We start from the raw sequence: 72,089 nt of genomic DNA on the forward strand, positions 1-72,089 counted from the left end.
GCTAATTCGCTCTTCCTCCTTTTGTTCTTCGCTCTGCTCCTCATCTTTTTCATCCAATGAGCTCATAGTTTCATCAATTTCTTCTTCCATAGATTCCTGCAAAATATTAGTCTCTTCTTGGACAGCGGAGACTTTCTCAATAAGCGCATCAATATAGGAATTATATTCATAATTATCATAGCAATATTTCAATATAGCAAAAAATTCAGGCCTATAAACATCATCATCAAAAGCTTCATACTTTTCAAACAAAGATTCAATTTCATAAGCACCCTTAAAAGAAACAAATTCTTCTATTTGTTTCACATCATAGTAATCATATATACCATTAGCATAAGAAGCTAAGGTTTCATTATCATTAAATTTGCATGAAAAAAGGTGTGGAGCCTTCATCCTAGAGCAACAAGTATAATCATATCTCAAGCATACTCGCCGAGCATACCACTTCAACATATAAATTTGATCCCATAATAGTTTCCCTTTTTGAGTCAAGCGATAATCCTTAAAGTATTCACGTTGATCCAACGTGTCTCCCATTACCAAATTGAATGGGGTTTTCTCAGGATTATCAAAGTAGTAAATAATTTCTTTCACATAATGAGCATCGAGGGTTTTAGGAGGTTCTTCATCTCCATGAGCAGCAAGTACACCTAATTTTTTGCTATTTCGTGTTCCATATCCATAACTAAAGATATAGAACAACTAAGAACAACAAATAAAAATTACTTAGTGATAAAGCAAACAAGCACACACGAGAATATTCACCCCACGCTATTGCTCCCCGGCAACGGCGCCAGAAAAAGGTCTTGATAACCCACAAGTATAGGGGATCAATTGTAGCCTCTTTCGATAAGTAAGAGTGCCGAACCCAACGAGGAGCTAAAGGTAGAACAAATATTCCCTCAAGTTCTATCGACCACCGATACAACTCTACGCACGCTTGACATTCGCTTTACCTAAAACAAGTATGAAACTAGAAGTACTTTGTAGGTGTTGTTGGATAGGTTTGCAAGAAAATAAAGAGAGCGTAAATAAAAAGTAGGGGCTGTTTAGATAAAGACACGACTAAATTAGTTTTAGTAGAGAGCTTTTTGTCACGAGAAAGTTATTTGTCCCTAGGCAATCGGTAACTAGACCGGTAATCATTATTGCAATTTTATTTGAGGGAGAGGCATAAGCTAACATACTTTCTCTACTTGGATCATATGCACTTATGATTGGAACTCTAGCAAGCATCCGCAACTACTAAAGATCATTAAGGTAAAACCCAACCATAGCATTAAAGTATCAAGTCCTCTTTATCCCATACGCAAACAACCTACTTACTCGGGTTTGTGCTTCTGTCACTCACGCCACCCACCATAAGCAAATCATGAACATATTGCAAACCCTACAGCGGGGATCCCTCACACTTGCGCGACACGGAGAGCACCATAGGACAGCACCAATAATAAAACATGCAACTCAAACCAATCTTGATCATCAAATAACCCATAGGACAAAACGGATCTACTCAAACATCATAGGATAGCCATACATCATTGGGAAATAATATATAGCGTTGAGCACCATGTTTAAGTAGAGATTACAACGGGTAAGAGAGAGGTTACACCGCTGCATAGAGGGGGGAAGAGTTGGTGATGATGGCGGTGAAGTTGTTGGTGAAGATTGCGGTGATGATGATGGCTCCGGCGATGTTCCGGCGCCACCGGAAGGAAGGGGAGAGGGGGCCCCTTCGTCTTCCTCTTCCTTGACCTCCTCCCTATATGGGAGAAGGGTTTCCCCTCTGGTCCTTGGTCTCCATGGCGCGGGAGGGGCGAGAGCCCCTCCGAGATTGGATATGTTTCTCTATCTCTCTTAGTTTCTGCGTTCTGTTCTGCTGCCCTTTCACCGTTTCGTATATATATATGAAGATCCGTAAATCCGATTGGACTGAAACCTTTGCCGTGATTTTTTTCCAAAAATTAGCTTTCTTGCGGCCGAAGAAGGGCATCAACCGCCTTACGGGGGCCCACGAGGGTCAGGGGCGTGCCGAGGGGGTGGGGCGCGCCCCCCTACCTCGTGCCTCCCTCGGGCACCGTCTCGCGTGGATTTTTCTTCCGGAATTCTCCAATTATTCCAAAAATATTCTCCATCCGTTTTTATCCCGTTTGGATTCCGTTTGATATGGGGTTTCTGCGAAACATAAAACATGCAACAAACAGGAACTGGCACTGGGCACTGGATCAATATGTTAGTCCCAAAAATAGTATAAAAAGTTGCCAAAAAGTATATGAAAGTTGCATAATATTGGCATGGAACAATCAAAAATTATAGATACGACGGAGACGTATCAGCGATGAATCCTTCTCTCTGTTTTTTCTCCCTGAACGTGAATATATATAGTTGGAGTTCAGGTCGGTGGAGCCTCAGGGGCCCACGAGGCAGGGGGCGCGCCCTCCGCCCTTGTGGATAGGGTGTGGGCCCCCTGGTGTGGATTCTTTCACCAGTATTTTTTATGTATTCCAAAAATATTCTCCTTGAAGTTTTAGGTCATTCCGAGAACTTTTATTTCTGCACAAAAATAACACCATGGCAATTCTGCTGAAAACAGCGTCAGCCCGGGTTGGTTCCATTCAAATCATGCAAGTTAGAGTCCAAAACAAGGGCAAAAGTGTTTGGAAAAGTAGATACGATGGAGACGTATCACCCGCCACTAAAATTTCGGTTAAGTTTTGTGTGGATGAAGTGTTCGAAGATCGAGGAGGTCTCGATGTGAGGAGAAGGAGGAGAGGCAAGAGCTCAAGCTTGGGGATGCCCAAGGCGCCCCAAGTAAATATTCAAGGAGACTCAAGCGTCTAAGCTTGGGGATGCCCTGGAAGGCATCCCATCTTTCTTCAACAAGTATCAGTATGCTTTCGGATTCGTTTCATTCATGTGATATGTGCAAATCTTGGAGCATCTTTTGTGTTTAGTTTTTCACTTTTCTTTTATGCACCATGCTGGTATGAGATAGTCCATGGTTGATTTATAGAATGCTCATTGCACTTCACTTATATCTTTTGAGTGTGGATTTATAGAATGCTTCATGTGCTTCACTTATATCAGTTGAAGTTTGGATTGCCTGTTTCTCTTCACATAGAAAACCGTTGTTTGTAGAATGCTCTTTTGCTTCACTTATATTTATTAGAGCATGGTCTTTTGTAGAAAGAATTAAACTCTCATGCCTCACTTATATCTATTTAGAGAGTCAACAGGAATTGGTCAATTGCATGGTTAGTCGTAAAATCCTACATAAAACTTATGGATCACTGAATATGATATATTTGATTCCTTGCAATAGTTTTGTGATATAGAGATGGAATATGTGGGAGGTACTAGTAAATGGTTGTGTTTAGTAAGAATATTGGTGTTAAGGTTTGTGATTCCTGAAGCATGCATGTATAGTCTCTCGTTATGCTATGATGTTGGAGCATGATTTATTATTGATTGTCTTCCTTATGAGTGGCGGTCGGGGACGAGCGATGGTCTTTTCCTACCAATCTATCCCCCTAGGGGCATGCGTAGTAGTACTTTGCTTCGAGGGCTAATAAATTATTGCAATAAGTATATGAGTTCTTTATGACTAATGTGAGTCCATGGATTATACGCACTCTTACCTTTCCGCAATTTGCTAGCCTCTACGGTACCGTGCATTGCCCTTTCTCACATCGAGACGTCGTGCAAAGTTCGCAGGTGCATCCATACCCCGTGATATGATACACTCTATCACACATAAGCCTTATTATATCTTCCTCAAAACAGCCACCATACCTACCTATTATGGCTTTTCCATGGCCATTTCGAGATATATTGCCATGCAACTTCCACCGCTTCCGTTTCGATGACTTGAGCATTCATTGTCATATTGATTTGCATGATCATATAGCTGACATAGTAGTTGTGGCTCAGCCACCGTTCATCATTTTTCATACATGTTATGCTAGATCATTGCACATCCTGGTACATGCCAGAGGCATTCATATAGAGTCATACTTTGTTCTAGGTATCGAGTTGTAATTTTTGTTTCTTTTGAGTTATAAGTAAATAGAAGTGTGATGATCATCATTATTCATTTTTAGAGCAGTGCCCCAGTGAGGAAAGGATGATGGAGACTATGATTCTCCCACAAGTCGGGATGAGACTCCGAACAATGAGAGAAATAAAAAGAAAAAAGGAAAAAGGAAAAAAGAAGAAAAAAAGAAAAAAAGGAAAAATAAATAAACAAAGAGAGAAGGGGCATTGTTAGTATCCTGTACCACACTTGTGCTTCAAAGTAGCACCATGTTTTTCATATGGAGAGTCTCCTATGTTGTCACTTTCATATACTAGTGGGAATTTTTCATTATAGGATTAGATGCACACCCACTTAGTTTTCATATTGAGCTTTCATACACTTATAGCTCTTAGTGCATTCGTTGCATGTCAATCCCTACTCCTCGCGTTGATATCGATTGATGGGCATCTCCATAGCCCGTTGGTTAGCCGCGTTGATGTGAGACTTTCTTACTTTTTTGTCTTCTTTATATTTACCCCTATCATCATACTCTATTCCACCCGTAGTGCTATATCCATGGCTTGCGCTCATGTATTGCGTGAAGGTTGAAAAAGCTGAAGCGCGTTAAAAAGTATGAATCAATTGCTCGGCTTGTCATCGGGGTTGTGCATGATAAATACTTTGTGTTAAGAAGACAGAGCATGACAAGACTATATGATTTTGTAGGGATAGCTTTCTTTAGCCTTGATATTTTGAAAGACATGATTGTTTGTTGGGATGCCTGAGTATTGATATCTTTATGTCAAATTATAGACTATTGTGTTGGATTCCGGGTTCCGGCAAAACCCTTGAGGTTCGAACACTGGGGTGCGCACGAAGATCTCTCCCTACCTAATCATGCCCTCACCCTCACCGCGATCTCAAAGCTTAGCGCGTCGAACCCGCAGAGAGAGAGACACAAGAGTTTATACTGGTTCGGGCCACCGATGTGGTGTAATACCCTACTCCAGTGTGGTGTGGTGGATTGCCTCTTGGGCTGAGGATGAACAGTTACAAGGGGAGAACAACCTCCTGAGGAGAGGTGCTCTTGTGCTTGGTGAGCTTGTGTGTGGTGGAGGATGATCTGGATCAGTTGCCCCCCCTACTATGGTGGCTAGTCCTATTTATAGAGGCCCTGGTCCTCTCCCCAAATATTGAGCGGGAAGGGATCCAACAACGGCCAAATTCAAAATGAGACAACTAGTACAAGCTATCCTGACTAAAGGTGGTCTTCGCCTGCCAAAGGCTCTGGTGGTGACGCCGCCTTGGGCTCCACGGTGACCTCCGTCCTATCATCCTGCTGGTCTTGGTCTCATTGCACTGATATGGAAACCTTTGCCTAACGCCTCGGGACTCCTCGCCTGCGCTTGCCCCTTTAGCACCAAAGAGGAAACGAGGACACTGCGCGCGCTGGCGCCCGCCTGGCTCCAGTCGTCATGGCTTGCGTCACAGGAACCTCGCGAGGTGTCCCTTGCCTTGATCTCTCCGCCCCTCGCGAGCTAGCCTGGTGAGGCAGCCCCCGAGGAGGTCTTGTGTCATCCGCCTCACGAGGCTTGGCCCGTCACGAGGGTCTTGAGTGTTTGCTGGGAAGATGGGCCGTACAGGGCCGCTGGTGGAGCCACACCGTGGGCCGCAGGCAGGCAAGTCTGGGGACCCCCGTTCCCAGGACGCCGACATATTGCTTTGAATCACTTATGTCTTAATATTCATGACATGATTAGATATATGATCAAGTTTATGCTAGGTAGCATTCCACATAAAAAATATCATTTTTATCATTTACCAACTCGAGGACGAGCAGGAATTAAGCTTAGGGATGCTGATACGTCTCCATCGTATCTATAATTTTTTATTGTTTCATGCCAATATTATACAACTTTCACATATTATTAGCAACTTTTTATATGATTTATTGGACTAATCTATTGATCCACTGCCTAGTGCCAGTTCCTGTTTCCTACATGTTTTTTGTATCGCAGAGTATCCATATCAAACGAAGTCCAAATGCAATAAAATTTCATGGAGAATTATTTTGGAATATATGTGATTTTTTGGAGTTGGAATCACCGCAAACGGAGGCCCGAAGTGGGCATAACCCACCAGGGCGCGGTTCCGGAGCCAGACGTGGCGTGGTGGGTTGTGTCCACCTCGTACGTCGGTTGGAGCTCTACTTCGGGCACAAGGAAGCTTATATACGGGGAAAACGTGTTAAAATCTCAGCGCAATCAGAGTTACGGATCTCCGGGAATATAAGAAACGGTTTTCGGCCACATCTGGGGAACGCGAAACAGAAGAGAACAGAGAGGGAGATCTAATCTCGGAGGGGCTCCCTCCCCTCCGGCGCCATGGAGGCCATGGACCAGAGGGGGAGCTCTCCTCCCATCTAGGGGGGAGGACAAGGAAGAAGAATAAGGAGGGGGGCTCTCTCCCCCTCTCTCCTGGTGGCGCCGTAGTGCCGCCGGGGCAAGGATCGGGACGGCGATCTACATCAACAATCTTGCTACCGTCAACACCAACTTTCTCCCCCTCTATGCAGCGGTGTAACACCTCTTTCCCCTGCTGTAATCTCTACTTAAACATGGTGCTCAACTCCATATATTATTTCCCAATGATCTATGGTTATCCTATGATGTTTGAGTAGATCCGTTTTGTCCTGTGGGTTAATCGTGATCTTGGTTGGTATGATTGTATATTTTATTTATGGTGCTGTCCTACGGTGTCCTCCATCTCGCACAAACATGAGGGGTCCCTGCTGTAGGGTGTTGCAATATGTTCATGATTCACTTATGGTGGGTTGCGAGAGTGATAGAAACTTAAACCCGAGTAGGTGGGTTATGGCGTATGGGAGTAAAGAGGACTTGATACTTAATGCTATGGTTGGGTTTCACAACCTTAATGATCTTTAGTAGTTGCAGATGCTTTCTAGGGGTCCAATCATAAGTGCATATAATCCAAGTAGAGAAAGTATGTTAGCTCATGCCTCTCCCTCATATAAAATTGCACGAATGATTGCCGGTACTTGTTATCGATTGCCTAGGGACAAATAACTTTCTTGTTGACACAAACCCTTTTACTAAACACCTAACTTTTATTATCTTGCAAAGTAATTCTAGTTTTATTCTTGCAAAGTAGTTCTAGCATCACACCTACAAAATAGTTTCATACTTGTTTTCGGTAAAGCAAACATCAAGTGTGCGTAGAGTTGTATCGGTGGTCGATAGAACTTGAGGGAATATTTGTTCTGCCTTTAGCTCCTCGTTGGGTTCGACACTCTTATTTATCGAAAAAGGCTACAAACGATCCCCTATACTTGTGGGTTATCATTTGGCGGCTCACTTTAATGTTGAGATATGCGCTCATGATTACCCTCTGACCAAGGTTTACCTAGACCGCGCAGCCATGGAACACCATCATTTTCTTGCACGAGATTATCCTAACATCCCTATTCCTTATAATCTGGTTTTTAGCATTGAAACTCGTGATATTATTCCATTGCCCGCTCCTGCTTTGTTTGATTCTGTTGCCAGGGGCGGATATAGGATTATGCCTGCGGACATCATCGCCTACCAGAACGCTCAAGCTGCTGCAGAGGCACAGGAGGAACCTCAGCAGTGGGATGAGTGGATGCCCGTTCCTCAATACGCCTACTACCATCCAGGCTAGTGATCGACTACCAAGTTAGGCCAATTAGCCTAAGCTTGGGGGAGTACGTGTTTCCACCGACTTTACATTTATGTTTACTTATTTCACTTGTCAGTGTTCACACTTTTTCATTGTATCATCCATGTTTAGATTTATTTCTCTTGCTTTCTTCTTGTGTTTGAAAAACTTTAGAAAAACCAAAAAAATTGGTTGTAGCTAGTTTACTTTCTAAGCATGCTTAGTAGTAGCACTAAAAAGAAAACCCAAAAAGATTTCCTTATTCTTCTTTTGCTTGTTGGGATCTTTCCCGTGTAAATTGTTTTTCTCATTTTTGCTTTTCCCTTTTATTTGCTTGTTCAAGAAAACCAAAAAACCCAAAAATATTTCAGTGTGTTTCTCTGAATTTCTTTTCTTTTTATTCCAGTCTTACCAAGTGTTGGGGAACGTAGCAGAAATTCAAAATTTTCCTACGTGTCACCAAGATCAATCTAGGAGATGCTAGCAACGAGAGGGGAGGAGTGCATCTACATACCCTTGTAGATCACGAGCGGAAGCATTCAAGAGAACGGGGTTGATGGAGTCGTACTCGTCGTGATCCAAATCACCGATGATCCTAGCGCCGAACGGACGGCACCTCCACGTTCAACACATGTACGGAGCGGGGACGTCTCCTCCTTCTTGATCCAGCAAGGGGGGAGGAGAAGTTGATGGAGATCCAGCAGCACGACGGCATGGTGGTGGAAGTAGCGGGATCCCGGCAGGGCTTCGCCAAGCGCAAGCGGGGAGGAAGAGGCGTCACGGGAGGGAGGGAGGCGCCAGGGCTTGGGGTGCTGCTCCCATGCGCCTCCCCACTATATATAGGGGTGGAGGGGGCTGGTTTCTTGCCCTCCAAGTCCATTGGGGCGTTGGCAAAGGTGGGGGAAAGAAATCCCATCATTTCCCTTCCCCACCGATTGTTATCCCCCTTTTTTAGGGATCTTGATCTTATCCCTTCGGGATATGATCTTATTCCTTCTAAGGTGGGATCTTGGTGCGCCTTGACCAGGGGTGTGGGGCCTTGCCCCCACTACCCATGTTCATGTGGGTCCCCCCATGCAGGTAGGCCCCACTTCGGAACCTTCTAGAACCTTCCCGGTACAATACCGAAAAATCCCGAACATTTTTCGGTGGCCAAAATAGGACTTCCCATATATAAATCTTTACCTCCGGACCATTCCGGAACTCCTCGTGGCGTCCGGGATCTCATCCGGGACTCCGAAAAACTTTCGGTTAACCGCATACTAATATCTCTACAACTCTAGCGTCACCGAACCTTAAGTGTGTAGACCCTACGGGTTCGGGAGACATGCAGACATGACCGAGACGACTCTCCGGTCAATAACCAAGAGCGGGATCTGGATACCCATGTTGGCTCCCACATGTTCCACGATGATCTCATCGGATGAACCACGATGTCGAGGATTCAATCAATCCCGTATACAATTCCCTTTGTCAATCGGTACGTTACTTGCCCGAGATTCAATCGTCGGTATCCCAATACCTTGTTCAATCTCGTTACCGGCAAATCACTTTACTCGTACCGTAACGCATGATCCCGTGGCTAACTCCTTAGTCACATTGAGCTCATTATGATGATGCATTACCGAGTGGGCCCAGAGATACCTCTCCGTCATACGGAGTGACAAATCCTAGTCTCGATTCGTGCCAACCCAACAGACACTTTCGGAGATACCTGTAGTGCACCTTTATAGCCACCCAGTTACGTTGTGACGTTTGGTACACCCAAAGCATTCCTACGGTATCCGGGAGTTGCACAATCTCGTGGTCTAAGGAAATGATACTTGACATTAGAAAAGCTCTAACAAACGAACTACACGATCTTGTGCTATGCTTAGGATTGGGTCTTGTCCATCACATCATTCTCCTAATGATGTGATCCCGTTATCAATGACATCCAATGTCCATGGTCAGGAAACTATAACCATCTATTGATCAACGAGCTAGTCAACTAGAGGCTTACTAGGGACATGTTGTGGTCTATGTATTCACACATGTATTACGGTTTCCAGTTAATACAATTATAGCATGAACAACAGACAATTATCATGAACAAGGAAATACAATAATAACCATTTTATTATTGCCTCTAGGGCATATTTCCAACACCAAGGAGAAGACCACGATGAAAATGTTGAGTGGCTCTCATATGAATAATTGTTGAACTAATAAAGAGCACATTTTACCTTGTCTTCTCCTGTTGAATAAAATGTTTGCAGATTCTAGCTTAGTCCACGGCACTCTTGCACTATTATTATTTTCACATCGTTCGGTCGTGCAAGTGAAAGGCAATAATGACGATATTCGATGAACTGGCCGTGGTAGAGAGAAACGGGTATGAACTCGACTTGTTCTGTTTGTGTAAATATGTTTAACCTAGTATCCATGATTCAGCCCATTATGATTAAACATGCTTGCAATGACAATTAGAGATTATAGTTTCTCATGCCATGCATAAGTAGCTGGGAGTGGATAATGATTTATCTTGGATATCAACATTGCGTTAAAATGATTGTGATGTAGTATGATGATATGGTATCCTCCTCTGAATGTTCGAGTGGCTTGACTTGGCACATGTTCATGCATGTAGTTGAATCAAAAACAACATAGCATCTATGATATTTATGTTCATGGTGTTCATATCCTACTCATGCTAGTGTCCAATGTTACTTATGCATAATGCATGTTTATGACCGTTGTTACTCTCTAGCTGGCCGCTTCTCAATCTAATTGCTAGCCTTCGCCTGTACTAAGTGGGAATTCTGCTTGTACATCAAAACCCTTGAACCCAAAGTTATTCCAGATGAGTCCATCATACCTACCTATATGCGGTATTACCCTGCCGTCCTAAGTAAGTTTGCATGTGCCACCTCTAAAAACTTCTAAATAAATATCCTTTTGTGTGCCTGGATCATTCATGGAACGACAGGAGGTGGTTGGCATCTTCCATGCTAAGCGGGTTATTCTCGGGTCGAGTGTTTATTCACTCGCCATCGCATGAGAAAAGGGCGGTAATATAGGGATGCCCAGTCCCAAACTGCAAACACAAAAAGAGTTAATCTCTCAAATAATCAAACAAAAACTCCCAATGGAGTCCAAACCTTTACTTTTATCGCTTGGGAACCGCCACTAGTGTGCTTAGCATGGAAGATATTGATAACTGATATTCATGAAGTAAATGAGAAGGTTGCATGTCTCAAAATATCATTTACCTCTATTTTAAAAATTGAGCTCTGGCACCTCTGCAAATCACTGCTTCCCTCTGCGAAGGGACTATCTATTTACTTTTATGTTGTGTCATCACCTTCTAAAACAAGCGCTAGAACCTAAGAGCACGTCTGTCATGACTTATGCATTGTGTGTAGCTAATGTTGGGTGCATCATGACTGGACCTTTTCTACCATGAATTACAATGTTTAGTCGCTGCTTGAACTTTGGAGGTGCTCTGCATTTATGTTTTGCAGTCTCAGAAAGGGCTAGCGAGATACCACTATTGTCATATTATACCATGGTTGTTTTGACAACGTGTTGCCGTTTGAGATACCTTATTATTGCTCGCTAGCTGATTATGTCATTGATATGAGTCATTATAATCTTTAAGAGTTATTGTCGACATGGTTAGTTATAATGTGGCTGAAAACCTGGGTGCTGTTTAAGCTTATTTATGCAAGCAAGAGCAAAAGAGTTCATAAAAGTTTTTCTTTTTCACTTTCAGTTTATCAACTGAATTTCTTGAGGACAAGCAAAGCTTTAAGCTTGGGGGAGTTCATACGTCTCCAACGTATCTACTTTTCCTAACGCTTTTCCTCTTGTTTTGGACTCTAATTTGCATGATTTGAATGAAACTAACCCCGGACTGACGATGTTTTCAGCAGAACTACCATGGTGTTGTTTTTGTGCAGAAATAAAAGTTCTCGGAATGGAACGAAACTTTGCGAGGAATTTTTATATAATAAATAAGAATTTCTGGAGTCAAGACCTGTCGGAGAGGGGCACCTGGGTGGGCACAACCCACCAGGGTGCGCCAGGAGAGGGGGGCGCGCCCAGGTGGATTGTCCCCACCTGGTGGCCCCGCAGACCCTGAAACCACGCTATAAAATCCTATTTTTCCAGAAAAAAATCAGGGAGAAAGAATTGTCATGATCCACGAGACGGAGCCGCCGTCACCTCCTGTTCTTCATCAGGAGGCCAGATCTGGAGTCCGTTTGGGGCTCCGGAGAGGGGGATCTTCATTCTTCGTCATCACCAACCCTTCTCCATCACCAATTCCATGATGCTCCCCACCGGGAGTGAGTAATTCCTTCGTAGGCTGGCTGGTCGGTGAGGAGTTGGATGAGATTCATCATGTAATCGAGTTAGTTTTGTTAGAGCTTGATCCCTAGTACCCACTATGTTCTTAGATTGATGTTGCTATGACTTTGCCATGCTTAATGCTTGACAGTTTGGGACCGGGTGCGATGAACTCAGATCTGAACCGTTTATGTTATCATAGTTATATCCATGTTTTATAACCGATCTTGCAAGTTATAGTCACCTACTACGTGTTATGATCCAGCAACCCCGGAGTGATAATAGTTGGGACCACTCCCGGTAATGACCGTAGTTTGAGGAGTTCATGTATTCACTATGTGTTAATGCTTTGTTCCAGTTCTCTATTAAAAGGAGGCCTTAATATCCCTTAGCTTCCAATAGGACCCCGCTGCCACGGGAGGGTAGGACAAAAGATGTCATGAAAGTTCTTTCCATAAGCACGTATGACTATTTACGGAATACATGCCTACATTATATTGACGAACTGGAGCTAGTGCCGTATCGCCCTAGGTTATAACTGTCTCATGATGAATATCATCCAACAAGTCACTGATCCAATGCCTACGAATTTATCTTATATTGTTCTTGCTAAGTTACTACTGCAATCGTTACTGTTGCACTTGTTACAAAACTACTGCTATCACTGTTACCCTTACCGTTGCTACTGTCACTACTACCAAAACTATCATATTACTTTGCTACTGATCACTTTGCTGTAGATAATTAATCTCCAGGTGTGGTTGAATTGACAACTCAGCTGCTAATACCTTCAAATATTCTTTGGCTCTCCTTGTGTCAAATCTATAAATTTGGGTTGAATACTCTACCCTCGAAAACTGTTGCGATCCCCTGTACTTGTGGGTAACCACATAGCCATAGCCAGAAACCCTAGTCAGTTCGGACTCACCGATAAGGATCTCGGTCTCATCGAGTTGGGATTGCAAACTCTCTGTTTCCCTTCGTAACGTTTTGGTCTAACCGAGATGAGCGATCGGTCCCATCGAGTTCACAATGCAAATTCTCTGTTTCCTTTTTGTAATGTTTCAGTCTCACCAAAATGAGCGATCGGTCCCACCGAGTTTTCCTGGCCAACTCTGTGTTTGCCTATTACAGAAATCGGTCTCACCGAGTTCATGTGATCAGTCTCATCAAGATTACGTTATGCCCTAACCCTAATGAAATCGGTCCCACTGAGTTGATATGTCAGTCCCACCGAACTAACGTTCACATTTTGAACTAAATCGGTCTGACCGAGTTTAAGTATTCGGTCCCGCCGAGTTTCGTAAATTGTGTGTAACGGTTAGATTTTGTGTGGAGGCTATATATACCCCTCCACCCTTCCTCCATTCGTGGAGAGAGCCATCAGAACGTGCCTACACTTCCAGCATTCATTTTCTGAGAGAGAACCACCTACTCATGTGTTGAGACCAAGACATTCCAATCCAACCACAAGAATCTTGATCTCTAGCCTCCCCCAAGTTGCTTTCCACTCAAGTCATCTTTCCACCATATCCAAATCTGTGAGAGAGAGTTGAGTGTTGGGGAGACTATCATTTGAAGCACAAGAGCAAGGAGTTCATCATCAACACACCATCTATTACCTTTTGGAGAGTGGTGTCTCCTAGATTGGTTAGGTGTCACTTGGGAGCCTCTGTCAAGATTGTGGAGTTGAACCAAGGAGTTTATAAGGGCAAGGAGATCGCCTACTTCGTGAAGATCTACCCAAGAGGCAAGTCCTTCGTGGGCGATGGCCATGGTGGGATAGACAAGGTTGCTTCTTCGTGGACCCTTCATGGGTGGAGCCCTCCGTGGACTCGCGCAACCGTTACCCTTCATGGGTTGAAGTCTCCATCAACGTGGATGTACGATAGCACCACCTATCGGAACCACGCCAAAAATCTCTGTGTCTACATTGCGTTTGCTCCCTCCAAACTCCTCCCCTTTACCTTCATATGCAATGATTTACATTCCGATGTATACTCTTAGATTTGCATGTGTAGGTTGATTGCTTGACTTGTGATAAGTTGCTAAAATCCGCCAAGACTTAAAATTGGGAAAAGGCTAGATTTTTATTTCGTCAAGTAGTCTAATCACCCCCCCCCCTCTAGACATACCTTCGATCCTACAAGTTGTATCAGAGCTTTGGTCTCCATTTTCCTTTATTTCAATAGCTTTGGTGATCATAGCCTTGGTTTCACAACCTAGGAGAGTATGGTGTCTAGCGAGGGAAATTACCACCGTAGAGGTCCTTACTTTGATGGTACTAATTTTGCTAGTTGGAGGCATAAGATGAAAATGCATATTCTTGGACATAACCCCGCTGTTTGGGCTATTGTGTGTATTTGCTTGCAAGGTGAATTCTTTGATGGGAGAGAACTAAATCGTGAAGCTACCGCGAAAGAATTGAAGATGCTGCAATACAATGCTCAAGCTTGCGATATCCTCTTCAATGGATTGTGCCCCGAAGAATTCAACAAAATCAGCCGTCTTGAGAATGCAAAGGGAATTTGGGATACTTTGATTGATATGCACGAAGGTACCGGCTCCGTCAAGGAATCCAAATTGGATGTGCTTCAAAGTAAGCTTAACAAGTTCAAAATGAAGGATGGTGAAGGTGTCACTGAAATGTACTCTAGGCTTGCTCTCATCACAAATGAGATTTCTGGCTTAGGAAGTGAGAGATGACCGATAGATTCATCATCAAGAAGATCCTAAGAGCCTTGGATGGAAAATATGATACCGTGTACACATTGATCCAAATGATGCCCAACTACAAAGATCTCAAGCCAACCGAAGTCATTGGTAGAATTGTTGCTCATAGATGTCACTCAAGGATAAAGAAGAGCTTCACAACAAGTCAAGTGGTGCTTACAAAGCCTCATGTGATGCTCCTACATCATCAAGTGAGAAACAAGCCTTCAATGAGGAATTGAGCCTAATGGTGAAGAACTTCAACAAATTCTACAAGAGTAGAAGCAAAGAAAGAAGTTCCAAGTCAAGGTCCTACAATGACAAAGGGTCTTCTAGTCGTGAGCGTAATTGCTACAATTGTGGAAGACCCGGACACTACTCCAATAAGTGTACGGCTCCCTACAAAAGAAGAGAAGACTCACCTAAAAGGAGAAGTAGAAGAGAAGAATCACCTCCAAGAGAGAGAAGGAGTAGAGATGATCGTTACGAACGAAGAACCTCTCGCAGAAGCAAGGATTCGGAAAGGAAGGACAAGTCATCAAGGAGCTACACAAAACGAAGACATCAAGCTCACGTTGGTGAATGGGTATCCGGCTCAGACTCCGACCATCACTCCGAGATAAGTTATCACTCCGACTCAGAATATACTCAAGATGAAGGTGTTGCCGGTCTAGCACTTGTGTCAACCAACTCCTATGACATATTTGACTCACCAAATGAAGGAATTGGAAGATGCTTCATGGCTAAAGTCCCAAAGGTATCACACCCTGAGTATGTTGATTTCAATAGTGATGAAGATGATTTGCTAGGTGATGATGATTTACTTGTTGACAACTCTAGTGATGAAAACTATGATGAACTTGTTATTAATCACGCTAATCAAGATAAAACGAATGACTATGATAAGAAGGAGATTGAGCGTCTAACTAAAGAACTAAACACTTTTAAGTTAGCTCATGAAACTACCTTGGAAGATCATCAAGAGCTTTTATAGACTCATGAGAAGCTACGCTTTGAAAAGCTCAATCTAGAGCAAGCGCATGGGTTCTTAAACGCAATCAATGATGATCTTTGTAAGAAAAGTTCTTCTTACATTGCCAAGCCTTTACTCTTGTCTACTTACATGCCACAAGTAAAATCTAGTAACAAGAGCAAGAAAGATTCTTCTTCTAGTAGTAACAATAATCTTGTTAAATCCAATGTTGTTGCTTCTAGTAGTTCTCTTGATTCCACTAATGATTCTCTTAGCCAAGTTACACTTGAGCAATAAAATAGCTTATTGAAGGGAATTATAGAGAAAGGTGTTTACAAGAGCCTTGCCAGAAGTAAGCAATTTGAGGAAATTGTACGCAAGCAAGGAAGGCACCGGAAGAATCAAGGTGTTGGTTTTGAACGAAAGTTCAACGCCAATGGAGTTGAGTGGGAAGAAGATCAATACCCCAAGACAAAGTTTGTTCCTCAACAAGAGAAGTATGATCCTACTTCTTTCAAGGGGACACAAGCTCAAGATGATCTTCCACCACAAGACCACAAGCAAAAAGGCAAGGAAAAGCTTCAAGAGGAGATTGATGGATTTGAAGAAGCTCCCAAGGCCTTGGTCAAGTGGGTTCCCAAGACTACCTCAAGTTCTACTTCATCAAGTACGACTACAACTCCAAGGATTCCATTCAAGTTGATGTGGATCCCGAAGAAGAAGAACTAGAGAGTTCTTGAGGGTGACTCCGCCAACATACTTCACTCATATCATTTTGGCGAGAACAAGTGCAAACAACTTCCACATCTTGCACTAGATTAAGGAGTCACAAACCCTCTTGTTAGTAAGACAAGGGACAAGGTAATCTAATGCTTTCATGGACATCATCTTGTGTGAACTTCACTCCATGTCTATGGATATCCTTGTTTGTTCCTTGTGGGACTAACCCGTGTAGGTATTGAAAGAGCAACTCACTCCAATGGATTGCTTCAAATGATCTACTGAAGGAAATATGCCCTAGAGGCAATAATAAATTTGTTATTTATATTTCCTTATATCATGATAAATGTTTATTATTCATGCTAGAATTGTATTAACCGGAAACTTAGTACATGTGTGAATACATAGACAAACAGAGTGTCACTAGTATGCCTCTACTTGACTAGCTCGTTGAATCAAAGATGGTTAAGTTTCCTAGCCATTGACATGAGTTGTCATTTGATTAACGGGATCACATCACTAGAGAATGATGTGATTGACTTGACCCATTCCGTTAGCTTAGCATTTGATTGTTTAGTATATTGCTATTGCTTTCTTCATGACTTATACATGTTCCTATGACTATGAGATTATGCAACCCGAATACCGGAGGAACACTTTGTGTGCTACCAAACGTCACAACGTAACTGGGTGATTATAAAGGTGCTCTACAGGTGTCTCCGATGGTACTTTTTGAGTTGGCATAGATCGAGATTAGGATTTGTCACTCCGATTGTCGGAGAGGTATCTCTGGGCCCTCTCGGTAATGCACATCACTATAAGCCTTGCAAGCAATGTGACTAATGAGTTAGTTGCGCGATGATGCATTACGGAATGAGTAAAGAGACTTGTCGGTAACGAGATTGAACTAGGTATTGAGATATCGACGATCGAATCTCGGGCAAGTAACATACCGATGACAAAGGGAACAACGTATATTGTTATGCGGTTTGACCGATGAAGATCTTCGTAGAATATGTGGGAGCCAATATGAGCATCCAGGTTCCGCTATTGGTTATTGACCGGAGACGTGTCTCGGTCATGTCTACATAGTTCTCGAACCCGTAGGGTCCGCACGCTTAACGTTCGGTGACGATCGGCAATATGAGTTTATGTGTTTTGATGTACCGAAGGTATTTCGGAGTCCTGGATATGATCACGGACATAACGAGGAGTCTCTAAATGGTCGAGACATAAAGATCGATATATTGGATGACTATGTTTGGACTTCGGAAGGGTTCCGAGAGAGTTTGGACGAATACCGAAGTACCGGGGGGTTACCGGAACCCCCGGGGAGTGTAATGGGCCTCATCGGCCTTGGTGGAGAGAGGAAGGTGCGTCCAGGGCAGGCCGCGCCCCCCTCCCCCTCTAGTCCGAATTGGACTAGGAAGGGGGGGCGCCCCCCTTTTTCCTTCCCGCTCTCTCCTCCTTCCTTCCCTCCTTCTCCTACTCATGGAAGGGGTGGAATCCTACTCCTGGTGGGAGTAGGACTCCCCTTGGGGCGCGCCTAGGAGGCCGGCCCCTCCCCTCCTCCACTCCTTTATATATGGGGGAGGGGGCACCCCATAGACACACAAGTTGATCCTTGATCTCTTAGCCGTGTGCGGTGCCCCCCTCCACCATAATCCACCTCGTCATATCGTAGCGGTGCTTAGGCGAAGCCCTGCGTCGGTAGCTTCATCATCACCGTCATCACGCCGTCGTGCTGACGGAATTCTCCCTCGAAGCTCTACTGGATCGTGAGTTCGTGGGACGTCACCGAGCTGAACGTGTGCAGATCGCGGAGGTGTCGTACGTTCGGTACTAGGATCGGTCGATCGTGAAGACGTACGACTACATCAACCGTGTTGTCATAACGCTTCCGCTTATGGTCTATGAGGGTACGTGGACGACACTCTCCCCTCTCGTTGCTATGCATCACCATGATCTTGCGGTAGGATTTTTTTTTTGAAATTACTACGTTCCCCAACATCTACATCAACATTGAGCATCCACATCTTCAACATCTACATGAAGTCATCATCGACAAAACCCAAGGTTAGTTCATCCCTCTTAGGGGGGATATCACATCTAGGGGGAGCTTTACTCAAAGAATTGAGCTAAAGCAACTCTAATGGTGTGAACACAACAATGCTTTATGTAAAAGTGGTAACCCCACTTGTGCTTAAACGATGAGTATGACCTATGATCAAATGTTCTCATTTGACTCCTAAGTCAATATACTCATATATAGATGACCTAGTCATCGCCAATTGCTTGATAGATGCTAGAGTGTTTGTGCATGGTTTGCCACATATTTCATTTGCCATTTTATTGTGTGAGCATGTTGATTGCATATTTTTCCCATTCGAGGACATCCATTTGTTGCTTTGATTGTTTGGCTCTTCTTCTTTTTCCAAATGGATGGACAAGAATGCCTAAGAACTTCCTCTAGCTATCTATGCTTTTCTCGTCTCAAACTCTATTCATGCTACATCACAAAGTTTGATCAAGTTAGATTCGAACCCTCTGGGTGAGGAGCACTCGGAGTCACCAATTCGTCATAGACTTACACTTCCAAAACCTCTCTGTGCATTTCGGTTTGACCGATTCATCCTTTTCGGTCATACCGAGTTCACTGAGTTGATCTAGGTTTCCAATCCCGGTGCAACCGATTAGAATCATTCGGTCACACCGAGTTGCAGAAACTGCTTGCGATTCTGCATCTCGGTGCCACCGAGTTGTTCCACTCGGTCACACCGACAGGGTCGGGATATATATACCGACGGGTCAAAATTTGGAAATTTCTCCAAAACCTTTTCGCCGGCGTGTGTCCTGCTCTGCCGACTCGAGTGTCCGGATCGTCCTCTCGTCGCCAGCGACCTCCCGCCGCTGGTCTCCGTCGCCATCAACGGAAATCTTCACCGTCGTTGCCGCTGTAGCAATCTCATCACCGAGTTAGGGTATGAGTTTGAGTCTTTGTGCAATCTTTACCTCCGATTCTTAGCACAAAGTCAATGCCATGATTCTGACCACGTATGAGATCAATCTATCCAATAAAAACTTCCTTTAGATTAGTTTTGATTCGAAAATTTAGGGTTAGGTTTCCGCCGAATTCATCTCGGACCGACCGAGTTGTGGAAATCGGTCTCACCGATTTGGCTTAGGCCATTGCACTTGTAACTTTTGGTCTGACCAAAACTTGCAAATCGGTGTGACCGAGTTAAACTCTTAGTGAAACCCTAGCAATCTCGGAGTCAACGAACTGTGTCTCGGTATCCACTAGTTTAGACTCCAAAGTTGCTTCGGTGTCACCGAGTTTAACAAATCGGTAGCTCCGAAATGCTTTCTGTGGAAAACTAAAACTAAGTTTTTGACTCATTTGTTTTGCAAAATCTCTGCACTTTGTGATGCTCATCCACTCTATCTCATCTATAACTATTCACAGGGTCAGTCTTCAGTTTGCAGTGCCATACATGTCAGATCAAAGTGATAGCCAGAATAAATTTGAGGAGCAAGTTAATCTGAGTGAGGGCACTAGTCCCTCAGGCAGTTATGATGAAGGCATCAGAAGTACTCCTAGCAACCTGCCTAAGGCTGCTACTAGGCAGAGGAGAAAGAGAAATTCTGATTCAGAGGATGAAGATTATGTTGCTGCTGAGGAGGAGGTCAGCTCCAAGAAGAAGGTTGTCAAGAAGGAATTTGACACAGCTGCTTCAACAAAACCTGGTTTAAACAAGAAGGCTCCTGCAAAGAGAGTGCCCATGTCAAAGGCCAGAGCCTCAACACAGGAAACAATTGAGTTCACTCTTGAACCAAAAGAGGCTGGTGAGGGCAAGAAGAGAAAGGAAAGGGTCAAGAAGACCATGGCCAGAGTGATTGGCAGATCCTCTACGATGAGAGACCCAGCTGAGGATGAGGAAGAAGAGGATGCTGCACCAGCACCTAAAGCTCAAAAGCTGATGGGGGATGCCATCAAGTCTAGGGCTGCCCCTTCGAAGCCCAAGGCTGCCCCCAAAGCTACTGCTCCAGCCCCCAAGACTGCACCAAAGAGGAGCACAAGAAACATACCAGCTGCTGAGAAGAACAAGGCCCTAGTGCCTGAAATTGAAGAAGAAGATGAAGAAGCCCAAGTGCTCAGGAAGCTAAAGCCAAAGATCCCAGACCATGATGACAATCATCCAGTGGCTGAGAATATGAAAATCAGAAAAGATGCAGGTCTCAGATTGTGGAGACAATCAGATCCATATGCTGTGAGGAGAAGGACTGCTGTGGATTATAGGTTTCACACCAAGGAGCAGCAGGACTTCTATGAGACCATTCTTTTGGATAAGAAGCCCATAGTGTGTGACATGAAGTGGGTAGACTAGAAATACATCGACAACAATGAAGACCACTTCCTAGGAGTGCATGAGAGCTTTAGACTAAATGGAGTAGACACTTTTGTGGGTCAGAAACTGACCAAGTGGAATGATGAGCTCATTATGCAATTCTATTCTACAACTCATTTATATCCTGATGGAAGAATTATATGGATGTCTGAAGGTACAAGGTACCAATCTACAGTTGCTGAATGGGCCAAGCTGATCAATGCCCCTGCAGAGTTTGAGGATGACATAGATGTCTATGCCAAGATAAAGAAAGATCACAACTCCATGGCCAACATGTACAAGGAATTCCTGACAAAGCCTTGGAGACTCACAAGCTAGGCTCTGTATATTATCTGTTGTCTAGACTGGCCACTATTAACACCATCTTGAGGCACACCTTGTTTCCCAAATCAGGAGATCACGGGATGATCAGAGGCCACTCCATCAATTTGTTGCAGTTGTTTGATGTGCCCCAGAAGTTTAAGGTGATGAGTTTGATTGTTGAGACAATCAAGAGGACAGCTACAGACCAAAAGAGATCATGTGGGTATGCTCCACACATCCAGATGCTCATCAACTCCGAGATGGGCACATGCACATACTTGTTGGATAAATAACACCTTCCCTTGAGGTCTGACTTTGAGGACAACACAGTTGTCATGAATGATGAAGATCCCACATCAGTAGAGGCTCAAGAGAAGAGGGAGAAAGCAAAAGCTGAGAAGGCAGCCAAGATGCCAAGTGTTGAAGAGGATTCACAAGTTTTTCTCAAGTCAAAGCAAGATCAACTTGGATATCTTATTCGAGCCACTTTGAGGATTGAGAAAGGATTGGCCACCCTGACTCAGAATCAAGAGAGTCTTGAGAGGATCATTGAGACAAAGTTCTATGATCTTGACTTGAAGGTGACAGAAATGCAAACAGCTATTGAGCAGCTCCAGGAAGAAGCTGAAGAGAGGGGAGGAAAAGCTACCACTGATGCTTTTCAGAGAGTGCCTAGGGCACAGAGATCTGCAGCAGTGCCTGTGACAGACACAAGAGCTACTACGTCAGCACCTGCAGCCACAGCTTCAGTTGCCCCTCCGGTTGCAACTCCACCAGCTCCAACTACCTCAACAGATTCATTCGTCCTAGGAGTCCTCTCCACGCCACCTCCCGAAGATCAAGCTTAGAGAGCCGCATAGCACTATGCATTTTCAAGCTTTTTGGTAACTTGTTGCCAAAGGGGAAAAAAGTGTATAAATCATAGGCTTCGAGAGACAAAGAGAGAGAGATTTGCTTCTTTTTGCTATCTCTTTTGCTACTTGTTTGATACTTATTTGTTTGATCATATCATACTTTAATTCTTGTGCTTGGATGATGATATTATTTATCTCTCATGTATGACCATTCACTTTGCCTTGGTGATGAGTGCATATTTCATATTCTATCATTTTGAGCGCTCCACCAAGATGTATGTGACATGGAAGAGTAACCCATGATCCTAATCGATTGTGCATTTGCATTCAAAGCAAATTTTAAATAATGCACAAATTTAGGGGGAGCTCTTGCTTATCACATACTTCTCAAAGCGACGATATATTTCAATCTTATTATCATTTGTCGAAGCTTTGATCTATATGTTGTCATCAATTACCAAAAAGGGGGAGATTGAAAGTGCAACTAATCCCTAGATGGTTTTGGTAATTCTTAACAACATATAGCTCATTGAACTAATACTCTTTCAAGATGATCATTTCAGAAAGTTCAATAATTGGCATGGCATGGACTAGAGATATGGACCCCTCAAAATTCTGAGGACACATATTGGCTCAAGCTCAAGACTCTACATTTTCATTTTAGTGATCCAAGATCACATTGAGTCCATAAGAAAAGCCAATACTATTAAAAGGGGATGAGGTGTTGCTTAATGGATTGCTTGCTCAAAATGCTTAGCGATATGCTCCAAAAGCCCTCAACCACTTTCTCATATCCACATATGTCCCAAACCAAAAGTCAAACTCGGCCCACCGATTTGATCTATCCGGCGCCACCGAGTTCAATTGACATAGCCATAGCCAGAAACCCTAGTCAGTTCGGTCTCACCAATAGGGATCTCGGTCTCACCGAGATGGGATTGCAAACTCTCTGTTTCCCTTCGTAACGTTTCGGTCTAGCCGGGATGAGTGATCGGTCCCACCGAGTTCGCAATGCAAACTCTCTGTTTCCTTTTCGTAACGTTTCGGTCTCACCGAAATGAGCGATCGGTCCCACCGAGTTTTCATGACCAACTCTTTGTTTGCCTATTACAGAAATCGGTCTCACCGAGTTCATGTGATCGGTCTCGCCGAGATTATGTTATGCCCTAACCCTAATGAAATCGGTCCCACCGAGTTGACATGTCGGTCCCACCGAAAATCCTAACGTTCACATTTTGAACTAAATCGGTTTGACCGAGTTTAAGTATTCGGTCCCACCGAGTTTGGTAAATTGTGTGTAATGGTTAGATTTTGTGTGGAGGCTATATATACCCTCCACCCTTCCTCCATTCGTGGAGAGAGCCATCAGAACGTGCCTACACTTCCAGCATTCATTTTCTGAGAGAGAACCACCTACTCATGTGTTGAGACCAAGATGTTCCAATCCAACCACAAGAATCTTGATCTCTAGCCTCCCCCAAGTTGCTTTCCACTCAAGTCATCTTTCCACCATATCCAAATCTGTGAGAGAGAGTTGAGTGTTGGGGAGACTATCATTTGAAGCACAAGAGCAAGGAGTTCATCATCAACACACCATCTATTACCTTTTGGAGAGTGGTGTCTCCTAGATTGGTTAGGTGTCACTTGGGAGCCTCTGTCAAGATTGTGGAGTTGAACCAAGGAGTTTATAAGGGCAAGGAGATCGCCTACTTCGTGAAGATCTACCCAAGAGGCAAGTCCTTCGTGGGCGATGGCCATGGTGGGATAGACAAGGTTGCTTCTTCGTGGACCCTTCATGGGTGGAGCCCTCCGTGGACTCGCGCAACCGTTACCCTTCATGGGTTGAAGTCTCCATCAACGTGGATGTACGATAGCACCACCTATCGGAACCACGCCAAAAATCTCTGTGTCTACATTGCGTTTGCTCCCTCCAAACTCCTCCCCTTTACCTTCATATGCAATGATTTACATTCCGCTGCTATACTCTTATATTTGCATGTGTAGGTTGATTGCTTGACTTGTGATAAGTTGCTAAAATCTGCCAAGACTTAAAATTGGGAAAAGGATAGATTTTTATTTGGTCAAGTAGTCTAATCACCCCCCCCCCTCTAGACATACTTTCGATCCTACGGCTATCTTGTTGCACTTTAGTTACTATTGTTACTTGTTGCTCGTTACAAATTACCTTGCGATCAAACTATCTGTTACCGATAATTTCAGTGCTTGTAGACATTACCTTACTGAAAATTGCTTGTCATTTCCTTCTGCTCCTCGTTGGGTTCGACACTCTTACTTATCGCAAGGACTACGATTGATCCCCTATACTTGTGGGTCATCAAAGAGCAATGATATGTCTCAAGCGTATCGATAATTTTTGTATGATTCATGCTATATTGCTATCAATTATAAATACTTCGAGAATACTTTTAATTGAATTTTATTGGATTAACGTATTAATCCAGTGTCAATTTCTGTTTTATGGTGTTTTTGTATTTTCAGGAAAATAGTATGAGGACAAATAAAACAAAAATAGTTTTGGAAGTTTCGAGGAACGAGAAGATCCTGGGAGCTTGGACCCACACCTGGAGGGCCCCACGTCTTGTAGGCACCCTAGGGTTGTTGGCCCCCTGGTTAGCCTCGGTGCCCGATGGCTTATAGATACCCCCATTTTCACATCCAACTTACCAAGCATTTTTCCGCCACCACTAGTATATGTGCTTTTGTGGCATGTGGTATCAGGCACACCACTAGTATGTGGGGTGGAAACTTTTACCATTGGCGTGCCCCCACCCACCCCGCACACTACTATAAGATTTTAGGCAAGCCACTGATAACGGGGTTCTACACTAGTGAACAAATCAATTCAGTAGGGGAACGTAGCACTTTCATGAAAAATATGCATTGTTTCTAGTTTTCTAAAGTGCCTAGCACACAATTTTCCCCACAATAATATGCAAATCAACAACAAGTGGGATTCATTAGAGTGTCCTTTGAAATTGCTAGGAAAACATTCATACCTAAAATTAGCTTTAGTCACAATATTAATCACACTCCACATATATGCAACATTAGCACATCCAAAAAACAATTCGTTGATGGCTTCATCAATAGGACTCGTGTTATCCTTGGTTGTGATGACGTCATGCTAATCAACCAGAGCCAAATCTTAGTTGTAAGTTGGATTTTGACTTCCCACAATTGCTTCAAGGATCTATCATGCCCATAAACTAAAAATTGATCGTACATGCTCTTCATAGAGGAGCTAGGAGGATTTGCTCCAGCTCCACTTAAGGATGCCTCTCTCACCACTGGAAAAGCAAATAACGTATTTCTAACCTGAATGCAATTTTATTGTTGCTCCTCATCTAGCCACCTTATAAAATTTAATGCCATATTTCTATGATACATGGCAAACGTCGTAGTATCATGGACATTACAAAGATCACACAAAGAAGGGAATTGATCCCTCAGATGTTGATACCCACTGATAACCCACAAGTATAGGAGATCGTTTGTAGCCTTTTTCGGTAAATAAGAGTGCCGAACCCAACGAGGAGCTAAAGGTAGAACAAATATTCCTTCAAGTTCTATCGACCACCGATACAACTCTACGCACACTTAACGTTTGCTTTAAGAGTAACACTAGAAGTACTTTGCGAGAATAAAACTATGAATAAATTGCAAGATAATAAAATTTAGTTGTTTAGTAGAAAGCTTTTGTCACACAAGAAAGTTATTTGTCCCTATTCGATCGATAACTAGACCGATAATCATTATTGCAATTTTATATGAGGGAGAGGCATGAGCTAACATACTTTCCGTACTTGGATCATATGCACTTGTGATTGGAACTCTAGCAACCATCCCCAACTAATAAAGATCATTAAGGTAAAACCCAACCATAGCATTAAGTATCAAGTCCTCTTTATCCCATACGCAACAACCCCCTTACTCGGGCATAAGCTTCTGTCACTCTAGCCCCCCACCATAACTGAATCATGTACGTATTGTAACACCCTACAGCGGGGATCCCTCATGTTTGCGCGACACGAGGGCACCATAGGACAACATCAAACTAAAATATACAACTCAAACCAATCATGATCATCAATCAACCCATAGGACAAAACAGATCTACTCAAACATCATAGAATAACCACATATCATTGGATAATAATATATAGTGTTGAGCACCATGTTTAAGTAGAGAATTGCAGCAGGAATAGAGAGGTTACACCGCTGCATAGAGGGGGAGAAAATTGGTGTTGACGGTACCAAGGTGGTCATCAAGTGGATAGGAGTAGCGACAGTTGTTGTTAAGATGGTGGTTTCAGTGTACTACTTTGTAAGGTCTTTGTGAATAATTAATAAGATGGCTGCATGCATCGCCCAGATGCAGAGGCCGGGGGTAATCCTTCTTTTCTAAGAAAATACACTTTTAATGGACAGTTAGAACAGATTGGTACTCCAAACTCTTTTTATGGTTCCCTTCAGAAGAAAAAAACTATTTTTATGGAGTACCAGGGTACCAATGGCGGAGCTACGTTGAAGCAAAATGGGCCATGGCCCGCCTAGTTTTGCTGCAACAGACTGGGCCTAAGGGTAAATCTAGGTCATAATTATCAGAAAATTGGGCCTCTCTTCAGACTAGCCCGCCCATGCTTTTGAATGTAGCTCCTCCACTACGGGGTACCATAAAAAATCTCATCTTTTGGTTTGGGTGATTGTTTATTGTTCGGCCCAAAAAGATAGGCACTGAAGGGGTATTGAAATGAGTTAGGGCATGTACAATGGTTGATAAGATAGTCTTATCTTAAGTTTTGCATGTAATTTAGAGATGACAAGAAAACATGTCTACAATGGGTCATCTCTTAGCCTTATTTCAATAACTAGCTATTCCTCAAAATGTAGTGAAACATATTGTGCTAGGAGATCATCTCTTGTCTTCTCTTAAATAAGAGAAGACAAACCTTTTCTTATGAGTTATTTCTCCTCCACATCATCATTTATCCTACATGGCACTTCTAAAGATAGCACCATTGTACATGTCCTTATTAGATCCCTTTAAAACTCAATGGTGGCAGTTTTTTAAGCACTAGTTGTGTTTTTAGTGTGGATTTTTTTTTTGAAACAAGTTTTTAGTGTGGATTAGAGTTGTTTTAAGAGGATTCTTGTGAGGAAAAGAGAGTACGATAAGATCACACCCGTACCTAGGCATACCCGTTGCAAGAAATTACCAGAATACTCCTACATTGAAATTCACTCTAAGATACGAGGGGAGATGCATCGCCGGAGCTTCTCGGGGATCATTCGTACATGCCAAATCTACTGAACACAAACAGCTAGAAACAACACAGGCAAATCCTCACAAGCAAGTTAATTAAGTAAGAAACTAGAAACAAATAGGCACATCGAATCCATCTCGGGGAATCTTAATTAGTTTAACGCTAGCTACGGCGGAGGATCCTACATATTGAGACTTGCTTGCATGCGAGTGTCCCATCGATGGTGCTTGAAGATTCTTAGCTTGATGTTGCCGTCAAGCTGGCCCAGAATCGGCTTTGTCCTATCAACTGGGTTCACTGGACTGTTTCTATCTATGGCTTTCTAGTTATTTCATGTGAATTTCAGCACTTAAGTATCCTCAACATCATCGAAACACTCGGCTCCAGCTCAAAAACCTTTTTCTAGTGCTGATTGGGATGCTCTGATTCGCTATACGCGGCGTCTTGTTTCAAGAACTATGCCCTTCTAGCTTGCGAAAATGACGAGTGTTATTATGTAGTAATTCGAAACTGTGTAAAGTGTTATTGTATTCGCTACATATGTGTTCCCCATTGGGGGAATCGACATGTAGTAACTCGTAATAAGTTGCATCATTCACGACGTGTATAGTAATGTTGGATTTCTATTTCTATAAACATGAATACCACAACATTTGATGTTTGCCACGCCCATGTCTCCTATTATTGGAGTTGTCGGAAACATGTGCATAGTGGACTGTGAATGGCGGATATTGCTATAAGTGATAGGCCCTACATCGAACATATTGAATCGCATGAGTAGTTTACCGCCTTGATTTTTCCCATGGTAAATTTGCTTTTATCTGGGGAGGGGGCACGTCATATTCTACAATTTTTGACAGAATAAAATTATAAACCAAACCATTTTTTTCAGAAGAAACTTACGATTTTTTATCAAACATCATGGCAGTACAAAGAACACCAGAAATAACAAAAAATACACTTATTTCTGCAGACCACCTAGCAAACCAACATTAAACACTTGGATTTATTCAAGGCCAGAAAGAAAGTCATATAATTTGGTTCCTCAACTATTGCAAAGTATAGGTTCCGACCCTCAACTTAAACACTGCGAGTGATTGGTCCCTTAAGTGTGAAAATCATCTAGGGTCCATGCTTTGCCTATTGAAATAAGTTTTAACAAACAAGAAAACGGAAGTTTCAACAATGGTGTGGTGGCGGTTTTACACACGTAGTGACATAGTTACCATAAAGATTGGAAAATTAGGTAATACAGAAAAAGTAATTTCAATTTCTTTGCAAACTCAATTACTTCAAAGGGGAAATTGGAGAAACACAAATTGATTTTTTCTTAATTAGTAAAACTTTATTAAAATGAAGTTCTGCAAGAAGTTTAGGAATATGTAAAATTGTAGGAATACTTTAAAAATAACAGGTTAAAATATGGATCTTCCAAAAGAATAGTGAAAATATTGGGAATATAAAATTGTAAATGAAAAAAAAGAACTTTAAATTTTACATGGTATTTCAAATTTTCAGTTCTCAAGTTTTTTTAGAATTCATAGAGGAATGAATTCAAACGTACCAAAAAAAAGAAATATATACATTCCAAACAAAAGCTACTACAAAATATTGGAATAAAAAATAAAATAAAGAGAAAGAATAACTTTTGAAGTTTACACATTCAATGGCATTTCAAAATTTTCTTATGTTAAGAGTTGTGCATGGATCAGGTTGTAATTTTTATTACTTTTGGGGATCTTTGCACTGTTGTTGCATATTATTAGTTGATCAAAGGACTTTTTTGGGGAGAAAACACTATTTTGGAATTCATAAAATATTTTGTTTTCCTACAGTCTTTAATTTTTACCATTTTACCCTTTTCCCTCAGACAAAAATGTAGGTGGGACTGCCACGGGTGTGAAACCGTCACAACATCATCATCATCCAGGTTGTTCTCATACTTCATTTTATTATTGAAGTTGAAAAAACCAAACTTATACAGATGTGGTAATAATTGAAGATAAAAACTATTTATGTCCTCCCTCATAACATGGACTAAAATTGTAATGTACTCCCTGCATATCAAAATATAAAGACGTTTTTTGGTCTACATCTAGACCAAAAAATGTCTTATATTGTGATACGGAGGGAGTATTGGATAGAGTACAAGCTGCTCTTGTTGGTTACGCACATATTTTGTAGTGAGAAGCTAATGGCCCTTTGTCTCCTCCGTCGCTTTTTTTGACAGAGATCACTCCTGATGCAGTATTAATTTGGATTTGGAAGAAGAGATGGTTCCAGTCTCTCTCTAGCAGTGTTATAGAATTGGTAAAATGTTCTAGAATGTCAAAATTTCACAATAGACATACAAGTCAGTAAGAAGGTATACAATCCATTTCACATTCTTTGTACTCCAATACCTATGACTTTTCCGCAATAAATAAATACCACTGCCTATGACTTTTTTCTTTTCACAATGAAAAGTTTGAAATCAAAATAGTCCTCTCGATAGATGCCACTTTCAGCTAGACGATGCATAAGACAACCAACAAAAATGGGACCGTATTTAACAGCGTGCCTGAAAAAATATTTCATCAGTTACTTTCTTTTCTAGCCATCAGATCAATATCCAACGGTCAGGATCATGCCGCGGCATGTTCATCCTCCTCCCCCCGCGGCCTATGCAGGCCTAACCGCCTACCTCCCGCAGTCGGCTCGCCGCACCGTCCTCCCCTTTACCTCCCCATCATCGTGCTGGCCGCCGCCCCGGCCATCCCTCCAAGCCCCGCACCACCAAGGAACAACTCCGGCGATTCGCTGCACCCCCTTACCCCTAAGATAGATAAGGGCTTGTGGGTTTCCCCTAAGATAGATAATGAGGCTATGACTTCTTCCTAAGATAGACAGTGGGGATGCCTCTTCTCCGGCGAGATCCCTTCTTCTCCGGCAAGCTCGAGATGAACTAGAAAAGAAAAGGTGACTGGCGAAATGAAATTTTTCAGGTACTTGAAAAATAAAAATAGCAAAACCGAACAAAAAATGTCTAAGAAGCACATTTTTTTAAAAGAAAATAGTCTAAGAACCAGATTTTTTTTATTAAACAGCGACAAAAGTTCCCCTCGCCGGAATTTGTCTAACTGCCGGCCGGTCGGGCGATGCCTGGTGTCCGGCGACCTCGGGAAGCTCGTCATCTCTGACAATGGAAATGGGACGATAAGCCGTCCGATGAGCCGGCAAGGCCACGGGTCACCTTCTTGTTCCCGCGCTCGTAGCAAATCAACCTCTGCCGCCGCCGGAAAACAAATCATAAAAAATGAGCAGGTTTTTATCTGCTTCCCCTTCTTCTTCTCCATTCTTCTTCCCAGTCCAATCCAATTCAATCGGAGGATTTGCTTCGCATCGCCGGTCTATAAATACCCCTAACCGGCCGCGGCCGGCTCAAAGAAAGAGTTCCTGGTTCCGATGGCCCCTCCGCCGGCGGCGCCCATCGGGCAGTTGTTGGAGGAGGGCACGGGCGAGAGCTCGTCGCCGCCCAGGTCCTCCGCCGCCCACGACGAGCTGCGGCGTAAGATATACGAGCGCCTGGTGCAGGCCGGCAAGCAGGGGGACTCTGATGATGCATCGTTCCGGAACATGCTCGACGCCCATTTCGACAAGCTGCCACCCAGGTACCTGACGGACCTGAGTGAAAGCAAGGCCGAGGATGTGCTGCTCCACCGGGAGGTCCTCGACGAGTGCGCCCACAACGGCAACCAGCCCGTCTTCCGGGCTCGATTCCTAAAGGTACCCACCCCGCCCCGCTTTTCGCTCTGCAATTCATCCCCAAAACTAGCAAATTCCTCTCGAATCATAGGCTACCTATTATCGAAAACCCTGGATGGATAGCTTTATACAACAACCAAGTCCTTAAACCTAGTGTTGCGCCAAAATATTTCTTGCAAACACCTGGTGTGGTGTATTATTTACTCTTAGAACTGAGGTTTGGCTGGATTAGACACAATTTTTTTTGTAAAATGGACAATTTGTTACTCCCTCCGGTCCATATTAATTTTCACTGATTTAGTAACTCCTTCCCATCCATATTAATTGTCGCTGATTTAGTACAAGATTTAGTACAACTTTTGTACTACAGCAGTGCTATACACACGATAGAATGCACACGATACATAGATGATACTTAAATCCAGCCGGACATGCACATGATTGACAAGGGCACCAGCGGCTGGATTAGCACGTCGTGCATAGATCGTGCAGCACGGTCGTGTGGGTAGCAGTTTCGTTTGTACTAAATCAGCGACAATTAGTATGGATTGGAGGGAGTAGTATTTTCACAATTCTGTTGATCTACCTTGATGGGCAGTGCATGGTAGTTCAACCGGAATGGGTGGATACCAGTCCCGACTCTGAAACATATCAGAGGTTATTGGAAGACCTCACATTGGAGAGGATACATGGCACCGACACCACAGGATCTATGTCTTCACCGTCAAGGTCATTCACTTCAAATCGTACCATGACTTATCGTTGATATCGTTGCTAGCTTCTTCTTGTATTTCACACCAGTTGTTTTCACTTCTAAGTGCTATTTTTACCTTTGTCAAATTCGAGACCAGTGGCTGCGATTTTTCCTTCCTCCAATAAGTCATTCTCTCCAAGTGCTTCCAGCTTACAGTGTGTACTTGTTTGGTTTATGACTTTTAGTTAAAATGTCCTCTCAATTCTCCACAGGGATTCAGAACCTGCCCTTCTTCATGAGATCATCTTCTCCTCCCTCGACAAGCCCAAGCTCCTTAGCCGGGTAATGCCAATGTTTTCTAAAAAGAAAAACATGACCAGGGGGACAATTTTTTCTAGAATTGTCTTGATACCCAATTTCATATAGCTTGCTTTTCACATTTGACATGTCAAGTTTCTTATGAGAAACAATTGTTCAACAGCTAACTGCATTGCTATCTGAAGTTGGACTGAATATTCAAGAAGCTCATGTTTACTCCACAACTGATGGCTTTTGTTTGGATGTTTTTGTTGTTGATGGGTGGAAGACAGAGGTAAACTTTTAGCATATGTATATGAAGGTTGGACTGTTTATGACTTTCTGCAGATATTATATTTATGTTGTGCATAGCATTTCACTATAATGTCTCCAGAATTAATTAAAGAATCTTGCCAGTTTGCAGTGCTGCTGACTACAACTACTACCTGCTTACGTTTCTAAGACGCTATGAACTACTCCCTCCGTTCCAAAATAAGTGTTGTGGTTTTAGTTCAAAATTGAACTAAAACCACAACACTTATTTTGAAACGGTGGGAGTATTAATCTCTATAATTACATTTTCTTACATATGTCATCTTGATATTGTACATGCAGGAGACAGAGGCATTGATTGCCACAATTGAGGATACATTAATGAGAAAAAATGTATGATGCCCTTTTCCATGTAACTTAAGTAAATGCAGTATTATGTGATATCTGCACCTTCAGTTAAGATGCCATCTCTAACATCTCCTTCCAGATCGAGTTAAATTGTCCCCATGTAATTATGTAGGGAGCACCACCTAACTCAGCAAATGCTTCATCCTCGGAGAAAATACTTGAGCTACGGGAACAGCTTGTGGATTGTGAAATCGACTGGAACATACTAGCAGTGGCGGAAAAGATCACATCTGGGTCTTCTGCAGACTTGTAAGAACTGCTCGACACTTGATAGTATATGTCCACCTTAGGGTTCATTTACTCGAAGTGCCCATTATGCCAATTTCACTTCTAGCCTGACCAGTGTACTCCTCTAGCCTCTGTAGACCTATCTAGGCATGCTGCCTTCTTCTGACAGGAAACGTTGGCATTTCACTCACATTTATATGAATGGCAGACGCCTTCCTTTTCCTCTGAAAACAATACAAGAATATCGTGAACCTACATTTGCTTTTGGTAAGCAAGGCCACACTAGGGTCTAACAGATCTCATTCCTTTCAATTTCACAGATATAGAGGAACACATAGTGGTTTGGATGTTTGTATAAAGATACTCAGGAGCGCACATCACAACAGCCCTTCAGAAGTTGAGTTCTTGCAGCAGGCGCTCATGCTAAGGCAAGCTTTATGCGACCATTGCTGAATGATCAGTTATGTTTTATTTTGACTGATTCATGATATTTTGCATCCAGGAGAGTTAAGCACGAAAACATCCTTACATTTTATGGGGCATGCACAAAGCATCGAAAGTATTGTGCCATTGTAACAGGTACCATCAATACTGCCAAAAGAATATTATGGATTGTAATTAACTCTGCCATGATTGCTACTCTTTAGTCAGTTGCTGGACATTACTTTGGAATGCTCATACTACCATTGCATGATGCAGTACAAAACCATTGTCATGCACGGATGCACCTGAGATATCAGCTACTGCATTGCTGTGATTGTTTTATGAATCTATGTTTGTTATTTGGATTGTGACTTATGGTTGAATCTGAAGTCAGGTAATGTACATCTTGGTCATGTTTGCGAAGCAACTTCTGATTGAAAAATTGTGAAATTTCATCGCTCGAGTTTTTAAGCCGCACAAAACTATAATCATGTGTACACTTCTTTTTATGCCCACTGTATGCTTAACAGTTTCTAACTTGCTGTTGCTCCTGTTAAGTCTGCTCATAGCTCACAACTTGCTAGCTTGATGGGCAGGAAAAATAAACGCTTTCCTATTGTGTTTGATTGTGTGATTGGATGTGTCTCTCGAATCCATTTCTGGTAGTTTCTCTCTCCTGTATTCTTTCTTTATACAATTATGTGATACGCGATTATAGGGCTCTCTTTTCATTCAAGCAACCAGATTCCCGTTAGATACCATCACCAGGGATTTAAATTTCGGTCAAATTTTGTTCGAAATTCGCAAAATCAACGATTCTCGTTCAGGGGCGATAAAAGTTCAGTTTTGGCCAAAAATGTCGATTATTTTGAATTTTTTCGCTTGGTTAAGACGGCTTCGAGCAGTTACGAGTCATGTTATGACTCTGCGATCCTGAGTTCGAACCCCCATAAAGCATAAATTGCCCTGAATTTTTCTTTTCTTTTTCATAACTCGGTAGAAAAGGTAGACCAAAATTGTGTAGGTCTTAGAGCACAAACTGGAGATAAGAGGCTGAGTTATATGGAAGCAAACCACCACAATGGAGTAAACTTTTTGGTGCCGTTATAATGCTTACTTTTAAATATATTATCAGGTGCTGGATTTGAACTTAGCCAAAAAATGATTTTGCTTCCAGAATTTTCGTTAATTTCGTGGAATTTGCGACTATCGGTCAGGAGTGCAAAAACTCCAGAAATGAACTGAAATCTTTGACCCCATCCTGCCTAACAAACCCTTCAGGGCTAAATCGCGGTGACTGGAAGCCTAAGCAGTCCCCTAGCCTGCTTTTTAGAATACTGTGCATGATTCTGTCTTAGACTCTTGTTTATTTATTGTGATTGTTGAATGAGTATGTTGCGTAATTTTAACATAGCCCACTCTTTCTAGTAAACTCACCTTTTTTTTCTCTAGAACACACAATGTGATGTCTTTTCACCTAGTATGCTGACCTTTTTCTGTTGTGTTAATTTTGTTCCTTTCAGAATACATGCCTGGAGGCGATTTATATGAATTTGTACACAAGCAAAATGATGTTTTAGACCTCCTTCTGATTCTAAGGATTGCTATGAGCATCTCAAAAGGAATGGAATGTCTGCACCAGCATAACATAATCCATAGAGATCTGAAGACTGCAAACATTCTCATGGGCGACAATCATGTAGGCATACTTATTCAAACTGTCGAAGCTATTGGTCCTGAGAATCCGAGGGTCCATTTTATTCTGCTTTTCTAACGTGGTATAAAACCTGGAAAATATATAAAAGCATTGAAGTGGTTGATTTTTTAGTCCGATGGGGCTGCTTTGTTACAAGCACATTCTTTAAACACGTAAGGGTTTATAGTTCACATCTGGCAAACTAGCAATGGCAGATAAGGTTTTAAAGCTCAAATAAATTATAATAAGTTGCAAAAAATGGAAATATAATTCCATTCAGGAAACTTTTGTTACTTAAGAACTCGATATCAATTTATATTTATATTGTTTTAAGACAAATTACTTGCTCTTAAAAATATTTTGTTTTTTTAATTGTAATTTCAATTATCTTGTGTCACAAACTGAACTTTTGTGTCCCTAAGCATATAAGTACTGGATTTACTTCTGGAAAATGGTGAGAAAATGATGATAAATATTTCCTCAACTGGTGTGAGCTCACCTGCCTAGTCATTACATATTAACTTGTGGATCTACTTCTGGAAATAGGTTGTGAAGATTGCAGACTTTGGTGTGGCTCGAGTTGGTAGTCAGGAGGGACAAATGACGGCTGAAACTGGAACTTACAGATGGATGGCACCTGAGGTAGGGTTATTAATTTTCCTGTTACTGTTTGAAAGTGTTTTTCTTTAATTTTAAGAAACTTTGAATGTTTATTTTTGTTCGGTCTACCTGGTCCTTGTTATCTTCTGTACCAAAACTCCCAAGCAATCTTTTGCTTGCTCTTTATCTCTCATGTTTCTCATGGCAAGTTCAGGGGACAACGATCATCACCGGAATGTAACATGCCTCACTTTGCCTTGATTTCTAATTTCTCATGGTGATGGGAAACATCATGTTCGGAATCATTGTGTAACCAATTAGTAATTTTTTGCCATAAACATGATTCACAAAGGCACGGTTCAGTGCTGGGGAAACCTATCAGATCCTAGTAGCAAATATGGGTGGGTTACAAATTAATAAGTGGTTATTTCTTCTGCAACTTGTCCATAAAGGAGTGATGAATCGGCCACGGCTAAATGTAAGACGTACATGGTCCATAAAGATGTCAAACTTCATAAGTTCCTGGCGGGGTCCAGGAAAATGGTTTTATGGGACCACCTTGAGAGGCTTTGGTCAAACAGTGCCATTTAGACATCTTAAATTCCTTCTCCTTGAACTGAGATACATGTTTTGTACCTAATTCGTGGCAACAACTGGCAAACATGACATCTCATTTTGTCAAGGAAAAAAGTTTCAACTTTGGAACTGTCTGCATGAGCTGAGATAAAAAATTCACAGGTTACTCCTGAGATTTTATTTTTTCGCGAGAAGCTCATGAGTGTTGTTTATCTTAATAGATTATTAACCATAAGCCTTATGATCACAAAGCGGATGTATTCAGCTTTGCTATTGTTCTATGGGAATTGATTACACTAAAGGTATGCGCTGGTGTCAAATACATCTTGAGCTTACATCCGAGTTGTTTAAACTTCTGTAGTATGTTGGCTATAGGTAACAATGAGCTCTTAATCATGCTGTAGGTCCCTTATGATAACATGACACCCTTGCAAGCTGCATTGGGAGTGAGGCAGGTACATCAGTGATGTTGGCTATCCCTCGATTAACTCAATGCTCATCTTGTTCAGATCCCATTATTACAGACTCTTATCGTTTCTTCTTACCCTGTGCTGGCCTTGCGATAGGGATTGCGTTTGGAGATCCCGGCAGGTGTGCACCCGGGATTGTCGAAACTGATCGAGCAGTGCTGGGATGAAGATCCTGATATAAGACCTGTTTTTGCGGAGATCATTGTACAACTTGAGGACATCTTACAGGAAATTCAGGTAGAGGTAGAAACTCAAGTTGCTTTCAAACCAAGTTCTCTGCAAACAACCAGTCTTCACTTAGAGTATTTTCTTTCTACAGGTGCCCAAGGGGGGCCATCGACGTTCTAGAGCGAAAATGCAAAAGAAATCGCCACGATAGAAGAAAGAAAAGAAAAGAAAAGAATAGAAAAACGATGTGTGCATCAAAAGTGATGCAAAGGCCGGGGTCAACCACCTCTTCGGAAAAAAAAGGGAAAAAATACAAAAATAATTTTTTCGACTCAAGGAGCATCGCTCCGAATTTAAATTGCTGAAAATGTGATAAAACACCCACAACCATGCCAAAGGGTTTCACCTCCCCTTTACGGCATGTTCAGTTTAGCAGGGATCTGCAAGGATCAAAGGGCATTGACAGGGAACTGGGATAAATCCCTGCTGATAACCTGCCAAACCGAACAGGCCCTTGAGAGGTTTCCATCCTTGCACCATAGCTGTATCAGAAAGCTGAAGCTAGAAAGATTACCTGGTAGCTTGTGCAGTCTCCCCAATTCCAACAGGACGCCGACATGCCGTTGCGTGTGATAGGGTTAGAATGTCCTCTCGTTTCTCTTTGTATGTGTTTGTAGCAGCGTTTGTAACAGTTTCTTGCAGCTCCTTTTTCCATTTGAAGAGATGTATATGTATAGACTGTATATGCTGAGGTGAAGAAAGCATCAATTGCAACATTTTTGGGATGGAATTATTTGTGTGCTCTCTCTCGCAGATATAAGAGAACGGTACGAACAACAGCCTTCTGGCCACTCATTGACAAAATCTGGCAGAGTATAAATAGTCCAATGGCTGGGACTTCCATCTGGTTCCGCAGTTCCACGTATTTGTTATATCTTGGCGAACAAATACCACAAGCCGACCTTAGCTCAGTTGGTAGAGCGGAGGACTGTAGTCGATGCAGATAAATCCTTAGGTCACTGGTTCGAATCCGGTAGGTCGGATGTATTTTTTGTTTTCGAGAACGTTTTTTTCTCTTTTTTTGAGAAAAGAGGACGTTTTTTCTTTAGATTAGAGGGGGTGAACGAATTGTTTGGGTTTGTAAAATGTTAACAAAATTGCGCGACACAAATCAGACCCGATTTCCAGTGCTCGGACGCATCGTCCCAAATGAGCTAACAGGCTTGCGGCAGCTCCGGACGGCAACGCGGAGAAAACCTTTGGCAGCGTATCGGGCAGCCAACGGGGACGCGTTGCTCTGATGGGGTCTGGTGCCCGCGCAGCGGAGGCTGGATGCCGGGACGGACGGGTCGCGGCAGCGCTCTCGTCACTGCGGTTGTAGGTCCTCAGGCATCTCCATCGGTACCGACCGTGGCGGTGGGGCCAGTCACAACTAGCCCGCGGCGACGACTATAGAGAGTGTGCGTGCCACGCGGGGGACAGGTCGTGTGATATCGGTGGATCCTGCGAGTACAATGACGGCAAGACATGTGGCGTGCGAGAGCGGTTTAATGATGCGAGCATCACACATGGCGGTGGAAGGCAAGTTATCGGGCACCGACAAGGCCTTTCTGCCAGTTCCGCTTACCTGGATGATCTATGTTGTGTCCTGAGCCGCCAACGGCTGATAGCGCGCGGCAAGCGCGGCGCGGGAGAAGGCAAATGCGGAGCTCGCCGCCGAGGAGCATGTCCTGGGGCCCGAGGAGCACGTGCGGCGGCGCGCGGAGCACGCGCTGTAGGGGTACGAGCGCTGGCGAGGTAGTAGGAGAGCGGCGCCGAGGACATGAGGCGCCGTCCAGTCGCCTGGTTATCTCGTTGATTGATTTCATCATCGGCGCCGTCGTCTGCCGCTTGCCCGTCGCCGAAGGAACGAAGCCATGTGTCCAGGTGTGTGTGCCTCCACCTTCGCTGCCGCTCTGCTTCGCCGACGAACGACACCAGAAGCAAAATCAACATCATGTCCTCATCTGCTGGGTGGGTGTAGTCGAGGTAGTCGGAGCAGCAGCGGCCGTGACATGTGCCGATGAGTCATCTGGCCATCATCAGGTGAACGTGAGCACGAAATGGGTCAACACTCAACAACGTAGAAAATAAATCAATCAACGAGATAACCAGGCGACTGGACGGCGCCTCATGTCCTCGGCGCCGCTCTCCTACTACCTCGCCAGCGCTCGTACCCCTACAGCGCGTGCTCCGCGCGCCGCCGCACGTGCTCCTCGGGCCCCAGGACATGCTCCTCGGCGGCGAGCTCCGCATTTGCCTTCTCCCGCGCCGCGCTTGCCGCGCGCTGCACGACGGCGAGCTCCGCCTTCGCCGCCTCCAGCTGCTCCCGCAACGCCGCGACCTCCGCGTCCCGCGCCGCCAGCTTCTTCTCCAGCTCCAGCGCGTAGCCCGGGGAGAACGACGCGTAGTTCGCCGCTGCAAACAAACAGTGCGGTCGATTGGACTCCGGACAAAAACCACTCCAGATTAGACAAAAACCACTCAAGGGGGTTATTAACCCGGTTTTCGTAATTTCAGGGTGTTATTTGTCCTGATTTTGAGTTTAGGGGGTTATGTATCCCAAAGAGTGGATTTGGGGGTGATTTATATACTTCTTTCTAAGACATACCATGTATACTAGGAGCATACCAGAAGCATGCCCATCATCATTGACAAAGTCACCGACGCCACCAAGAGCCCGTAAGCATAAAAGCCGCTAGTGCCACCAAGAGTCCATATGGGGCCATCGGGCAGCCCCATATGGCCGACGGGCAAGCGGCAGACGACGGCGCCGATGATGGACGGCCGACGGCGCCTGCGATTGCCAAGCCTAGCGAACGAAAGAGGAGAGGCGTTTCCTACGGCGCTCTGACGAAGAAAGAAAGGAAGAGGACAAGGTGATAAAGGAAAGAAAAGAGAGAGACAACTGACTAATAGGACCCACTCAGCGTTTTTTGCCCAGTCAACGCGTAATCAGCATCATGGTAGGACGAAAACCACTTCAGATTAGACAAAAACCACTTAAGGGGGTTATTAACCCGGTTTCAGTAATTTTAGGGTGTTATTTGTCCTGGTTTTGAGTTCAAGGGGTTATGTATCCCAAAGAGTGGATTTGGGGTGATTTGTATACTTCTTTCTATGTCTTATAGCGTGGTGATGTCCATCATAGGGATGTGAGTGTGACCATTGTTTAGGTGCGATTACCCAGGATGTGACCATTGTTTAGGTGCGATGACCCAGGGTGTGACCATTGTTTAGCTGTGATGATCCAGGTCGTGGTAGTACATGGTGACTTAAGTTTAGTGGTCCTCTTGAGAATGGGATAGAGCGGAGCGAAAACTCTAGATCTAGTATTTACAACAATGTTGGTTCCACATCATCCCCTTACAATCTTTAATCTTTAGTTTGCTCGAACTTCCTCTTTAACGTAAGAGCATCTCCAACAGCCGCGCTTCGCGCCGCGCGCTAAAAACTAGTTTGCCGCGCGCCGTTCGCCTGGTTTTGCGCGGCCGCCAGCGCTGGCTCCAACAGCCGCGCTAAAATGCAGCGCGCGCGACTCGCACAAACAACATATACATCTCAAATAGAAGCAAAAATGATCAAACTAAACAAAAATAAACCAACAATAAATAGTCAATTTCGTTATTACAACCCAAACAAATAGTTTATCGTTCAGTATAACAAATAATGCAATAAACACAACAAATAGTTCATGAACAATACAATGTCGAACGCAGAAATCATGCTCTTTGTCGTCCATGCCATGTCCACCACTCCTCAATGAGATCCTTCTGGAGATCATTGTGCGCTGCGGGACGCCGAATGACATGATAGGAGGCAACAAAACGGGCCACCCTTTCAGCCCTCCGTCGCATCGCACGGGATGTCCCAAGAGCTCATACTGTGAGTAGTCTAAATCTTGGCCACGCTCATTCTCGATGATCATGTTGTGCATGATCACACAAGCGTGCATGATGTACCAAAGCATTTTTTAATCCCAAAATCTAACCGGTCCTCTCACAATAGCAAATTGGGCTTGCAAAATCCCAAAAGCTCTCCACATCTTTTCTAGCCGCCGCCTGAGCATTGTGGAAATCAAGATTTTCTTACCTTCCCGCTTTTTCAACGGCTTCACAAAGGTTTGCCACTTTGAATAGATGCCATCCGCTAGATAATAGCCATAGTTGTATGTACGGCCATTTGCTACAAACTGCACCGGTGGCAACTCACCATTTGCAATCTTATTCACCAGTGGTGATTGGTTGACAACATTGATGTCATTCAAAAATCCAGGCATTCCAAAGAATGCATGCCAAATCCAAGTCTCTTGATCGGCCACCGCTTCAAGGATTATAGTGGAACCCTTTTTTTGGCCGTGGAATTGCCCATGCCATGCCTTTGGACAATTCTTCCAACTTCAATGCATGCAATCTATTGAGCCAAGCATGCCAGGAAAGCCGCGAGCTTTGTTCATCGCCGATAGCCTTGCGGCGTCTTCAGCATTGGGAGATCTCAAATACTCCTCGCCAAACACTTGCACAATTCCGACTGCGAAGCGCTTGACACACATGATGGCTTGGCTCTCACCCATAGCCAAGTGATTATCAACTAGATCAGCCGATATACCGTATGCCAACATACGCAAAGCGGCTGTCACCTTTTGAAAGGTGCTATGCCCGAGCTCTCCAGTGGCATTCCTCCTTTGCTGAAAAAAGGTCATGGCTCGCTAGTTTCTCTGCAATGCACCTGAACAACTCGGTGCTCATCCTAAACCGGCGACGAAAATACGACTCGGGGTATGTGGGATTCTCCGCAAAATAATGCCTGATCAATCTGTTGTGGGCATCGATCCTATCCCTCCAAATTTACTGCCGACCCATAACCGAACCACCGTGCTTCGGTTTTTTATTGATATGCATAGCTAGGATCATTGCAAGATCCTCCTCCTCTTCCATATCAAATTCTTCTTCGGAAGAATCATACGACGAACTCATCTACAATGTTTAATACTATGCTATAAAAACTACAATCAACATGCATCAAATTCATGGCTTTTGAGCAATACATACCTTCTAGGCGTTTTGTCGAACACCTTGCGGGCGCCGAGCGGCAGCGAGCGCTCGGGCGCTGTTCGTCGGAGACGGACGCGCGCGAGGGGCGGCGGGACTAGAGGGGGGCGGAGAAGCCTTCGCGGGGCGGGGATAGTCCGGGGAAGCGCCGGAACAGTCGCCGGGTGGCGCGGTCGGCGACGCGGCTGGATGGGGGATGGGAGTTACGAGCGAGCACGCGAGAGTCCAGCGCGCGGGAGCGGGCGCAGCAAATAAGCGGCGCGCGATTGAGTTTCGGCCCGCGCGCTGAACTACATATGCCACGCGCGCTGTTTTTGCGCGCCCGCTGGAGCAACTATACAGGTTGCGCGCGCGCTAAAACGGGCAATTTTGCGGCGCGACGCTAGTTTGGCGCGGCTGTTGGAGATGCTCTGAAGCCTAAAGATCTTTGATGGGTGTATGGCAACATTGGTGCTGGTGCGCCAATTTTTTAAGGAAAACGTTTGTTTTAAACCGACTGATGTTTGGCTCGCGTAAACCGCGCTGCCAGCCGTGTGACCGAAGCAGGTCGTGTGGCGCTTGTCTCACGCGCGTGCGTCACCTCTCCCACTACACGCGTAGCATGCGGGGCCCACTCACCGCTCTCCATCCCAGCCTTATCCCCTCCCTTTCTCGTCTTCTTCGTTCGTTCCCCATCCCCCCTCTCTCATTTTTCACAGGCTTGACAGGAAAGAGAGGGCCTCGATCCAATAGCTCGCCATCGTTGCTTCCAACCATGGGGGGCTCGTGCACACCCGCCGCAAGCATCAACTGCAAGCCAAAGCACGACGGACGATGTTGCCGCAGGCGGGGAAAAGCTGTGTGCCGCCGATCTGCAACGATGTGCTGCCTGTGCTTCAAGCGGGCTGCGGTTGCTGCAGCGAGGGGCTCGTCAGTGCTGAGTCGTCGGGGCCACCGGTGCTGCGGTGCAACATCGCGGGGGTCGCCGCCTTGCCGGTGTTGCTATGCCGCATCGCCGGGGTGGCGGTGTTTCTATGCAGCGCCGCCGAGGCTACGATGCAGCGTCGCCGGGGTGGCCGGTGTTTCTATGCAGCGCCGACGGGGCCATCGAGGCTGCGATGCAGCGTCGCTCGGGCTGCATTGGAGCACCGCCGGGTCGTTGAAGCTGCCATGAGGATGGAACGGACTCCGCCGGGGCTGCAATGAAGCCTTCGTCGAAACTGCAAGGAAGCTTCGCCGGAGGTGTCGCACTCGGTGTTGCCATGGAGCAGCCCCCGGTGGCTCCCGATGCTGTGATGCAGCAGCCACCGGCGGCTCCGTCCACCCGTAGCACTGGTGGTGTTTCAACGCAGCACGTCAGCGGCATTTGCCGGAGCTCAGGGAGATGCTCCGGCTCGTGTCTCGGCGAGCGTACATGCAACAGCAGCAGGGCCTCCTTGCCGCAGCGGAGGACATCACTGTCTTGAGAGGAGACACGTGGGTGTTGAACTGAATGAGATCACGTCAGCGGCGTTTGCCGGAGTTCAGGGAGATGCTCCGGCTCTCTCGGCGAGCGTACATGCAACAGCAGCAGGGAGTTCAGGGAAATGCTCCGGCTCGTGTCTCGGCGAGCGTACATGCAACAGCAGCAGGGCCTCCTTGCCGCAGCGGAGGACATCACTGTCTTGAGAGAAGACACGAGCTGCCTTGTTGAGATTGAACGGCCATCAGTGCCAGATCAGACGGCTATTTAGGCGGGTGATTTTTCTAGAGAATCATCCCGCTGATTTGTAGCAGCCGCCTTTTAGTTCTCTTCTTGGAGACGACTTTGTTGAAGCATTGGCATCTCCGGCGAGAAAGTTCATATCCACAAAATCTAAACAAGCACTGCTTCTAATGTTTTCCCAAAATCTATGCTCTGAGCTCACAGGCAAGAGCTAACAACCAATATAAGCGCTACACCCATGACCAAATGCAACTTTGGTCTGGATATTTTTCTTGAGGTAAAATATAAAACGGGACTACCCATGGTGTTTGACAATAAAGCAAATAATGGTAGCTTTCATAAGCTGTGGTACACACAGGCATTTCAAAACTGTGGCTTTCAGATACATTTTGTATTTCATTCCACCATTTCAAATCAAACATGCCACAAAAGACAAACTTCACAACAGTTCCCACGCTAATTTACTCCCTTCGTTTCAAAATATTTAAAGTTATAGATTTGCCGAAGCCCAATCTTTTCAAAGTTAAACATGGACAAAATATAGAAGTTTGACCTACAACAAAGCTCAAACTTCCAATAATTTGGAACCAAGCATATCCATTTGACAACAGCTGGTGAATTAAGCATTGTACAAAATTACAAATGGCAAACACAGCAACAACAAAATCGTTGGAGCTCGGGCTGCCAAAATTATTGGCACAATATGAATCAGGCTGCCTTTCTTAAAACAATCCAAAATTATTGGCACAATATGAATCAGGCTGCCTTTCTTAAAACAATTGGAGCTCACTACTGTCAAAAAGAAAGACACCGAACCCTACAAATAACTATTTTCATCTACACCTTAAGTTAACCAGAAGCAAGTGTAGGCGACCTTCGCTGAGAAACAAAATAGTTCCCCCTTTGAGAAACACAGAAATAAAGCAACCTTCACATGGGACTTTCTTAAGGGCCCTCGGACTTGGGTTGCAGCAGGAATGAAGGTAAGAGAGAGCCCATCCCAGTGAAGCAAGCAACTCTTTCCAGGTTCTCAAGGAAGCAGTGTGTTATACTAGGAGCCCAAAGAAGTGTTGATGAGCAAAGTGACCCATGCCAGCAAGATCTTATGTTGGTCTAACTGAGGGAAGTGCCATAGAACAGTACTAGAGCAAGCATTCGGACCCATGGTTGAACAGCAAAATTTTAGCACTAAGCCAAGCAGACCAATAGGAACACAAAGGCCAAATGCCTGCGAAAAATTACTGTGAGAATCATAGCTTATTGAGAAGGAATAATTGAAACAAAAGGTTTTACCATTTGTTTCGTTGGTCACAGGTTTCTGATGGAATATTTTAAGGAGGGATGGTTACCCCAAGCACAGAACGTTGATTCTTTCCTCAAGACCACAACGAGACTAAATAAAGAGCTGTTGTTCTTCAACATCCTTGACATCAAGACCACAATTCCAATAACCACAGCGATGCAATACAAGAACAGCACCAAAGGCCAGTATCATGACAGGACTTTTACCATCAGAGCAACGCAGAAACATGGATCCCAAATATTACTCAGACAAAATAACGCAATCCACTGAAGCTCCCAAGGAACCGGTTACAAGCCAAATCCAGGTAGGAACATTGGTAAACCAAGCACTAGTCAGCATGGATAACAAAAGCATTAAACTTCTCATAAAGAGTACAACAGCAAACCATTTGCTGCCTTATGTGATAAAGCAAACATACCACTAGTATTATCCAATACCTTTCATACCTGAGACAGAATCTCCACCATCAAGATCAGTATTCATCTCGGCTGCGACGATCATACGGTCCAGACCTGTCACGGCTGTATCGATCACCGCCACCACTGCTGCGGCTTCCTCCATCACGACTTCCAGAATAGCGATCACCACCACGGTCAGGCCCATAGCGACTGCTGCCGTTGCTACCACCATACTTGTCATCCCTTCCACCATCCCTGCCACCATACCTGTCATCCCTGCTACTATACCTGTCATCCCTGCTACTATACCTGTCATCCCTGCTACCATACCTGTCCCCACCATCACCAGAAGGGCACTCCCTTGCAAAATGACCAGGCTTGCCACATTTGTAGCAATCACCGCCGCCACCACGACCACCACCACGACCGCCACCAAAATCACGGCCACCACCATAGCGGTCACCACCACCACGATAGTCTCGATCTCCATCACGGTCCCTGCCTGAACCTTGAGGTTGTGCTCTTTCAACAGTAATATTCCTTCCATCCAAATCAATTCCATTCATAGCCTCAACAGCTTCTTCCATGGCCTTCTTGTCATCAAAAGTCACAAATCCAAAGCCACGTGACCGGCCAGAGAACTTGTCAAGAACCACCTGCACATTGATAGACATGCAGCATATAAAGCATGGCAGACAACAAGTGTTAACAAGCCAGAGAAAACATAAGTGGTGTATCAAACCACATATACCACCGACTTGCAAAAGTTAGAAATGGCTAAGACAACAACTGTTGATGTAGGATACAAATCAGTAGCATGAAATGCCAGTGTCTAGCATCGCCATTCTCTATTATTTCCTTTGGCAATGTTTACAGATTCCTTATTCACGTATCAAATAGATCCTGATTGTACTACACCACCATAAGATATGCACATATGCTACAATGTACTTTACCAACTACCATACCAAGGAATCATCCAAAACCTGGTGCAGTATCATAGCTAAGCGTAAAATTCATGGAGAGATTCACCAAATGGACAGAATGAATGATATAGATTAACCAAGAAATTATTCCAGTTGTTAAAATATCTCAGCATCATAAGTGTTTAGTGGCAAAATTGTAATTATTGGTGAGGGAAAGCTTATAATATGAAAGAAGTTTGCTTGACTAAGAAAATCATGTGTATATTCCACCACACAAGCTAAGCATTCCAGGCCCATATGAAAAGAAGAAAAAATACCTTGGTCTCAGTAACTCGACCAAATTTCCCAAACGCATCCTTCAGATCCACATCAGTTGTGTTCCATGACAGACTCCCAACGAAGCAACGGTAATCATCGGCGTCCGACATCAGGAACTGTAAAACACAGCTGTCAGTAGCTATAAGGGGGTTCAACCTGGCACAAAGTACAAGGGGTTCTTCAGCCTAGCAAAAAGTACTAGCGTTTGTGAGTGAGTTATTTGCGAAAGGATATCCTAGTGCCAGCACCCCGGATTGATTAGTCATAAAAAATAAGGCAGATCAATATATATTCGATAAAAGGCATCAGTTGGGAGGCAACCTAAGCATTATCCGCCTGAACATCTCAAGTTGACAACTGATTTAGAACGAGCAGAAGCACTTAGCTTCGTAGTACTAGTAGACAACCTAGAAGAATCTTGTTCTGGAATTGGGTCGGTCTTCTTGCTTTTGGTGTCTGAAGGAGATTATTCTTCTTACCCAAATTGTAACTCAATCTACCACCGCAAACTAACTACAAAGAAAGAAAAAAGTCTTCCGCCGTGACTAATCAGAACAAAGAATAGAGGCAAGCCACGAGAAATCCAGATCGAAAACTGGTGAAAATTAACCGGTGAAATTGAAACGAAAAGGAGAGCCCCTTCTTTATACCAGTTGAGCATCGCTATCTAAACGTATTGTAACAAACGGCGATCGAATTTCATAATACGCATCTGAGAAGAAGAACAGCACATGGATCTGCCGCGGGGAAAAAGCGAAGATCTAAACCTAGAAAGAATATCGATACGAGGACAGCTAGACGAAGAGATTGGCGTAGCGAGGAGGAGGAACGTCGTATACCTAGGTCAATAGGTCTCCGAGCTTGGTCGTCGGCGGCGAGAGGTTTTAGTCGGAATCGATCTCTCTTCTGTCTCTGCTTTTGCGAGACGAGGAGATAAGGCTTGGAAGCCAAGGGTGGGGGGTCAATATATACTGCAGAGTCCAGCCGATCTGAGAAAAAGACCGTCTGATCATAGATCAACGGTTCTTATTGATCGTGCGCCCTTTGCCCTTTTAGAATCAAGCCCAAAGACGGCCCAATACGGCTGAGATTCCTCGGCAAGTGGGCCCAGTTCTTTTGTAAGAAGAAAAAAATGAGACCAACCCAAGGGCTAACCCTCGTTGACTTTTCTTTATAGGAGAAACTCCGTGAGCACCGCGCGTCCGTGCCGGGACTCGAACTCGGGTGGACTGGTAACAACCTCACCTACCCAGGCAACGGGTCGACGCCCCGTCCTCAGTTCTTTTGTAAGATTCTCGCAGAATCTGACCCCTCCCCAACTTCTCTCAGAATTTTTGACCTGCATTTATTTTACAATGCTAATAACTAATTAGACCCTAACTAGATAGGATTGCAAAATAAATGCGGCTCAAAAATTCAACTTCTCTCGAAATCTTTGACCTGCATTTGTTTTACAATCCTAACTAATTAGATCATAACTAGATACGATTAGAAAATAAATGGGGCTCAAAAATTCTGTGAGAAGCCGGGGAGGGGTCAAATTATGAGAGAATCTTGCAAAAGAACTGTGGCTAGGGACGTGTTTGGTTGGCGGATTCTATTTGGCGCTTAAGCGCCCGTTTGTGCTGTTTGTTGGGCTCGGCCCATCATTTCTTTCTGTTGTTAAAAATAGAAGGAACTGCGAACGTGTGTTCGGTAAGAATCGAACGAGAGACGTCCTTGTCGATCGTATGTTGCACGAACCACCCACATCTATTTCCTTTTTCTATTTCTATTTTTTTTTTCTTTTTCATTCGCAACGGTTTTTATTCCTTTCTTTTTCTAAATTGATGATTTTTTTTCAAAATCAATGGATTTTTTTCCAAGTCGATGAACTTTTTTCAAAATTCATGATTTGTTTTTAAACTTGATGAAATTTTTTCTAATTCGATGAATTTTTTCAAATTCAATGAACTTTTTTTGCAAATTCGATGAACTTTTTCAAAAATCAATGAACTTTTTTAAAAATTCGATGTTTTTTTTCAAAACCATTGAACTTTTTTCAATACTAGTTGACTGCCCGTGCTGCCACGGACTATAATCATTTTCATGAAAAGAGAAATAAACGCATAATCTGAATTTTTATATATTGTATTTAAGTCCTACCTCTCTTACTATCAGCATGCACCCTAGTGACTCACTTATTCCAATCCCAAACCTTTCATTTGTACAGAACACAAATATATAGACAAACTATTCATTCTATGCTGTCACAAACACAGGGGGTGGCTCCCTTCCCTTTTTATTACCAGTACACACTGTCACTTCCTTTCTGTTGTGACATTTGGACTATGCCTTCCTGCCACTTCCATGCATGGCTTCACAATTTTGTCTTGACCAAGGTTCCCAACAGCAGAGCCGATGGATGAAAATGAAGAATTGGGACCATGCAGCAACTGTAACCTCGCATTCGGCAGCCACACACGAAGAGCAACGGCGTTGTCTTCCTGTAGCTCTGCATAGTATTTTTATCCATTGAGACACAAAAAGATGCGGATGAACATATTCATGTATGTTTCCATTTGCAGAGCATTTCAAAGAGGTGTTTTGTCCCTCGCATTTGGCAGCCACACATGGAGAGCAATGGTGGTGTCTTCCTCTAGCTGTGCATAGTACTTTCATCCACTGAGACAGAAAAAGATGAGGATCAACATATTCATGTATGTTTTCATTTGCAGAGCATTTCAAAGAGGTGTTCCGTTCTACAAATGCCATATAATTAGATAGATGTTTTTTCAAATCCAGTGATCAAACAGTGCATAAAAAATACAATGTATCACACATTATTGTTAAATTGTTTTTCATCATGATATTGCCAAATTGAAACAAACAACTCAACCAAATTGAAACTAAAGTTAATGTTAACCAATACAACGAAGGTTCAGAGTAGGGAGGAACCTTCTGTAGACTGTAGTACTAAGGTCATCGTCTGAGCCACGCCGTGGGATCCGCTCATCAATGCTATCATCAAGCACAAGAAAATAATTAGTTGTCTCGCAGGTAGTGAAAATACTCTTCCACCGTGCTAAGCCCTAATCTAGAAGGAATGAACACTGAACTGTGTAGTAAAATAATTTCATTCATCCATTGTTCTTGCAATAATTCGACGACTAATGAATAAAATACCTTTCTTGTACTCCTAATTCTTTCTTGTGGTTCGGTGCTTTATATATAAAGTGGGGCGAAAGCTTTTTTCGGTAATTCTTTCTACCGATTTCTACGATGGCATTAATATGAAATAAATAAATTATGTGTAAGCATGTTACCATATCATTAATTTTAAACCCGGACATTTAGACCCACCTTAAACAAATAATCGAGTACACCCAGCACCAAGAAAATGTTTCTCTTCCGTGGACTTATTTTTTTGATCAACAGGAGCAGCCCCCCTCCCCCGTTCCATTCCTCATAGAAAAACAAAACAACCATACCAAGTTTACCCAGATTAATTTTTTTGTCCTCTCCAAGTGTAGCAAAAAAGATAAACTAAAAACAAAAATTGAAAGAATTTGGCAGCATAAAACCAACCAAACAGACAAACCCAGCATAGATGCACCCACAAAAGACTACCAGCATAAAGATCAGGCTGACAACAACACACACTACCCTATCAAAGAGAGACACAATGCATTATCAAGATTTGCCTGTAACTTTTGTTGTGTATCTTGTAGCAGAAAAAACTTGCTTTTCATTATCCCCATTATTAACTCCTAGCAGAAGTGACTCATAGTACTATATTAGTACGAAAGCAGAGTCAGTGTTTAGGTCCACTTAGTTGCCCTCGAAACCAGAGTATCAATAATATGGCATATTTAAGTCCAACAAAATATATTAGCCCATTAGAGCATGTGTAATGCTTTGCCTGTTATATGGTATACCACATGTGTAATTCTACCCAAAATTTTCATACTTCTTTGAAAATGCAATCTAAACCAAATTAATAACTATCTTAGAATTGTTTGTTATTTTGAACATTAAGAGATTGCTTCACTAAACTATGAATGATACAATAGAATCGCATGCTCTAATTTAAAATATGATTTTTGATTAAATGCTAAACCTGAGGAAAGAAAGGTGTAATAATTCCACTGCATATCCGTGCCCTGTTGTGCAGAAATATTCGGCTTCCCTAAAGTCGAAAACCAAAAATAGTATCATTTCTTGTCTACTATAATTTTGCAAGATCAGTTATTGGATCAGTAAGATCACTCACATTTCGCAAGACATTGTTCTTATTTTCTTAAAAAATTACCAATCATTTACATCACTTTGTTTTTGTAAATGTGCGCAGACCCTGTTGGAATGATGAAGCTTCTTTAATCTCATTATCTCTTGATTGAGGTCTCAGCACTGATACTGATGGCAACTGTGATGGTATTGTAGACCCTGAGTCCCTGATCCTAGCCAGGATACCGATGGTAACAGAGAAGCATCAGTTGTGATGAGTTAAAAAATACAAGTAAGTATGATCAGATAGCTCTGCAAGCGAACCTTGATGACTTCTCCGCATCGCAACTGATGGAAGAATTGATCTTGCAGCAGTAGCTTCCTTGCCTGACAAAGTTGGAGGTTGGTAGAGGATTAATGCCAAGAAGAGACACCAGCCCATCTAAGAGCTACATGCACGGAGAAAATCGATTAGGAGCTCAACGATATCACACTGGCATATCGGCAAACAGGTTGCATGCAGAATCCAAGATATGAATCAATGCATGGAACTGCAGGGCAAAACTGAGTGAATGATGCCATCTTGGTACGTCGCCTGGTGGCGTGGGCAAGCCGCCATGGCCGCCTTGGGAAGCTTCCACCTTGTTGTTGGTGTTGACAAAGAAAGTGGGGGAGGCTAGAGGACACCGCCGCTGCGCCACATGTAATCGTCCGGTGAGGATGGTGTCGTTGCCGCCGTCATCGTTGTTGCTGGAGGCTATATGCCGCAACCCCTCCGCGCTCATCCATGAGAGGAAGTACAGCTGCGCGCCCCGGCACATGGGAGACAAAGTACATCCACGGTGCTCCTCTCTGGCCATGGTGGCAGACGACTAGGGGAATTGACCACGGGTCGATGTCCCCATGTTCGTGATGTCCACGGGTGCCAAGAATTGTCCGAGAAGACGTCGCAACGGAGGAGATCGATGGCGCCGTGTGGCGGCGGAAGCTTGAGGTGTTGGTGCAGGGTAGGACGCGGTGTCCAGAATCGCTCGAGAAGACGTCGTAGCGGAGGAAATCGATGGTGTTGCACGGTGGCGGAAGCTTGAGGTGGTGGCACAGGCAAGGGTAACGGCGGAAGCGCGGCTCAGGAGCGTCGAGCGCCACACGCATTGGAGAGGGAGGGGGAGACGTGGGTGCGTGAGGCGGTAAGCTGTACAGAGAGGCGAGATGTGCGTGTGGACGTGCGTGGTGGGTTTCAACCGGCTGGTTTTTCTCCAGAGGGGGAGTACGTGTGCTTTGGCTTTGCTTAACCGAATGGTCTTTTTACGGGAACTTGACTTACGCTAAAAAAATCGGTGGGAGGAGAGCACGAGGCGGGGAGCGAAACGAAGAGGTTGAACCATCACGACGTTCTATTCTCCTTTAATAGTAGAGATGATGAACTTTTAAAAAGAATGATTATTTGTTCTCAAATTAGTGAACTTTATTAAATTTTCTTGAACTTTTTTCAAACTCACAAACTTTTCTTAAATTACTAATCTTTTTTTAGATTTCGTGAACTTTTTATCAATATCTGTGAACTTTTTTGAATACAGGAGCCTTTGTTGAAAAAAATACGCGAACTTTTTTTTAATCTGTGAACTTTTGTTTTTTGGAACCGCGCAACTAGTATTGTCCTTACTTAATGTCGAGGGACTACTGATTACTAGTAGCAGGTAGCCCTATTGGTTAGTCGAGCAGGTTTGTAAAGAAATGGCGTGAGTTTGAATCCTTGTTGGAAGAACTCTTTTTAGGATATTTTTTTTGTCCGTTGGCGTTACGCATTCGTGGGCCGGCCCAGCAGGGCGCTGCAGCGAGCGCCAGATTGGTTAGATGGCGTTGAAGGCACGGAGTAGGAGCTCCCTGTTTGGTTGCCTTCTCTATAGGGCTTGGCTGAGAGGAGGAAAACGAGTCGGGCTGAGCAGGGCCTGATTACGAAAAACAAGGGGAAAAACGACATTGTCTTTTTTTCGAGGGAAAAAAACCTGACATTGTCAAGTAGTTTGGTTGCCTGCGTATGGGGTCTTGTCATCATGATGCAATTTTCACCCGGCGTTTGGTTGCATACATGCATATGATTAGGAGTTAACAAGTACACTTAACAGCAACCAGGTTTGGCTTGACATTAACGGCCTTCATTTCCTCAAAAATGTTGAGCGCGCCGTCGAAGTAGTCGTCACCAGAACACCATGTCCAAGTTGCCTTGCAGGTCGACGCCGCCGCCTGCCGGAACCACATCGTTGAGTGTTGCAGCTCCATGGAGAAGGGGAACACCCGCACCACCACTAATAGCGACGAGGAGCAGCATTTGCAGGAACTTCTCGGGAGGAAGAAGATGAAACTGTTCCTCAGGAGGAAGCCCACCATGGGGAAGAAGACGGAGACGGAGAAAGAGCACGAGTCTATGCTGCCGCCGATCGAGGACGACAACCACAACCAACTCGGCGACATCGTGCCATCGGCCTGATGCCGAAGCGGTTCAGCAGCTCGGCCACGTTCGTGTCGTTGATCCCCGTGGCAGAGTACTATGGGAAGCTCCTTCGGGACATGTGTAAGTGCATCTAGTGCCCCTTAGTGATTTTGGTGTATTGAAGACTTATAGGTTAAGGGACTAATATGCTTGTGAGTGTACAAGGGTCTATAAGTCTATGAGGAGTTTGATATTTACAGTGAAAGTCGACCCCTAAAAATGAATGTCTTCAACTGAAGACTTTGGCTTCTGAAGACTTTGAAAGTGAAGAAATTGGTGTGACCTTGAAGACTTGATATTCGTGCGAGGAACATGAAGCGTGAAGACTTTTGTTTTCGTAGTTTCGTTTTCTCTTTCTTGAGTCATAGGAAACACCGTACTGTTAAAGGGGGTCGAGGTAAAACTAAGGAAAAGTTTCCAAGTGATGCTCATCTCAAAATCCTACACCTACCAATCCCTTCGAGTGAAGCCATTGAAAATCTCATACAGTTCAGTCAATTTCTTCAGTGACAGAGACGAAGATCTTCTGGTCTCTGAGGAATTTGTTCTGACTGAGGAGTTAGGAATTCGCCAGTGCAGATTGCCTACAAGTGAGGAACATGATAGCCTTGAGGATTTTGAACCTCAAATTTCCGACCGTTGCTGTGCTATGCACCAGCTGTCCCAAAATATCTTCCACCTAACGGTCATATCATTGAAGGGCATTTATGTCTTATCATGTCGGGCTACTCCCTAGGCTATAAATAGTCGCCCCCTACAACCACTATCTAGTTGGCTGCTCCGAGAGAAACTGACACTTGTCATTGAGAGCATCTCATCCTCCGAGGACTTTGTGCGAAAATCATCAAGTGAGGAAAACCCAAACCCAAACACCTACAAACCCAAAGTGATTGAGCATCACTGAAGAGATTGTTCCTGTGTGGAACCGACGCTTGACCATTGAAGACTGTGCATCTTCCAGACGGTTAGGCGTCATGGTCTAGAGCATCCAAAAGGAAATTGTGAATCACCGAGTGACCGAGTTTGTGAAGGTTTGGAAGTCACCTGAAGACTTACCACGAGTGATTGGGCGAGGTCTGTGTGACCTTAGCTCAAGGAGAATGCGGTGAGCACTGTGTGTCCGGACTGTGTGTCCTCAGGTTTAAATACCTAGCCGCTCCAACCAGACGTATGACTGTCACAGCAGTTGGAACTGGTCTACCAAATCACTGTCTTCACCGAGCTAACTGGTTCTATTTCCTCAACCCCTTTATTTCCTCATTATGTATTGTTGTTGTACCTGATCGTTACTGTTTGAAGACTTTGACTGAAGACTTTCTCAATTTCCTCAGTTCAATTTCTTCAGTCAGTTTGTCTTCAGCCTGCTTATCCTGTGTTTACGCTTCCTGTACTCATTGCTTGTTTTCATTTCATCATGTTGACTGTGCTACTGCTTTGTTATGCTTACTTCTGAGTACTTATTCCACTGCTAGTTGTTCGTGACTTAGGAATTTCCTCACCCTGAAATTCCACAGTGAAGAATTTGTAAAAATCGCCTATTCACCCCCTCTAGTCGATATAACGCACTTTCAATTGGTATCAGAGCAAGGTACTCCCTTGTTTTGTGTGATTTTGGTTTAACCGCCTGGAGTTTTAGTTATGTCGACCGCAGGTATGATCAAGGTCTCTGCTGGTTGTCCTACCTTCGATGGGACGGACTACCCCTACTAGAAGAATAAGATGCGAATGCATCTTGAGGCAATTGACAACGATCTCTGATATGTTGTGGAAAATGGTGTTCCCTCTGTCACTCCTACCATTAACGCTGCTGACGTGAAGAGATTCAAGCAACTCGACTCTCAAGCGAAGAACATCATATGTGGTCATCTGAGCAAAGGGCAGTATGGTAGAGTGAGTGCTTTGGAGACAGCTAAGCTTATCTGGGATAAGTTGTCCAAGGTCAACGAAGGAGTCTCAACACAGCGTGACTCTCGAGTTGACGTTCTTCGCAATCTCTTCAACCGCTTCAAAAGACTCGACAATGAAAATGTTCAGCAAACCTTCGATCGCCTCACTGACATCTCAAATGAGCTTCAAGCACTTGGTGCCACTGACATCACCGACCATGAGGTGGTGAAGAAATTGTTGAGATCGCTTGATTCCTCATTTGACACTCTTGCACTGATGATACAAGAACATGGAGACTACAAGGCCCTTGATCCCGCTGACGGTGTCCTGGACCAGGGGGTACTCACCACGTCGTCTCCCGATCAGTTGGATTGGGCCGAGGACCCCCATGGCCGTTTACTCATGGGCCAGTTCGGACAGCCGAAGTATACACGAGGAAGATTCCACAAGACTTGGTGATCAAGACAAGGACTCTTCCCCACCGGCGTATTCGACTAGGACTCTCGTTATCCTAGGCCTTTGGTACATTATATAAGCCAAGGCCAGGCTAGTCGATAGATCATTATGACATTAATCATCATACCTCTAAGGTTTAGACCACAACATATGATCTCGAGGTAGATCAACTCTTGTAATCTCTATATCCATTAAGATCAATCAAGCAGGAAGTAGGGTATTACCTCCATTAAGAGGGCCCGAACCTGGGTAAACATCGTGTCCCCTATCTCCTGTTACCCATCGATCCATGACACACAGCTCGGGACCCCCTACCCGAGATATGCCGGTTTTGACACCGACAATGGTGCTTTCATTGAGAGTTCCGTTCTGTGATCGGAAAAGGATCAGTGGCTCGACTGCAGATCAACTGCGACGTCGGCATCTTCATCGCTAACTCGACTGGTCACCTTGGCTTGACCGAGGACTGCGCCCTACCTCCGATCATCATGTTCGGACGAGGGCCTTCATCAACATCAACTCTGATCTCTATCATGATCATGGAGGAATCATCCATGAAGCTCGGGGGCTCAACGTTAATATTGCCCTTGAGGGACCGTGCTGTTTTTCTGGACAACGAACTTGTATCTGCCGCCACCGCCTCCTCGAGTGTTGTTTTAACGATTGCTTCGATGGAATTGAGCGGAATTAAGTCTACAACAACCATGCAAAATTTCATCGAGTTCCGATGGAGGAATCTCCGGCAATCTGCGACATACCGGAGCCCTGTCAAATCTGGACGGGAATCTGGACGAGTTTAGGGCGTGGTCTCTAGAGCCCAGCTTGGATGTCCTTTGGAAGATCCAACCGTTGATCGGCTGCGGAATTCCTATATCTACCACCTCTCAAAATTTCAGCTCGATCCGATCGTTCAAACTCCGGGAACCTTCCGATTAGTGCATCACTTTCCGGATCTGTTTTCTGCGCGAAAACAAATCCAACCCGAGTTCATCTTTTTCATGAACGGGATTTCGGACATCCTTTTTTAAGGAAGTTTTGTATGGGGTATTGTGTTTTGTTCCCAAACACATCCCACTAATTTTAAAGTCTTTTCCAATATGATCTTCAACGCGCCCGTGTCAAAACAGGCCGGTAACATTACTCCACGGCTGCCGACTTGCGCTAGACGCGTCGTCGCTTTGTTGAGCCGAGCTCAACTTCTTCGGACCATCATCTCGGCGAGCCGTAAAAGAGTTAGGCATCGCGAAGGATAAATCATCACCAACAACGCTGCCCCACGGATTACACGGAACGGGCACACCGGCATCGCCGTTCGGTCACTTCATCAATCCGGCTTTGACCGCGTCACAAGTTATGACCAACGTCGGCATGACCGCACCGTTGCTTCTTCAAGCCAATGTCCATCACGCCGGACTGCTTCAACACCTCGGCTGACATGACAGCTCCAACGTCTCCTCACCGACCTGCTCCGTCACCTCGGCTAGACCGGGGGCTTCGCCATCTCTTCATCAACCTACTCTGTAGACTTCGGCGTCACCGGCTGAGCAGCTTCATCACGTTAGCTGGACCGGGGGCTTTACCTCGGCGAGCCAACATTTGCCAGCATCGCCATGCCGTCGCTTCACCGCCCATCAGGCAATGGGTATGCGGATCGAGTCCCAATCTTGGGAGTCACTTTTTCTTCGGACTGCTACGACAAATAAACCAGGTGCTATTAATCCTAGCAATTTTTGCTTGTTTTGGTTTATTTTTCCCAAGGAATTATTACTCTGGTTTGTTCCATCATCTGTACACAGGTCTATCAAATGGCGGCCGCATTGACGACGGTCACTGCTACCTCTTGAGCACTGCGTTGTTTTTCCCTTGAAGAGGAAAGGGTGATGCAGTAAAGTAGCGTAAGTATTTCCCTCAGTTTTTGAGAACCAAGGTATCAATCAAGTAGGATACCATGCTCGAGTCCCACGCACCTACACAAACAAATAAGAACCTCGCAACCAACGCGATCAAGGGGTTGTCAATCCCTTCACGGTCACTTACGAGAGTGAGATCTGATAGAGATGATAAGATAATATTTTGGTATTTTATGGTAAAGGGTAAAAGTAAAGAAAGTAAAATAAACGGTGCCAGAAATAGCTAGTTGTTGGGAGATTAATATGATGGAAGATAGACCCAGGGGCCATAGGTTTCACTAGTGGCTTCTCTCAAGATAGCATAAGTATTATGGTGGGTAAACGAATTACTGTCGAGCAATTGATAGAATTGAGCATAGTTATGAGAATATCTAGGTATGATCATGTATATAGGCATCACGTCCGTGACAAGTAGACCGAAACGATTCTGCATCTACTACTATTACTCCACACATTGACCGCTATCCAGCATGCATCTAGAGTATTAATTTCATAAGAACAGAGTAACGCTTTAAGCAAGATGACATGATGTAGAGGGATAAACTCATGCAATATGATATAAACCCCATCTTTTTATCCTCGATGGAAATAATACAATACGTGCCTTGCTGCCCCTGCTGTCACTGGGAAAGGACACCGCAAGATTGAACCAAAAGCTAAGCACTTCTCCCATTGCAAGAAAGATCAATCTAGTAGGCCAAACCAAACTGATAATTTGAAGAGACTTGCAAAGATAACCAATCATACATAAAAGAATTCAGAGGAGATTCAAATATTGTTCATAGATAATCTTGATCATAAACCCACAATTCATCGGATCTCGACAAACACACCGCAAAAGAAGAGTTACATCAAATAGATCTCCAAGAGAATTGAGGAGAACTTTGTATTGAGATCCAAAGAGAGAGAAGAAGCCATCTAGCTAATAACTATTGACCCGAAGGTCTGAGGTAAACTACTCACACATCATCGGAGAGGCTATGGTGTTGATGTAGAAGCCCTCCGTGATCAATGCCCCCTCTGGCGGAGCGCCGGAAAAGGCCCAAAGATGGGATCTCACGGGTACAGAAGGTTGCGGCGATGGAATTAGGTTTTCGTGGTGCTCCCCGATGGTTTGGGGGTACGTAGGTATATATAGGAGGAAGAAGTAGGTCGGTGGAGCCACGAGGGGCCCACGAGGGTGGAGGGCGCGCCCCCTACCTCGTGGCTTCCTCGTCTGTTGCTTGACGTCCGTTCCAAGTCCTCTGGATCACGTTTGTTCCAAAAATCACGTTCCCGAAGGTTTCATTCCGTTTGGACTCCGTTTGATATTCCTTTCCTTCGAAACACTGAAATAGACAAAAAAACAACAATTTGGGCTGGGCCTCCGGTTAATAGGTTAGTCCCAAAAATAATATAAAAGTGTATAATAAAGCCCATAAAACATCCAAAACAGAATATATAATAGCATGGAACAATAAAAAATTATAGATACGTTGGAGACGTATCAAGCATCCCCAAGCTTAATTCCTGCTCGTCCTCGAGTAGGTAAATGATAAAAACAGAATTTTTGATGTGGAATGCTACCTAGCATATTCCTTAATGTAATTCTCTTATTTGTGGTATGAATATTCAGATCCGAAAGATTCAAGATATAAGTTTAGTATTGACATAAAAATAATAATACTTCAAGCATACTAACTAAGCAATCATGTCTTCTCAAAATAACATGGCCAAAGAAAGTTATCCCTACAAAATCATATAGTCTGGCTATGCTCTATCTTCATCACACAAAGTATTTAATCATGCACAACCCCGATGACAAGCCAAGCAATTGTTTCATACTTTTGATGTTCTCAAACTTTTTCAATCTTCACGCAATACATGAGCGTGAGCCATGGACATAACACTATACGTGGAATAGAATGGTGGTTGTGGAGAAGAAAAAAAAGGAGAAGATAGTCTCACATCAACTAGGCGTATCAACGGGCTATGGAGATGCCCATCAATAGATATCAATGTGAGTGAGTAGGGATTGCCATGCAACGGATGCACTAGAGCTATAAGTGTATGAAAGCTCCACAAAAGAAACTAAGTGGGTGTGCATCCAACTCGCTTGCTCACGAAGACATAGGGCATTTTGAGGAAGCCCGTCATTGGAATATACAAGCCAAGTTCTATAATGTAAAATTCCCACTAGTATATGAAAGTGACAACATAGGAGACTCTCTATCATGAAGATCATGGTGCTAATTTTGAAGCACAAGTGTGGTAAAAGGATAGTAACATTGTCCCTTCTCTCTTTTTCTCTCATTTTTTTATTTGGGCCTTTTCTCTTTTTTTTATGGCCTCTTTTTTTTCGTCCGGAGTCTCATCCCGACTTGTGGGGGAATCATAGTCTCCATCATCCTTTCCTCACTTGGGACAATGCTCTAATAATGATGATCATCACACTTTTATTTACTTACAACTCAAGAATTACAACTCAATACTTAGAACAAAGATATGACTCTATGTGAATTCCTCCGGCGGAGTACCGGGATATGCAATGAATCAAGAGTGACATGTATAAAAATTATGAACGGTGGCTTTGCCACAAATACGATGTCAACTACATGATCATGCAAAGCAATATGACAATGATGAAGCGTGTCATAGCAAACAGAATGGTGGTAAGTTGCATGACAATATATCTCTGAATGGCTATGGAAATGCCATAATAGGTAGGTACGGTGGCTGTTTTGAGGAAGGTATATGGTGGGTGTATGATACCGGCGAAAAGTGCGCGGTATTAGAGAGGCTAGCAATGGTGGAAGGGTGAGAGTGCGTATAATCCATGGACTCAACATTAGTCATAAAGAACTCATATACTTGTTGCAAAAACCTATTAGTTATCGAAACAAAGTATTACGCGCATGCTCCTAGGGGGATAGATTGGTAGGAAAAGACCATCGCTCGTCCCCGACTGCCACTCATAAGGAAGACAATAAATAAATAAATCATGCTCCAACTTCATCACATAACGGTTCACCATACATGCATGCTACGGGAATCACAAACTTTAACACAAGTATTTCTCAAATTCACAACTACTCAACTAGCATGACTCTAATATCACCATCTTCATATCTCTAAACAATTATCAAGCATCAAACTTCTCTTAATATTCAACGCACTTATAAGAAAGTTTTTACTAATCTTGGATGCCTATCATATTAGGACTACCTTCTCGATTTAAGCAAATTACCATGATGTTTTGTAGGACTCTCAAAATAATATAAGTGAAGCATGAGAGATCAATAGTTTCTATAAAACAAAACCACCGCCGTGCTCTAAAAGATATAAGTGAAGCACTAGAGCAAAAACTATATAGCTCAAAAGATATAAGTGAAGCACATAGAGTATTCTAATAAATTCCGAATCATGCGTGTATCTCTCAAACGGTGTGTACAGCAAGGATGATTTTGGTAAACTAAAAAACAAAGACTCAAATCATACAAGACGCTCCAAGCAAAACACATATCATGTGGTGAATAAAAATATAGCTCCAAGTAAAGTTACCGATGGACGAGGACAAAAGAGGGGATGCCTTCCGGGGCATCCCCGTGCTTTGGCTTTTTGGTGTCCTTGGATTTACCTTGGGGTGCCTTGGGCATCCCCAAGCTTAGGCTCTTGCCACTCCTTGTTCCATAATCCATCAAATCCTTACCCAAAACTTGAAAACTTCACAACACAAAACTTAACAGAAAATCTCATGAGCTCCGTTAGCGAAAGAAAACAAAACACCACTTCAAGGTACTTTAATGAGATAATTCTTTATTTATATTGGTGTTAAACCTAATGTATTCCGACTTCTCTATGGTTTATAAACTATTTTACTAGCCATAGATTCATCAAAATAAGCAAACAACACACGAAAAACAGAATCTGTCAAAAACAGAACAGTTTGTAGTAATCTGTAACTAACGCAAACTTCTGGAACTCAGAAAAATCCACCAAAAGACCTAGATAATTTGTTTATTGATCTACTTCAATTAGAATCAGTATTATATCACGTTCTGGTGATTTTTAACAATTGTTTTCGTGAACAAAAAGTTTCTGGAATTTTCAGCAAGATCAAATAACTGTCATCCAAGAAGATCCTATAGGTTTAACTTGGCACAAACACTAATTAAAACATAAAAAAACATCTAACCAGAGGCTAGATCAAAGATTTATTACTAAACAGAAATAAAAAGCAAGAAAATTAAAATAAAATTGGGTTGCCTCCCAACAAGCGCTATCGTTTAACGCCCCTAGCTAGGCATTGATAATTTTAATGATGCTCACATCAAAGACAAGAATTAAAGCACAAAGAGAGCATCGTAGAACACGTGATAAACACATCTAAGTCTAACATACTTCCTGTGCATAGGCATTTTATAAGCAAACAAATTACCATAGCAAGCAAAAATTAGCATATGCAAGGAAGAATAAAGAGACGATTGCAATCTCAACATGACGAGAGGTAATTTAGTAAGATAAAAATTTCTACAACCATATTTTCCTCTCTCATAATAATTACATGTAGGATCATAGGCAAATTCAACAAAATAGCTATCACATAACATATTCTCAACACGATCCACATGCATGCGAAGTTGACACTCTTCCAAAATAGTGGGATTATCGTTAAATAAAGTCATGACCTCTCCAAACCCACTTTCAATTTTATTGCAAAAACTATTATCAATCTCATATTCATCATGGGGTTTAAATAAATTTTCAAGATCATAAGAAGAATCACCCCAATCATGATCATTGCAACAAGTAGTAGACATAGCAAAACTAGCATCCCCAAGCTTAGGGTTTTGCATATTATTAGCACAATTGACATCAAGATAATTCATAGTAAAATCATTGCAATCATGCTTTTTATTCAAGGAGCTATCGTGAATATCTTCATAAATTTCTTCATCAAAATTTTCAGATTCACGAATTTCAAGTAAAACCTCATAAAGATAATCTAGTGCACTCAAATCATTAGAAATTGGTTCATCATAATTGGATCTCTTAAAAAGATTAGCAAGGGGATGAGGATCCATAAACTTTTAGCAAGCGAAGATGCAAGCAAAAAGAAGGCACATGGTAACACAAGATCGAACGGAAGGAGGGCGAATAAAACGGCAAGGGTGAAGTGGGGGAGAGGAAAACGAGAGGCAAATGGCAAATAATGTAATGCGAGGGATAAGAGTTTGTGATGGGTACTTGGTATGTCTTGACTTGTGCGTAGACTCCCCAGCAACGGTGCCAGAAATGGCTTGTTGTCGGGCAATCAAATCTTGACTTGACTTCGCGTAGGCTTCCCCGGCAATGGCGCCAGAAATCCTTCTTGCTACCTCTTGAGCACTGCGTTGGTTTTCCCTTGAAGAGGAAAGGGTGATGCAGTAAAGTAGCTTAAGTATTTCCCTCGGTTTTTGAGAACCAAGGTATCAATCCAGTAGGAGACCACGCTCGAGTCCCACGCGCCTACACAAATAAATAAGAACCTCGCAACCAACGCGATAAAGGGGTTGTCAATCCCTTCACGGTCACTTACGAGAGTGAGATCTGATAGAGATGATAAGATAATATTTTTGGTATTTTTATGGTAAAGGGTAAAAGTAAAGAAAGTAAAATAAACGGTGCCAGAAATAGCTAGTTGTTGGGAGATTAATATGATGGAAGATAGACCCGGGTGCCATCGGTTTCACTAGTGGCTTCTCTCAAGATAGCATAAGTATTACGGTGGGTAAACGAATTACTGTCGAGCAATTGATAGAACTGAGCATAGTTATGAGAATATCTAGGTATGATCAAGTATATAGGCATCATGTCCGTGACAAGTAGACCGAAACGATTCTGCATCTACTACTATTACTCCACACATCGACCGCTATCCAGCATGCACCTAGAGTATTAAGTTCATAAGAACAGAGTAACGCTTTAAGCAAGGTGACATGATGTAGAGGGATAAACTCATGCAATATGATATAAACCCCATCTTTTTATCCTCGATGGCAACAATAAAATACGTGCCTTGCTGCCCCTGCTGTCACTGGGAAAGGACACCACAAGATTGAACCCAAAGCTAAGCACTTCTCCCATTGCAAGAAAGATCAATCTAGTAGGCCAAACCAAACTGATAATTCGAAGATACTTGCAAAGATATTAAATCATGCATATAAGAATTCAGAGAAGAATCAAATATTGTTCATTGATAATCTTGATCATAAACCCACAATTCATCGGATCTCGACAAACACACCGCAAAAAGAATTACATCGAATAGATCTCCAAGAAGACCGAGGAGAACTTTGTATTGAGATCCAAAGAGAGAGAAGAATCCATCTAGCTAATAACTATGGACCCGAAGGTCTGAGGTAAACTACTCACACATCATCGGAGAGGCTATGGTGTTGATGTAGAAGCCCTCCGTGATCAATGCCCCCTCCGGCGAAGCGCCAAAAAGGCCCCAAGATGGGATCTCACGGGTACAGAAGGTTGCGGCGGTGGAATTAGGTTTTCGTGGTGCTCCCCGATGGTTTGGGGGTACGTAGGTATATATAGGAGGAAGAAGTAGGTCGGTGGAGCCACGAGGGGCCCACGAGGGTGGAGGGCGCGCCCTGGGGGGTAGGCGCGCCCCCCTACCTCGTGGCTTCCTCGTCTGTTGCTTGACGTCCACTCCAAGTCCTCTGGATCACGTCTGTTCCAAAAATCACGTTCCCGAAGGTTTCATTCCGTTTGGACTCCATTTGATATTCCTTTCCTTCGAAACACTGAAATAGACAAAAAAACAGCAATTTGGGCTGGGCCTCCGGTTAATAGGTTAGTCCCCAAAATAACATAAAACTGTATAATAAAGCCCATTAAACATCCAAAACAGAATTTATAATAGCATGGAACAATCAAAAATTATAGATACGTTGGAGACGTATCAGTCGCGTGGTGGTTCGGTCAGTTTCTGTACATAGTTCGGCGAACGCCGCATCCGGAGCCCGGAGCGCCCTACAAATTTAGGCTTTGTCACGCCTTCACTGCATCACGCCGACGCCCTGCATCGACATTGGCTTCGGCGCCAGGCCACATCTCTTTAAATAATTTATTTTTGCGTAAAGCAATTATGCAAGGATTTTATATATATTTATACTATTATTTTTTGGACCACACTATTTTACATGTACAGGTAATGGACTTTGGCTGCATCACGTGGTCTCTTTGGCAAGCCGACGCCGTCGTCCCAGTCGGCGTAAATCGGCTCGCGTGATCACCTTGTTGGTCGTGTTGCCATACCGACGTGTTCGGTTGCCTCGGGGACTTCGGCATCGCCGAGAGAGCTCTACCTCATCGAGTGTTCGGCGCACAGGCCATATTTCCTTTATTACTCACTTTGCATAAATTATTTATTATGCAACAACTTTTTTATTATTACTATTATCTCCGGTTTGCATTATTTTTTGTGCACAGGTAAATGATCCGGGTCGGGCAGTGTTATCACCTCGGCTGGACGGGGGGCTTAGTCAACACTTCATTAACCCACGCTGGGGACTTCGGCGTCACTCTGCCGGCCTGCATTGGCCGTGCTATGTCACCACTTCGGAGTGCAGAGCTCTTCGCTCCGCCACCTCGGGACCGGCTTGGGGAATGGAACCTTGTCCCACATCAAGCTCGGACCGCGTCATCAATGCCGAACACATTAACCAGCTAAGTTGCTTTCATGCTCAAAAACTTTCAGTTTTAAATTTTGTTCGGTTCGACCAAGCATTATACTTTTTTGGCAGAAAGTTGTTTATGAAAAACTTCCTTGTCAAAACTTTGTTTGTGACACACAAATTCAAATACCCTGTCTACTTGGGGGCTTCCTTTATGAAGCTTTTCCTTTTGCATATGATTATACTTGTATGGCTTCGTTCCTTGTTCGTGTATTATGCCACAATATGCACCATATTGACTTAAGTGTTCCCCAAGCTGGGTTGCCTTGCTCCTGTGTTTACCCCTACGTTCCCGATTGTTCGGCTAGGGAGTAAAGGGAGCACCTCTGCGATTGTCACGATCGGGTCATCCGAACTCGGACCTCAGACTGGGTGAAGCCAAAAGCTAGCGCTCTTATTGTTTTCAATCATGGTCGGCACACAACAGAACTCATGAGTACAAAAAATCTATTGCACAAGTCTCATAGTAACAATGAGCAACCGAAGAAAGGTATCGGTGGGGGTACTATTTTCTTCGAAAATTCTTCTTACACTTCGTCAGTAATATAGCATAAGTTCCCTGAGCGCGCTTTGTCTGTTACAGCCTTATGGCCTGATTGCCTGGTTATCGAAAACACCGTCGATATTCTTGATAGGTGGACTACATAACACTTTTCGGCCCTTGACCGAATAGGGAGAAGCCGACGGTCGGTTAAGACGCGTTTAAAGTTCGGGTGAATACAGATATGATATAAGTACTTCGGTACATACGATCATTATACATAAAATTCTTTTACCCAAGTCACTTGGGGGCTCTTAAATTAGTATGAGCCGTTTTATAGTAAATGTGTTTTCTTCTTGGTCGTTGCAAAGTCTTTTTCTACCGCTCCTTCTTCGACTCGAGTGTATGGTCAATAGCCGAATAGCCTGTCTTCTCTCTAAAAAAGCCGCTCGAGTTTAGTTTGCTAAACTGGCCTCGGAGAAGTACTCCGCCTTCGGGATAAGGAGCCTGAAGCCGTAGGCTGACCCGCTTGAAAGTCTTGAGATTGGATGTGTCATGTTAAAGCACGACAGAAGCACATTTTTTTTCTTTTTTCTCCAATTTTCGGATTGGCACCGAACACTTGATCTAGTTCGGACGTCAAGTTTTTACTGAAGTTTTTGGTTTTCCAAGCCTATGGCACTTTTAAACTATTTGTGTGTTTCCAGCATAAGTCTCGCAGTGCAACGCCGGACACCTTTAGAGATTCGGCAAGAACATTCTTGGATATTGCTATATATGCATCGGTTTCGAATTATGTCTTTGGTCAATAGTTGGGTTGCTCGGCTCCTGTGCTTGCCTCCTACGTTCCGCTTTGTTCGGCTAGGTGCGCAAAGGGAGAACCACTGCGATTGTGCTTCCAGCTATCATGGTTAAGCGCCTCAGTGGAGAAAGCGGAAAAGTGACTGTCACAATAAGCGTAAACTGGTCAGCGATCCAATGACTGTATTAAACTATAAGATCGATAGAGGTCACCCCGTGTTAAATGACGGCATTCATAACATTGGCCGAAGTGCTTACGGCTTGACCTCGACTGTCGCCAGACACTACCCGGGGGCTAATCACTGGCCTCCCAACTTTAAGCTCCTATGACTAAGTGAAAGTTATAAAGCCCACATATCTGATTGCCTCGTTTCCGCTAACACAACTGCCTTCGGGCACCGAGACGTCGGCTAAGGGTTGTTTTGTTATTGCGAAAACACCCTGCGTAGCATCCACAAGGGGGTGGAAGCCGACGATGGGCCACTTTCAAATGATAAACAGTCGCAACAGAGTGAAAATAAACATATCATCGGCGTTTGTATTTAATATACAAGAGCCGCCTTCCACAATCATTGTTATAAAGCCATAAATATGCATCAATTTGACTTAAGATTTTGGCCAAGCTGGGTTTCCTGGCTCCTGTGCTTACCCCTACGTTCCCGATTGTTCGGCTAGGCGATAAAGGGAGCACCTCTGTGATTGTTACTACCGGGCCATCCGAGTTAGTACCTCAGACTGGGTGAAGCTGAAAGCTAGCAATCTTAAAGGACCGCATTGGTCGGCAATGACGGAAGTGAAATTTTTGGTTCATTAATACCATAGAGTTCGGAAAGTTTTGTAGCGACCAGACCTCAAATGGTCTGTGCTGTTGTGCACCAGTGTCATCCCTGGATCAGTAATGCTGACACGCACAGTACAAATGGAGGATTTATAATAGAGTAGCAATCACACACTTATTACATCGAATATCTCCAAAGAGAATAAGCATGATAAATATGGCTTAAGGCCATCTAAAAACGATAACAGCGGAAGACTTGGAAGATAAGTGAGTCCATCAACTCCAGCGGCATCACTGAGTATAAGACCACGACCTAAGGCACCTTACTCGTCGTCTGAAAAGTCTGCAACATGAAACGTTGCAGCCCGAAAACGGGTCAGCACATGGAATATGCTGGCAATGTAACACATAGAGAAATAATGAACAGTAATAATACTATACTACATGCATATAAGGCTGGTGGAAAGCTCTATGGTTAAAGTTTTTGCGGAAAGCCAATTTTTCCCTACTGCAAAGGAATAAATTTTATTTAACTATCATGGTGGTTGTTAAACATTGAGATGGTTGACAGCATCTCAATCCCAATTAGGTGTCATCAATAACCCAACAAAATTAATTAAAAGTAACATGGTGATGAGATTCACATGATAATCCAGGTACTAGATACTCAAATTGTCCATAACCGGGGACACGGCTAACCATGATTAGTTTGTACACTCTGCAGAGGTTTGTGCACTTTTCCCCACAAGACTCGATCGCCTCCGCTTGATTCTCACACTACATGATGTTTGAGAAACGGATGATCGAGACACAGTCTTTCAGAAGTGTTTGCACCTTACGTATGGGTAGACAGTTACACCTACTTTCCCCTACATCTGCTAGTCTACCACTGTAAGAGTTCACACAACTTAGTCAACTATGCTAGAGCCCATAATAGCTTGTGGCTGCACACGGAAGTTTCTAGCATGAATAATCTCATGATCCCTTTGAACCTGGGTGGCGGTCCAAAAGAAAAACAGGCAATCCTGGAATACCCAGGTACCTCAATCCACCCAGATGTGAGTTTTAGTTGCCACCTTAAGTAAACCATTATTAACAATCTCACATCTGTCATGAATATCACTCAAACCCAATCAACGTCTACGAGCATAGCATGGCAATATAATAGCAAACGTAGAAGTAACTCCCAAGGGTTTGATAAAAGAACAGGTAATAGGTACTACCTCAACTACTTCCCAACACCCACAATTTAATTAGATCCTAATCATGCAATGTTTGAGGAATAGATCTAATGCAATAAAAACTGGGTATGGAAGGTATATGATCAAAGTGTTACTTGCCTTGCTGATGATCCGCGAAACCTAGCGATTCGAAGTAACAAGCGGCACACTCCGGGTACTCTATCGCAAACAAACAAGCAAACAATAAGTACTCATCTAATGCACAGGTAAAACTCGAATGAAAGATCCAACCAGAAAGTTCAACTTAAGAACTCCGGTTTGCAAAAAGAATCAACTCGAACGAAGCAACGAAAGTCAAACGGCGAAAGAAACAAACTTCGTTTACTAATCTGGATCTAGGTCAAATTTTATAGTAGGAAAAACTTGTTTGAGTAGGTTAAACGGAAAGAGAATTTCGAGACGAAACTCTAGGCGCTTGAATCGCCTGATTCCGATAAACGAGCGAAAAATTAAACAGAAACGAAGATTCGATCAGAAATCGAGATCTGAGATAATCGCGGAAAAATCCGATGAAAAAGAAAAACGGACGAACGGTTAAAGAACGGACGTTCGTTAACAGAGAAAATCCGACGAACGCGTTCGTTAAAACGAACGGGTCGGTGAACGTTCACAAAATAACAAAACCGAAGAAATAAACCGATCTAGGTTTTTTTTAAAACGAACGGGTTTTTTTAAAACAAAACCGCCAACGACGGCGAGGTATACCTCGTCGGGGCAGGGCTCCGGCGAGGGCGGCGGGGTGCGGCGGGGCTCAGGGGGCTCGGGGGTGGCGAGGGGCGGCTTTGGCGGCGGGGTTCGGCGAGCGGCGGCGGCCTTCGGGCTCCGGCTCCGGCGGCGGGGTGCGAGGCGGCGGCGGGGTGAGAGGGGGGGGGGGCGGCGGCGGGGTTTATAAAGAGGGGGGAGGGGTGCTTGGAGGAGGGGGCAAGGCGCGGCGGCGGGGTGTCCGTGGCGGACACGGCGGCGGCGTCCGGCGTGCTCGCGGAGATGGGCCGGCGGCTCGGCTGGGCCTCGGCCCGGTCGGGCGCGGCGCGATTTTTTTTTAAATGTTCCGCCGAAAAATTCATAGAAAAATAAATAAAAATCCAAAAAAGATAAAATAAATTTTCCCCGTCTAGTTAGAATATTTAGAACAGGGTGAACATTTGTTTTGACCCAAAAATAAATTTTTGAAAACATGCAATATTTTTTAATGCAAATAAAATCCGAATAAAATCCAATAAATGATTTTAACATTTTTCCTCCAATATTTCAATTGTTTTGGAGAAGTCATATTTTCTCCTCTCATTTATTTTTAATGAAATATTTTTCCGGAGAGAAAATAATTAAAACCAAAATCCTCGTTTTATTATTTGATGAAAATCAAATATGAAAATTCGAGAAAATCCCCAACTCTCTCCGAGGGTCCTTGAGTTGCTTAGGATTTATCGAGGATTTGTCAAAATGCAATAAAATATGATATGCAATGATGATCTATGTATAACATTCCAAATTGAAAATTTGGGATGTTACAAACCTACCCCCCTTAAGATGAATCTCGTCCTCGAGATTCGGGTTGGCTAGAAAACAGGTGGGAGTGGTCCTTCCGTAGATCTTCCTCTCGCTCCCAGGTGGCTTCATCTTCCGTGTGGTGACTCCACTGGACTTTGCAAAACTTGATAACTTTACTGCGGGTAACTCGGCTGGCATACTCAAGAATCTTAACTGGTTTCTCCTCATAGGTCAAATCACTTTCCAGCTGAATCGCTTCCAGCGGCACAGTATCTCTCAGTGGTATCTCAGCCATCTCTGCGTGGCACTTCTTCAACTGGGAAACGTGAAATACATCATGAACTCCTGACAATCCTTCGGGCAATTCCAGCTTGTAGGCAACTTCTCCCATACGTTCCAAAACTCTGTATGGTCCGATAAAACGGGGCGCTAACTTTCCCTTAACTCCAAAGCGCTTCACTCCTCGAAGTGGTGATACTCGAAGATAAACTCTGTCTCCAACTTCGTGAACTGTCTCCTTTCGTTTAGAATCAGCATAACTCTTCTGCCTGGACTGGGCTACCTTGAGCCTATCGCGAATCAACCTCACTTTCTGTTCAGACTCCTTAATCAAATCTGGTCCAAACAACTGACGGTCTCCAACTTCGTCCCATAACAACGGTGTTCTACACCTCCTTCCGTACAAAGCTTCGAAAGGGGCCATCTTCAAACTAGTTTGATAACTGTTGTTATACGAAAACTCTGCATATGGCAAATTGTCGTCCCAACTAGATCCATAATCTAGTGCACAAGCTCTCAACATGTCCTCCAAAATCTGGTTGACTCTCTCGGTCTGTCCATCTGTCTGTGGGTGAAAAGCTGTACTAAATTCTAGCCTGGTTCCCAAAGTTTCATGCAACTGCTTCCAAAACTTCGAGGTAAACTGGGTTCCTCTGTCTGATACAATGGTCCTCGGAACTCCATGCAAACATACGATCCTGGTCATGTATATCTTTGCCAACTTAGCACTGGTGTAAGTGGTCTTCACTGGAATGAAATGAGCCACTTTCGTCAAACGGTCGACTACAACCCATATTGAGTCATAGCCTGAACGAGTCCTGGGTAATCCCGTGATAAAATCCATGCCTATTTTATCCCACTTCCATTCGGGTATCGGCAATGGTTGTAGCAATCCTGCTGGCTTCTGATGCTCTGCCTTCACTCTCTGACATACATCACAAACTGCTACATACTCTGCAATATCCTTCTTCATTCCGGTCCACCAGAAAGTATTCTTCAGATCCATGTACATCTTGGTATTTCCTGGGTGAATCGAGTACGGTGAATCATGGGCTTCTTGCAAAATCAACTTCCTGATCTCCGGGTCTTTTGGCACATAAACGCGGTCCTCAAACCATAAGGTATCGTGCTCGTCCTCACGAAATCCCTTGGCTTTTCCTTTGCTCATCTTCTCCTTTATCTCTTCAATCTCCTTGTCTGTCTTCTGAGCTTCTCTGATCCTTTCCATCAAGGTAGACTGAATCTCCAGTGTCGCTAAATAGCCTCTTGGGACTATCTCCAAACATAGTTCGCGAAGGTCCTCGGCTAACTCCTGAGGTAACTCTCCTGTCATGAGGGTGTTGACATGACTCTTGCGGCTCAACGCGTCTGCTACTACGTTAGCCTTTCCTGGGTGATAATGCAATCTCATATCATAATCCTTAATGAGCTCCAACCATCTCCTCTGTCTGAGATTTAACTCCTTCTGCGTGAAAATATACTTCAAACTCTTGTGATCCGTATACACCTCACAATGGTTTCCGATGAGAAAATGTCTCCATGTCTTCAACGCATGCACCACGGCTGCTAACTCCAAATCATGCGTAGCATAATTCTTCTCATGGGGTTTAAGTTGTCGTGAAGCATATGACACAACTCTTCCTTCCTGCATAAGCACTGCTCCAAGTCCTCGACGAGAAGCGTCGCAATAAACTTCATAGTCCTTGCGTTGATCTGGCAGAATCAACACTGGTGATGTAACCAATCGTTTCTTCAACTCTTGGAAAC

At 43.7% G+C, this 72,089-nt stretch overlaps 2 protein-coding genes, 1 long non-coding RNA gene and 1 other non-coding gene across 14 annotated transcripts; 3 read left to right on the plus strand and 1 right to left on the minus strand.

The window, feature by feature from the left end:
• Positions 1-30,376: 30,376 nt before the first annotated feature.
• On the plus strand, positions 30,377-37,666 carry LOC109742849 (serine/threonine-protein kinase STY46). 2 transcript variants are annotated; one of them, XM_020301945.4, is made up of 14 exons: positions 30,377-31,064; positions 31,642-31,772; positions 32,010-32,079; positions 32,219-32,329; positions 32,650-32,700; positions 32,828-32,964; positions 33,264-33,371; positions 33,446-33,522; positions 34,890-35,065; positions 35,609-35,704; positions 36,460-36,540; positions 36,643-36,693; positions 36,805-36,945; positions 37,028-37,666. In XM_020301945.4, the coding sequence occupies exons 1-14, from the start codon at positions 30,744-30,746 to the stop codon at positions 37,085-37,087; spliced, it is 1,611 nt and encodes a 536-aa protein (XP_020157534.1). In that variant the 5' UTR covers positions 30,377-30,743; the 3' UTR covers positions 37,088-37,666. The 2 variants fall into 2 exon arrangements, with proteins under 2 accessions (XP_020157534.1, XP_020157535.1); XM_020301946.4 differs by lacking the exon at positions 36,460-36,540 and having other exon boundaries at positions 30,387-31,064; positions 37,028-37,119.
• A 167-nt stretch (positions 37,667-37,833) lies between these two features.
• Positions 37,834-37,919, plus strand: TRNAY-GUA (transfer RNA tyrosine (anticodon GUA)). The gene is given in 2 exon segments: positions 37,834-37,870; positions 37,884-37,919. It is a non-coding gene; the product is annotated as a tRNA-Tyr (tRNA).
• A 6,229-nt stretch (positions 37,920-44,148) lies between these two features.
• Positions 44,149-44,579, plus strand: LOC141027020 (uncharacterized). The gene is made up of 2 exons (XR_012189102.1): positions 44,149-44,362; positions 44,411-44,579. It is a non-coding gene; the product is annotated as an uncharacterized lncRNA (long non-coding RNA).
• LOC109742847 (glycine-rich RNA-binding protein RZ1A) lies at positions 44,231-47,574 on the minus strand. Of its 10 annotated transcripts, none has more exons than XR_012189101.1 (6): positions 47,435-47,574; positions 46,595-46,711; positions 45,400-46,007; positions 45,000-45,219; positions 44,416-44,878; positions 44,231-44,367 (listed from the first exon to the last, which is right to left on the minus strand). XR_012189101.1 is itself a non-coding variant. In XM_045230584.2 (4 exons), the coding sequence occupies exons 2-3, from the start codon at positions 46,703-46,705 to the stop codon at positions 45,426-45,428; spliced, it is 693 nt and encodes a 230-aa protein (XP_045086519.1). In that variant the 5' UTR covers positions 46,706-46,711; positions 47,435-47,574; the 3' UTR covers positions 44,231-45,219; positions 45,400-45,425. The 10 variants fall into 10 exon arrangements, 2 of the variants coding, with proteins under 2 accessions (XP_045086519.1, XP_020157533.1); XR_012189098.1 differs by having other exon boundaries at positions 44,944-45,219; XR_012189100.1 differs by having other exon boundaries at positions 45,000-45,281.
• Positions 47,575-72,089: the final 24,515 nt, after the last annotated feature.

The sequence above is a fragment of the Aegilops tauschii genome, chromosome 7 (genome assembly GCF_002575655.3).
Source record: "Aegilops tauschii subsp. strangulata cultivar AL8/78 chromosome 7, Aet v6.0, whole genome shotgun sequence".
In the NCBI taxonomy this organism is placed as follows: Eukaryota; Viridiplantae; Streptophyta; class Magnoliopsida; order Poales; family Poaceae; genus Aegilops; species Aegilops tauschii.

Coding starts and splice junctions, on each gene's coding strand:
- LOC109742847 (XM_045230584.2), bottom strand. CDS start 46,705: ATGTCGGACGCCGATGATTACCGTTGCTTCGTTGGGAGTCTGTCATGG. Junction 46,008..46,594: donor GTCGAGTTACTGAGACCAAG/GTATTTTTTCTT, acceptor ATCAATGTGCAG/GTGGTTCTTGACAAGTTCTC.
- LOC109742849 (XM_020301945.4), top strand. CDS start 30,744: ATGGCCCCTCCGCCGGCGGCGCCCATCGGGCAGTTGTTGGAGGAGGGC. Junction 32,965..33,263: donor TCTGGGTCTTCTGCAGACTT/GTAAGAACTGCT, acceptor TCAATTTCACAG/ATATAGAGGAACACATAGTG. Junction 36,946..37,027: donor ACATCTTACAGGAAATTCAG/GTAGAGGTAGAA, acceptor TTCTTTCTACAG/GTGCCCAAGGGGGGCCATCG.